Consider the following 58,094-nt stretch of genomic DNA (forward strand, 5'->3'; position numbering starts at 1 on the left):
CAGCAGAAGACCCCACCGGGTACCACTCATCTCCGCTACAAATAGGAAAAAGAGGCTACAATTTGCACGAAAATTGGACAGTTGAAGACTGGAAAAATGTTGCCTGGTCTGATGAGTCTCGATTTCTGTTGAGACATTCAGATGGTAGAGTCAGAATTTGGCGTAAACAGAATGAGAACATGGATCCATCATGCCTTGTTACCACTGTGCAGGCTGGTGGTGGTGGTGTAATGGTGTGGGGGATGTTTTCTTGGCACACTTTAGGCCCCTTAGTGCCAATTGGGCATCGTTTAAATGCCACGGCCTACCTGAGCATTGTTTCTGACCATGTCCATCCCTTTATGACCACCATGTACCCATCCTCTGATGGCTACTTCCAGCAGGATAATGCACCATGTCACAAAGCTCGAATCATTTCAAATTGGTTTCTTGAACATGACAATGAGTTCACTGTACTAAAATGGCCCCCACAGTCACCAGATCTCAACCCAATAGAGCATCTTTGGGATGTGGTGGAACGGGAGCTTCGTGCCCTGGATGTGCATCCCACAAATCTCCATCAACTGCAAGATGCTATCCTATCAATATGGGCCATTAAGGGAATTAAGGCAGTTCTGAAGGCGAAAGGGGGTCAAACACAGTATTAGTATGGTGTTCCTAATAATCCTTTAGGTGAGAGTGTATATATATATATCAGAGTCAGTCATATCACTGAAAAGCTTGAGTTAAAGGGTAATTTGTTTGGAGTACATGAACATTCTGGGACTCTTTTAAACTCCGTTTAACGCAATCACTTTAAATAAAATCACTTTTAAACTCCATTTAACGTAATCACTTAAAAATAAAATCACAGCATGCAGTTCTTGTTCTAGTTGTCGCCTCAGAAAGTCATGGTAAGCATTTTACTAAAAAGCACATTCACTTGTGCCTCAAATAGGTTATTAAAGTTTCCTAAATGGGTATTCTCAAAGGATTTGCCTTATGTACTAGCACAAATCACTTCATTTAACAAAGCATCTAAAGCCTGCCAACCAATTAAAGTTTGGAGCTCTTATTCAATCTTTAATCAACCCTTTGCATTAATATCCATCACGGCAACAGCAAATATGTGGAACAATAGCGCTCTCTCTCACCGGGCAGCTTGATACTTAAAGGGATAGTTCACACAAAAATTTCAGTTCTGTTATCATTTATTAACCCTCATGTTGCTCCAAACCTGTATGACATTCATTCATCTACAAAACACAAGAGAAGATGTTTTTTTTTTTTGTTTTTTTTTTTAAATAATGATAATGAATAATAATGAAACAGTTTTGGTGACATTTGACTTCCACTATATGGGCAAAAACAAACACTGAGATATTTCTCATAATATCTTCTTTTATGTTCTGCAGAAGAAACAAAACCATACAGGTTTGGAGCAGCTTGAGTGTGAGTAAATGATCACAGAATTTACATTTTTGGGTGAAGTGTTCCTTAAAGAATATGACACAAGTAAGAGTGTTGTGCCTACATGCTAACAGCAAGACTGCAAGTGCCATATTGCTTTAATAAAACTATTTGATTAACAAGCTCCTGGGAACGTAACCACTTACATTTTAGATTGACAGTTACTTTGACTATTTTGACTATATAATATGTAAGGGATAATGTAGAGCGAGGCGGTTGTTATAGCGAATACAACCCTGACAGGCTGATTCGCGTCGGGGTCTTGAATCAGACTGAAGGGGTTGTATTCGCTATAACAACCACCTCGCTCTACATTATCCCGCTTATTACATGGCTACCTACCAAATAAATCAATAATTTGACACAAAATATTGATTTAAAAAGGAGTTTATTGATTTAGAAACGATTGTATTGCTTCCGCTAAAGAAAATAGTCCGTTCCGTCTCTACGGTTAGAATCCTGCGTCCATAGCAACGCTCTGTTTTTCATGGCAACGGTGTGTTATACTTAGCAGCGGTCTGTTATCAAGATATTAAAGACCGCATTCTACATTAGAATTCAACCAAGCCATGTAATAAAACTATATTATAATAATTTGAGTGAATGTTTCAATGACTCACTTAATAAAGAAAGGTGTGTTCGACATGAAATGGCGCTGTGCAGACCAATCGGTGTACGACATCAAAGTACTGCTAGAGCCAAATCGTTCTTGTGGTACTTTGATGTCATACGCCGATGGGTCTGCACAGCGCCGCTTCAAGTCGAACACACCTAGTAACTTGTTTCACTCCTGAACAAATCAGCAGTCAGGCAAATGAATGATTCAACAGCTCACACAGTCACATCAAGTGTCGCCCCCTACTGATATAATAATGTAACCTGCAGAAAGAGTCACTAAAAATTCCCCTCATTAATGAACAGACAGACAAGCGGAGTGATACAAACAGATAAAGGTCAGAGTGCTGTCGGACTGTATCAGGGCTAACTGTATGATATAGGCTACTATATTGTCAATAATGAGCTAATGGTCCTATACGACTAAAGCAATGTTTCTAAATGAAAGAAGTGATGTTCAGAGAAAGGGAGGGGTATTTCGGGGTGTTTGAAGCATTTGGATCCTCTGGAGCTCAGTCAATTGGCCGTCGGCACCTCATTGCAATGGCGGGGCTTGTGTTGGACGATTCTGCTTGACTGGCACTCAAAGACCATCACTCTCACATCTGAATTGCCCACGATAAGGCTTCATTACCATACGTTTATTTTCTCCTATTGAGGTGGGCCGTCTAAAACAAAGGCCAGTTGATTATTTTGCTTGATCATTGTACCATTCAATGCGACCGATTGCAAACGGAAGGGAAACAATGGGCTTTCCCAGAGGATCCCGGAGGCTGACATGCATACAGTAACAGGACCGGTGACTCTGACGCGAGATCAGTGCGGCCAGGCCTGACAGCACACCCATGGGACGCACGAGAGCTCAGAGACGCTGAATCTGAGACTGTCAAGGCTGTCCGTGGGTTTGAATGGCTGCAGTCCACTGAGGATTTTGCATATCAGCGGTTCGTCACTGTCAGACAATAGCAATGTATTTGGTTGCTAGACAATAATATGCTTGCATTTGTGTTATATGTAATATGCTACTAATACACTTAGATGTATTGACAAGAAATTGGTGGGGTTTATTGTCATACTGTATACATCTAACAAAACAAAGTACAGAAATTGCCTAAAAATATCATAAACTCCCTTCTGAATATGTTGTGTTTTTGATGCTAATTCCAATGTATTAAATGCTGGTGCTTCCAATAGAGTCGGGCAGGTATGACGTCAGAACCCGGAAAATTCATTTCAATTCAATTTTCCTATGGGGTTTTATAATGGGTTTTTTCAATTTATGAGTTAAATAAAGTAAATAATTTACGTTGTAGAACAAAACATCAAAGCATAGTCAAGTTATGTTTACCACAGACTTCATTTTACACATAAAAATCGGGTTCTGACATCATCTACCAATAAAATGTGTGTGAGCTCCATATTCTACCTATATCATATTATATGGGCCATAAAAGCCTGAAACATAAAACGTTTCTTGTATATTGTCTAAAGTCAAATGGAATGACTGTTCCATAAAAATAAAAAAAAACTTTGTAGGGTTAAAGGTTGGGTAGGCAACGTTTTCAGAAACACTTTTTGTTATTCTGGTTGAAACTCTCTTCACATCCTGATAGCAATCAAATATAGAAGTGGTCTAAATATTAAAACTTGTACATATATCTTCTGTTGAAGTCTCAGGACCAAAAAATGTTTGTCCAATCCGTTTTTTCGTATCCGTAGCAAGCATTTAGAGAGGTGTTTTGACCATTCAGAGTCACCGAATGATGACCATATCTCCTTTGGGCAGAAAGACAGTCACTGAGCACCATTTGTATTCGTCATAATACAAATGACTAATACAAACACTTCTAAGCACTGATTTCATTGTAGTATGCTAGACCAGATGTGTTTGTATAGAGGATTATTGTACATGGAAATTGCATTGAATGGTACAATAGCAACACAACTAAGAAGGAGAGAAAACATGGGATTACATGTGGTTTTCTGCTCCTTAATGTGATTTTCTTAATGACAGTTTTACCTTTTTATGCACTTCAGTGAGGACAGTGGCGAGGTTGAGATTAGAGAGAATGTATTTTGCCTCAAAAGCCGATTAGCCTGATTTGAAACAGAGCCAAACTGAGTCTATTCTGTTCTCATTCACAAAGACTGGGCAACAAAACATGGAATAAATGGAGCAAGGCTTTGTGTTAACTAACGTTCTCTCTGTTTTCATATTACAGCTTTTCATAAACCCTCAGATATAGCCTACATTTAACACCTTTAAAGGAAAATCATTAAAATATGCATTTACATTTGCATTTACAAAGCTTTTCAAAAACGGTTTTCTCAGTTAGGTTATGTGACAGCAAATACTGCAAAAACACATTGGAGAAATATATAGATAGACTGACCTTTCAATTCTTCTGTTCTTTACTGCCATCTTGTGGTTTTACAGGGACACTTCACTCAAATTCTAGGTAGGCCTACTGCTAAGCTAGTGACATCTCGGTGTACTTTGATAGGATTTTTTTTTTTTTTTTTCACTAATTATCTTAACCCTATACTTATTGTTTATTGTTATTATAAATCACAAAACAACAAAAAAATAATATTATATTCGTTATAGTTTAGTAGTAGTAGTAGTAGCAGCAGCAGCAGCAGCAGTAGGCTAGTAGCCTAGTATTTAATTATTATATTATTATGTTCTCTAAAACGGGGTGAGATCACGTTTATCTTTGAATACCACCAGACGGAACTAGTGCAAGACCAAAAAAAAAAAAAAAAAAGTTTGTCCGGAAGTTATACTTTCTCCATTTTCCATATAAATGGCGGCACAACTGGAAAGCAAATTTGAGAAAGTGAAGAGATGGACAGAGATATGCAGCTGAACCTAAATGACACTATTACAAAGAGCTGTGTCCCAAAGTAGCCTACACTACCTAAATTCTTATCAGGAAAAGTGATTAAAAAGTCTTAATTTGAAACATAAATGAACGACAAACACCCAAACACCCACCTTTACAGATTTCCAACCATAAGATTGTGTGACCTGCCCCCTAGTGGCTGTTGCGGAACATTTCACAAATTAAAATTAGCCTACATGTTAGGCTAATATAAATTGCTATTTGGTTAGGCTCTTAGAAATGCAAATTTGAAAATATAATATTGACAGCGTTAGTAACTTGAGTTCGGATGCAGACGGAAATTTATGTCCATTAATAAAAACGCCAACATCTGTAAAAATTGTAACAACCTATTATTTTTAGGGTGAAATTTAAATATCCTGACTGTTTGAATAGGGATTAAAATGAACCATTGGTCTTCCATATTAGTTTTACTGAATAAAATTAAAAGTACATTTAACCTAGGTGGCCACAACAACAGTAGATGCATTTTCTAAAAAAAAAAACTTTATTGTAGCTATATTCAAGATAAAATGTATGTTTGCATTTTTGCCACTGAAGAATATAGTAGGCTATATGATTGTAGAATATGCCACATATAGACCTATATATTACAACAAAATCACAACACTTAATTGCAGTTTATTTGTTTATTTCTCATCTTATTTCACATTCAAGCCTTTGAAATACATTAGATATCCTGAAAAGGAAGCAAACAAGATCGAGCAACTTGAATACAAACTTCGCAAGTAACCAAACTCACTGCGAGCCACATAACGATGTGATCCATTCAGCATAACAAACACTTACAACGACGTCATCACCTCACGTGTGAGAGTTCGCAGGAAGAATGTTCAAGACCTCCACAACGTAATGTGGGCAGATGATGTTTTAGCACCGTTTCACCAAAGGGGGCGATGAAAACCATTACACAGCTGTCGGGGTCATAAAGCCACTCGTCTTCTCTTCCTCGAGACTGCAAGCGTGAGTGGAAACAAGCCCTCCATTTTCCATCAAGGAAAATCATTTATGCATAGGCCTACTGAGAAAACAGCAATAGTGGTTTTGACATTTACTGCTAGCACAAAAAGCATTTATTTTAAGTGTGCTATGAAATGTGCACTGTATATGTAGCAGTTGCATTTTGTATTAGACCTCTACAGATTACAGAATGATTGCTTCTCTACGGATTAATCATTTGCCTAAGTATTACTGTAGATCAAAATTTTAAAACAGGACCCATATTGCTTTACATAGAGCACTACCACTTCTTTATTTGACCTATGGCAGTTGCATAAAAGCCACTATGTTAAGAGACTGCCTTAAGTCTGACTGGCAATTTGTATGGAAGCTTGTTTCCGCCAAGAAATACAAATCACAATTCTGAAGGAGAGGATTAGAATTGCGGGTTATACAGTTGAAATTTCGAGAAACAAAGTTCCCAGCAAGCAATTTTGCGTTTAAAAGACGTCTAATAGCCATCCAAACACAGCCTAGACGTCTAGGCTAAAACAAGGCAAAATTTGGGCTGTCAGTGAAAATGTAATAGATGTCTAAACCATAGACCAAGAATAGACTATCATTAGATAAAGAAATGAAATGAGTGAAGAAATGAAACCAAACACCTTGTAATCACTGTTTACTTTGCTTACATGATGGAATATCATACATCTCGCAAGTTATTTTGGCAAAAACTACATGTAACCAAATTCAAGGTTATTTTGGCTAGAAGTGGGTTACACATAGCTGGGCTCTATAGTTAACGTAGGCGGTGAAATGACGGCTTTTGCTTGCTGGATCAAAATTGCGAGGAAAAAAGTCAGTTTTCTCAGAATTGTGAGATATAAACTCACATTTCTGAGGAAAAAAAGACAAAATTGTGAGATAAAAAGTCACAGTCACCTTTTTTTTTATACCTCACAATTCATATTGCAATTCTGAGTTTATACCTTACAATTCTGGGGGAAATCAGAATAGCAAGTTACTCGCATTTGTGAGTTATAAAACTCGCAATTCTTAGTAAATGTCAGTATTGTGAGATATAGGGTCTAAACTCGCAATTAAGCAATTGCAAAACAAGCTTCCACAGAAACAAGTTTGCCAGGGAATAATCATTTTTCGCATTCAAATTAGACCAATCTACGCTTTTATGTAACAGTTATGACCCGTCTTATAAAAAAAATATATATAGATAGATAACTCGCTTGTCAGACTAGTTTAAGCATTTTATGCAGCCGGCTACTGAGCCAAATCACATTTTTGTTGGTCTGAGTGGGTTTTGGAGATGAACTGTTTGGCCAAGATTCATGTTGGTAATGCAGACTGTATGAAGAGTTTTGAAAAAGTGGCTTCAGTATTGAACAATGCTTGTTAGCTACTGAAAAAAAAAAAAAAAAAAAAAATGTAACAAACAAACCGGACAGATACATTCAAGTGCAAGTTTAAAAGCAGATCCACCTGGTGAGATGAATCAAATCAGCAGCAACATTTTTCATCCCACTGATTTGACGTCAGTTTGAACATCCAATGATTGCCATTTTGGAATGTCTAGCATGCATGCGAGGCTGTCACATGTGGAATTAAATGTTGTCTAATCAAACTTTCTCAATGAACAAGTCATGCATACAAGCTTCTACTGTAAAGTGCTATTATAACAATAGTTTTAAATTAAAGATAAAACCTTGGACCTTACATAGAGGGTTATAAGTCTCAAATCACAAACATGGTATTTACAGGTTCACACGTGCCTAATTGTGAGAAAATAATGGTCCCATTTAATCAGAATAAAGCAAACGGACATACAAAACCTAAAAAATTCAATGCAGATTAAAATTAAATGTGTTTGCACAGTAAAAAAAGAAATCATTCAGCAACAAATTAAGTGATGAAAACACTACTGTACATCACTGATTGGCCAATAGAGAGCAGTGATGTGCAAAACCACAATGACATTGTCATTTCAGACCACATACTCACCAAGGTATTCAAAGCGCAAGTAATAATATTAGCAAACAATTCTTTACATTCAGGGCTACAACGAAAAACCAAATATTTTCAAATGCAGAGAAGTCTAACGCAATGAACTCCTTTAGAAATCTAATACTGAGAAAAAAAAAAATCCATTTCCTAGGCAGAACATTTTCAGTCTCTATGGCTATGAAAGATAAAAACATAATCTGAAAATAAACACAAAAGCACAGATGTGTTTAATACATGTACAACTGCTTAACCCTGAACAAAAAAATGAAATAAAACAAAACACCTTAAACCAGCTTAAGATGGTTCTCTGGTCTCGTTCAAGGTGTTCTAGCTTGTTTAAGATGGTCTTGTTGGTCTCCCAGCCTGACCACCTGCCAAGTGGCCAAAACCTGTATGAAACCAGCAAACCAGCTTAGGTTGTTTGTTCACCAAGGAAGTCGTTGTTTTAAAGGGGTCCTAGTTATCAAGAGTGAACCTCATCACATTGGTTACTTTAAAAGTAGATGTAAGGTTCAAACAAACAGTGAGCAGTCAATAAAACCCCAAGCTGACTGCTCTGAATGAACTTCACACAGTGGTCATGGCAAATTCTGCTCTTCGGGCAGCAGTCAGAGTGAAACATTCATTTGGTCTCGGTCCAAACTGCAGCCTGAGTGTCCCAAAATGTTGTTCTCTCAGACAGCGGTGACCCTGCACTCAGTAATGAGGGAAAAAAAGCAGTGTACAATACAATCAATGGCGCAATTAAACTCTTGAGGTCAAACCGCAATGCTCTGAAACGATGCACAGCAGCATGGATCCATCTAGAACTTGTCATTCCTAATATCTGTGCAGACTACTGAGCATGAATAAATCTTTGGCTGAATGTAAATGTCCTGCTATGAGATGGATGTGAGAACCCTTTCATCCTCCCAAGCCTTTTTTTTTCTCCTGAGTTGAGAGCGAGCGAGACAGAAAGCAAAGTCAAAGTGGCTTAACTGTACCCTGTGCGTTAGAAAGACGACAATACAAGAGTATCATTCGTAGGTTTGCAGAACCTGATAGCAGAGACATAAAACAGACATTTTCCTCAGTAGTAAAGTCTAAGACCCTTACAAACAAAAATGGCGACTAAACTTAAATTGAAACTAAACGAGAGGTCACATTAACTAAATTTTTGCCAATTTTCACGAGCAAAAATGGTCCAATGCAGGTTTCTGTTGGTAAACGTGGCATATTCACACGTCCAACTGGAATCTGTTGTGAAATCTGCATGGGGAAAACGTTTGCCCTCACAAAGTCCCAGATCAATTGAATTCCTATTGAACTGACTGGATTATGCCTGCAAAAATCTGCAGAACAATGGTAAATATGACTGCAACTTAACACTGATAACATATGGTGAACGTGATTTCACCAAGTACAACATGTTCCTGGATCAACATCTTTGTTAATCCTGGAGCAACATTCCAATCAACCAATCAGATTTGTGGGACAAGTTTATAGTTTATGTCAAGTTTAATCTTGCAACCAGGGTTAGGTGCTTCTACATCAATGTTATTCACCTATAATTTCCCTCTGATTTTAGGGATTAGTTATGGGTAGGGTTAAGATTAGTGGTAGGAATAGCCTAGGATTAGGATGTGTAAGTGTGTTCACACTTGGCATGTTTCACACACTGGTGTGATTGCTCTGTTAGTGCGGTTCATTTGAATAAGTGTGAAGGCTAGAATCCGAACCCTGGTGCGCACGAAAGAAGCGGACCGAGCCCAATGTTTTCAGCTTCCAAACATAAAATCTGGTGCAGTTCAACTGAAATATGAACGCGAACCAAAGACATGCAAACGAACCAAAAACAGGACATGATGTCACAAGACCCTAAAAAGGACAGAATGCTCAAGCATACCTGTATTTTCTCATTTTAGTTGCAATGTTGCCCATCACAGTTTGTTGTGTGTGTCAGGGAGGGATTCCTGCCACTGTTTTGACTCCTTTACACATTTTATAAGCTCTTCACGAGTTGTCAGCTTCATCATATACCATCATGTGTACATACGTATGCATTTAGCCCAGCACATAGCATTGTTTTGGAAGTTGGACAAATTCTTTTTGCATAATATACGCCGTAAAAGCCGTTTTTTTGTTGTTTTGTATCTTTAGGTTTCTGTGTTAAAAATGACCAGTGAACTAAGCGAACCAGGACTAAATGTATTGTTTTCTATTGTTTCAAAGGAACCAAGAGAACGTTCAGAGAACTACAAGTGTGAACACACCCTAAATTTTCAGACAGGAATGTTGTTCCAGGATCAAGAAAATATGTTGATCCAGGAACATGTCTTACTTGGCAAAATCACAGTGGCCAATAAAAGAGACAATAGAAAATCAAATCCTCAAGCGGATGTAGCAAAAACATAATTTAGGAACATCAAAGCTGTGAATCGTGTAACATTCTGAGAGGAGCGTACGCACCAAACCTTGTGAAGGAAACCTCTATTCTCTCTCTGAGTATGTGATTGTTTGAAGGCAAGCATGAAAATCTGGCTCTGAGAATGAGGGAGGTAGAGAATTTGCTTCGATTGCGATCATCGTATCGACTCCCCAACGTGTTTGCTCCTACAATCTGTTCCCCTTCTTCTGTCATTCAGTCGTGGCGCCAACCCAGCCCACCCAATTCAGACACACTGTCCCACTCTCTCTCTTTATGGTGTCATCACTTCCACACGTGTGACCCAAGCATTTGATTTGAACCGGGAGCAGCCGCCCCGCCCATGGACTGACCGTATCCCATCACGTTATTGGCACTGTAGAAATTCACTCCTGCCATGTGTTGAGTCATCTGTGAGAGAGACAGCAGAAACGGTTATTACAGGCAATTAAAAGAAAGTAACGATGACACTTACATTTGTTGATTTCATTTGTTCTCCCTCATGTCGTTCCAAACCTGTGGGCTTTTTTTTTTTCAGTGGAAGACAAAAGGAGAAACTTTATACTGGTTATTTTTGTCAATACAGTTGCAATTAATGGGGACTAAAGCTTTCATGCTTCAAAAACACTGCAAAAAAGTATCATAAATGTAGTGTATACAAGACATGTGCATCTTCAGAAGCCACACGGCAACTTTGTGTGAGGAATAGATGAAATTTAAGTCATTAATGAAAATCTTGACATCCACCCTAGATCTCTTTGGCACATTCATGATAGAAGAACACTGCTGTTTAAAGGTTCAGGGTTCCCACTCTTTTTCAGCAATCATTTTCCAGGACATTTTCAGTTTTACTATATCAATATATAATATAATAAACTTTAGTTAGTGTGTAATGTTGCTGTTTGTGCGTAAAAAAGATCGCTAAGACGCACTAAGTGCTGCCAATCACAGCATTTTATATTTTGGAAGGAGGGGCTTCATCAAAACCGGGACTAAACAACACGTCGGGGACAGGCTGGGGAGGGGGAGCTGTAATGATGTAAAATATGTGAAAAATAATGTGTTTTTGAAGATTCAAGCCCCAAAAACAAAATCAAGACTTTGTAAAAGGGCATAGTAGGACCCCTTTAAAAGATGTACAGTTTATGTCCATGACTTAACTATAATCAGTCCCTCCAGGATTTCATGATTTTTTTGTATGATTTTTGCGATCAGAATGACTGATTTTGTGGTGGTAATTTCCAGAAATTTGTGAAAAAATTTGCGATTTTTATATTTTATAATTAGGACATCACATTTACCATAATAGTATTATGTAAGATGCACAATAGTCATACATGACACAAATCACAAACAAAATGCATAAAGCTTGTTTATTTTTGACTAATCAAATTCTCATCAAATTAACTTTTAAAACAACCTATGGGCAATTTTTCTACCTGACCTATGTAAATATTAACGGCAGGTGTAGTAATTTGTAGAACTGTGTGTAAATCCTGAGTTGATGGGTCCTGAGCTGCAGTAGGCAACCAGTTACTTATACAGTAGTGCAGCGTTTTGCATGGCGTCCCCATTGCGTATAGCTACACAATACGAAGTGACAGTTCGAAAGGGAACTACTTGGTTACTATCGTAACCTCAGTTCCCTGAGACTAGGGAACGAGTATTGCGTAGCCGGCCGCACTATAGTAACCTGGCAAGTTGTCACTTCAGTCGTTAAACCTGCTAAAATGGCGTTTTTGGGGACTAATATCATAGAAAGTAAAATAATAATATAGGCTAAGGCCGCGCCCTAGTGTGATGCTAGCTCATTGGCGCACACGTCAGAGGCGCCCGCGCCATTGGATGTGCAGTTGCTCGCAGCACAGCCAATGAGTGAGCCAGACACCCACTGTGCTAGCTGTGCAGCTGCAAAATGCATTTTACATTATAGGCTTCAGTAAATTCCTGAATTTCAGAGTTCCTCCTTTTCCCGCAACATCTGTATCCACGTAAAAATGCATTGAAACTTTAATTAAACTAGAGATATTTCAATTGGGTAATTATAATTTAATGTTTTGTGAGGTCTTTTTCATTTTTGTGATTATTTTGCGGTTAAATTATGAATTATGCAGGATTGCAAAAAAATGCGACATTTTGTTGATTTTGCATGTATTCAGCGATCGCGGAATCGCGAAAAACTGGAGGGACTGTATAATATCACTTTTTAATATGAGCTCTTAATTATACATTATGATAAATGTTTCTTGTTACCACTGTTTATCATAATAAAAAATATTGGAACATTTAAAAATTCAAATATTAGTTAAAGTCAAAGTCAAATGTCAATGAACAACAAAGAAACCAATAAAATGTAATAGAACAAGTGGCAGGTCTGTTAGTTTGCAGTAGTCTGTCATAAATATTCCAGGTTTTCAAAGTTTTCCAGAATGTGTGGGAACCCTGAAAGTTTGGGGAATGGGGACAGCAAGATTTTATAAATGTTTTTACAAGAAATCTCTTATGCTCACCAAATCTGCATTTATTTGATTTGAGTACAGTAATATTGTGAAATATCATCACAATTTAAAATAACTGTTTTTCTATTTAAATATATATTTTAAAATGTAATTTATTCCTGTGATGTTAAAGATTAGAATTTTCAGCATCATTACTCCAGTCTTCAGTGTCACAAGTCATGATCCTTCAGAAATCATTCTAATATGCTAATTCGCTGCTCAAGAAACATTTATTATTATTATTACTGTTGATAATACATTATACATTTTATTCAGAATTCTTTGATGAATAGAAAGTAAAAAAAAAAAAACATTCATTTTAAATAGAAATCTTTTGTAACATTATAAATGTCTTTACTGTCACGTTTGATCTCTTTAAGGCATCCTTGCTGAATAAAAGTATTCATTTATTTTTAAAAAGGCAGTGTTGCTATATCCGATTTGTGAATAAATCGTTCTTTTGAGTCAGATCTTTTCAATCAATCTTTGATCTGCTTCACAAAATTGCTCTCAATGATTCATTCACAAATGTGATTGATCCGGTTTGCAAGTTCAACTCAGTGATCCGGTCCCTGCAGTTACCACTGCTTTGAATGAGGAACATTATCACTGGAAGAACATTATCAGTGAATATTATCAGTTGTGTGTGAGAAACAAACCAAAATGTATCATTTGAAATATGAAGGGTTAAAATATAGCACATGAGTCGTTTAGATTTTTTTTTTTTTTTTTTTTTTGTGCTTCAGCAGTTTTTTTTAAGCATGAAAGCTCCAGTCTAATCATGATATCTGAATGGAAAAAACAATCAGTACATTCTTAAAAATATATTCTTTTGTGTTCCACAGAAGAAAGCAAGCCATACAGGTTTGGAACATCATCAGGGTGAGTAAATTATGGCAGACTATTTTTTTGGTTCACTATCCCTTTATTGTGTGTTCTTGAAGTATCAAACCCAAAGCAAACTCAAAAATGGATTTGAATTGAATGTGCCTAAAATGATGTGGGCTATCGGTGTGAAAAAGCCTAAACTATTTGCTCAGTTTCAAGTCAGCATGGTAATGGTGATTCCAGCACTTGTTACCTGGCTGATGTTCCACTGCATCTGTTGGGCTCCATATGCCTGTTGAGGAACTGCTGCCATGCTTCCCATCATCCCATTCTGCATTCCTATTACGCCCCCCTGCACCCCTGCCATGTACGGAGGAGCAGCTGGCACTCCGGTCTGCGGCATGACACCTGCCTGTCCCACTATGTTCATCTGTGGAGCCATCATAGGCCCCATCATGCCCTGCTGGGCAGCGAGGGCCTGGTATTGGCCATAGCCTGCAGCAGGGACATAGCCCATCTGTGTTGCTCCCATGTACATGCCAGCTAAAACAGAAACAAATAAACATGCATAAACAGTACAAAGCAACAGAAAAGAGCCATATTTTGAGCAAGTCATTTCCAATTTGCCTTCATCCTGAAACTAATCTCACCGTGAGCGGCCATGTTTGTTTGTGGCGCTGTACTGCTGTACAGGGACAAGATTGAGTCCTTTGACATCTTCTTTCCGCTGTCCTCGCTTCTGGTGGGGGGGTCCAGGAACAGGCTGAGGTTTTCGGGCACTGACGCTGCTACCCGTCCAGTGGGCATGGACCCTGAGTTAGGCTACAGTGAAAAAAAAAAAAAACACTTCAACTATTTGGTTTGCCCTCTAAAGACGTATTAAAGATAGTAAAACAAAGTTAGGACTGAAGTGAAAACTCAGTGAACATCTTTACCGTGCTCCTGGCGGAGTTTGAGCTGCTGACGGCAGCAGGCAGAGAGGTGAAGAGGTCAAGGGCGGGACTAATTTCAGTGCTCTGTTTGCCATTGGACACGGGAGCTTGAGGAGCTAGGGCATCTAGAAAAGAGAGTTTCAACATCAAAAGTCTATATTGTGGTTGTACTGATATGTATAATGTGTATTTTAGCATGTTACCTAGCCCTAGTAAGTCATTAACAGACTGTGACTGCTTCTTTGGAGTGTTTTTGAATTGCTGAGGCTCATCTTTTTTCTGCAAGACAAACAAACATAGTCTTACTCGTGCATTAATGATAAAACCATTGTGTTATTTTAAAGGGATTTAAATTATGCTTTTATGCTTTTTTACATTTTCAACTTTATTTAGTATGTATTGTTGCTGGTTGAACACGAACAAGGTCTGCAAAGTTACAAAGCACAAACGCTGTTGAAACACCTCGATTGCAGTCTTGAGTTTTCTTTTGGGAATATACAAATAATATAGTTAAATAATTCACGCCCAAGGTATTGGACAAAAAAGGAGCGAGGTCTGGTTGAGTTGCGATGGTGGTGTGTTGAAACTTGCAGTTATGGTAAGGGGCATTTCAGAAACACGCTCAAAGTACCAATCACAACACACTGATCCAGCTGACCAATCAGAGCACACTGTGCTTTTTGGAAGAAGGGGCTTCATAGAGACTGTGTTACTGAAAGACTGGGAAGCAAGATGCTGCAATAAAATGTCAAAAATATTGTGTTTTTTGAATAATCAAGCATGAAAACCAATTCTAGTAAACCCAAAAAACAAAATTCAAACTATGGAAAAGACCATAATAGATCCCCTATAACAAAGTTGTTTAACTGTCCATCAATTTATGTCAACCCAGAAGGCACCATCAGGAATTTCTAATGTCCTCATTATAATGAAAATGTTTTGTCAATGTTTTCAGTTTTTGAGCACGGGTGTTCAATATAAGGTTAGAACAAGATGTAGAGTCTCTTCAAGTAATATTAACCACAGACCCAATTTTCCTCGTAAAATCACAACGATTGCTATTTTAAAAACCATTAGAAATTCCTGAGGGAATGCATGGTTTAAAAAAGCTATCTCTCTACTGGGTTTAGGTCTATAAACTAGTGGTTCTCAACCAGAGGGCCAGGACCCACTACTGAGCCTCAGGAAACTTCCAAGGAAACCTGAAGATGAGTATCATCAATAACTGAAAAACTATTGTTTTAATTGAGGAACATACAGTTCTTGAAACTTCTGAAATCACTCAATCACAGTTTTAACTTAATTTATCAATACTTCCTGTTTCCATTAATTATTTTTTTTGAAAACCAACTTTGTCATAACTATAGCAGTTATATATCATGTATGTAATTATATATATATAGATTAATATCAATGTTGAAAACAGTTATTTACATTTTTATTTCATGATGCTATGATGAATAGAAAGTTCAAAAGAACAGCATTTATCTGAAATCTAAAGCTTTTGTAACATTAAACACTACCGTTCAAAAGTTTGGGGTCAGTAAGAATTTTATTTTTATTTTTTGGGGAAAGAAATAAAATAAATCAATACTTTTATTCATCAAGGATGAGTTAAACTGATCAAAAGTTACAGTAAAGAAATTTATAATGTTAGAAAATATTCTATTTTAAATAAATGCTGTTGTTTTGAACTTTCTATTCATCAAAGAATTTTGAAAAAAAAATGTATACACAACTGTTTTCAACATTGATAATAATAATTAATGTTTCTTGAGCATCAAATCATCATATTAGAATGATTTCTGAAGGATCATGTGACACTGAAGACTGGAGTAATGATGCTGAAAATTCATCTTTGATCACAGGAATAAATTACAGTTTAAAATATATTAAAATAGAAAACAGTCATTTTAAATTGTCATAATATTTCACAATATTACTGTTTTTTTTAATTGTTTTTTTTATCAAATAAATGCAGCCTTGGTGAGCAGAAGATACTTCTTTTAAAAACATTAAAAATCTTACTGACCCCAAACTTTTGAACGGTAGTATATATATATCTCTACCAGACCCAATATCGGGGAGTATTCAAGTAAAAAAGGTTGAGAACCACCGTTTTAAACAGAATAGCTCAATTGCACAAATTCAGAAACCCACCAGCTTCATCTTTTCAAAAACAACAGGAGCCTCTTTCGTTACCGTCTCACTCTTTTCTTTCTGAAAATGGAAAGGAAATTAACTTTATTCTTTTACAAAAATCTAACTAACAATAAAACTAAAATTTGAATTTTATAATAACAAAATCTTTGGACTTACCCTAAAGGACTGGATGTCAATGCATTTATCCATATATTTCTTCTTATCATATTTGTCACGGATAAAAATCTCAGCAGCTCTGTATCGCGGTGCTTAAGGAAACTTTTAACATGAGGGGAGAATAATCTTAAACATACATGCACAGTTTTGCACACACATTCATACGTGCTAAAGGATACTGGTCTGTCTCTGGGCGCTGGAAGCACTCTGGTAAAAAGGCCTCGTATAGTCGCCGAGCTTTGGTGTTCCCCATCTCCTGAACAGACTGAGCACATACAAAACATATGCACAAACACATCTATATCATACAGATCATGATCAAATCAGAAACAATGCCCTTTCTACTGGAGACCTTGATCCAAAAAGCTTACCTGTATCTGCTCATGAGTCCACTGGTCCAGGTTTACAGATTTAACTCGTGATATGTGCACGCCAAGATTCCGATGGATTCCCGCACAGCGGATACAAATGAAGATTCCAAGATTCCAGGATGCCCATCTGGGACCTGATGGGCAAAAAATAAAAATGAAGACATTAGAGAAATTAGATATTTAATTAGGACCACAGTTTTATCTACCTTTTATATTTCTAAGAATATTTAATTATATTAATAATTAATTTGGAAATGGCAACATATATATTAAATTAAATATATGTTGCCATTTCAGTATTAATTATTCACTATTAATTACAGTATTAATAATTATTATTTCAGTATTTATTATATATATTTAATTTTATATATATAAAAAAATGAAGCTTCATTTTATCGACCATGGTGGAAGAGCAATTAATTTCCCAGAATGCTCTAATTTATTCAAAATATTATATATTATTTAACAGTAAGCTTTTTTTTTTTGGAAAGAAATTTATACTTTTATTCAGAAAGAGCGCATTAAATTGACCAAAAATGACAGTAAAGACATTTAAACGTAAAAAAAAAAAAACGTTATACAAGTCTTATTTAATTCTTTCAAATCTAATAGATGAACTTCTATTCATCAAATATAAAAAAAAATCCTGAAAAAATGTATTAGTTTCCACAAAAATATTAAGACGCACAACTGCTTTCAACATTGATATACTACTACTACTACTACTACTACTACTACTACTAATAATAATAATAATAATAAGAGAAAAGTTCCTTGAGCAGCAAATCAAGCATATCAGAATGATTTCTGAAGGAACATGTGACACTGAAGACTGGAGTAATGATGCTGAAAATTCATCACATTTGAAAATATGTTAAAATAGAATTTTATAATTGTGATAATATAGATTAGATACATTACATTTTTTTGATCAAATAAATGCAGCCTTAATGGGGAGAGCACAAACACTTTCAAAAATCTTATCAACCCCAAACTTTTGTGAATATATTTATTGAATAACTATAATCATATTTGTATGAACATAATCAATTATTATTGTAGAAATGGATTGGAATTGTGAAGCTAATATTCATTTTTATAAAGTTATACAATTACAGATTTCATTATGCTTTAAAATGCAGCAAATTCCTCTTCCTGTCATTCAAATTCAACTTCCTGTGGAGTGTGGACAGTTCAATTCAAATTCCATCTCATGAACTGAAATGGAGCCAATTCTTAAAATCAGAATTCAGCCCAACCCTCCCTGAAGCAATTTAATGAGTCAGTGAAGGAGAGAATGGCCAGAAAGACAGAAGGCAGCGAGAGATAGAGAGGGCGCCTGCTGAGGAGTGATATTTACATTCTCTTGCTTGGCATTAGTAAAGAAAATAACAAGCTTCACACACTACAATCACTAATCCAGCTTGGCCAGTCATGTGGACTCGCTGGCACAACGCTGATAACACACACCCACCAGCCCCTGCAGCATCTGTACTCTTAAATCACACACACAGGCGCTCAGTCATGATAAAGCCCACACTACCTGCAACAAAGAACCATGCCTGAAGGTGCATATGTGTAGTTATCACCATTTTTCCCTTTTCCTACTTCAAACACATTATGTAACCGTACTCTGCTGAGACACGAGCAAGCTTCAAAGACAATGCCGAAGCACTGAGCTTTTCTGCTCTTTTGAAGCAATGCCAGTTTTGGCCAGTAGGTGGCAGCACCACATTACGTTATTGCTCTGGTTGCTCTCCTGATGTGATGTCACAGAGGATTGTTGTGGCAACATTTCCTCTTAATTGCTTAGGATTCTCTGGAACAAGTGCACGGCATTCTGGGACGGTCATACCTGCTGTTTACAAAGCGCACCTGCTGTGGTTATATTCATCAGAGTGGATCTAATTTGACATCAATTTGACAGTCTAACCTTAAGCATCAGATGGCACGCCCACAGGCCGGTCGCTGATGCATACTGCACACAAAACTGAAAAGCACTTTTGAAAATAACAAGTTCCAATCAGATGATGGTGAGGCTTGTGAGGAATTAATAATAACTGGATCTGACAAAGTTGCCTTGCATTGGATCTGGAGTTTTGTTTGAAAAACTTAGCAAGTTGGAAAGAGAATCATAAAAGAATTTAACGAATTCATTTCATTCAAATCCATTATTTTTTTGTTTAATACTTTTAATAATAAATAGCCTATATGAAAAAAAATGCCATTTAATTTCCAATTTTCAACATTGATATAATAATATACACATAACATTATACACTTTGGTAACATACTTTATCCATGAATATTTGTAAAATACTACTAATAAAATACATTGTGTTTTTTTATCTACACATTGTCATAGTTATGTGCATGTTGTCATAACTATGTTACACTATGTAGTCATAAGCGATATGAGCTCGATTCACTCAAAAGAATCGACTCATTAGAGTCATTCATTCAGGAGTCAGACTACACTGGTCATGCTGTATGGTTATGATTCACTCAAAAGAACATTAGTACCAAGTAAACGTATTCACACAACATAACTGTATATTTTACTGTATTTTACATTTTAAGATGTAAAATTTGTGAAATAATTAGTACTTAATACATCTGGATTCTAGTTGAGCCATATATATATTTTATATATATATTTTTTAATTGTGCTATTATTATCTGAGCAATTTCTGATTCACTCACCCCTCAAAAGCACATAAAACAAATGAACTGTGGTCGGGTGCTTTAAATGCCGGTCAGACGGTCTTTTCCTGTGTAAGTGGGCGAAAGTAGACCATACTGTATTCTGGGAATCAATGGACAGGCTAGACAAGACCATCTAAATGCAGAAAGCCAAAATTCAATCATGAAATCTGAGATCTAATACTTATTCGGCTATAAATGTGTTGATTTGGCCCTTAATGGAGCACCGGGGCTTCGGTTCACGTCTGCACTGTGCACACGGTCACACTCACATCTGAGATCTGGCATGGACTCTAATGTGAGATGGCCCTGTGCCAGAGGAAAGGGATATTCCCAACGGGATGCACGTTGATTCGCTGCAGCTGTATAAAACACAATTTTCATGAGCTCTTCTGTGCCGCAGGCCTCTTTAGATTACCTATTCATCCCCCACCTACAAATATCCCTCCTCTCTCTCTCTCTGTTTCCGCATGGCTAAGGGGTAATCAGCTTGCGAGGTATTACTGGAGGACGTCAGCTCAGGAACAGGGAGAGAGAGGGTGTTTGCGTGTGGGATGGAGAACATGTGAGGCTGTAATAAACAGTCATGTGGACTCACAAAAGAGATGCAGAACAGGGCGGAGAGATTCACACATGCTGTTCACACTTATTAACCTATTCGAGAGAAGCAACAGTAAGAGCCGGAGAAAGGACACATGCCATTGCCAAGCCACCTGTTTATTAGTGGTAGCCTACTTGCTAAGCCAAAAATCACCATGCTCATACTTAGGCATTTGAACCCGGTGGGTGACTCCTGCACTGTTTATGCTACGGACATGATACCTTGAATAGGATGTGTTATTATTATGATTAGGCTTATGGTTTTTGACCAGGTAGATAATGAAACAAGGGAAAAACATCCCATTGACACCCTTATCAACTGCGTAAAAAAAAAAAAAAAAAAAATTATATATATATATATATATATATATATATATATATATATATATATATATATATATATATATATATATATATATATATATATATATATATATATATAAAAGAGAGTTTTGGGCCAGTTGACAGAAACATCACTTGCCGTATCAGGCCATTGCTGTGTTGTTGTTGATCACATACATGTTGTTTTATGCTTTGCAAATAAAACCTTTTTTTTTTTGGTAGATAACAGTCAAGAGGAATTGAGCAACACAGCTCAATATTTACTCGCACTGACCACCGTAACAACTAAGTATGCACCGATATGAAAATTTTGGTTGATAACGATTTGACACACTTGCGCTACACGTTGCACTCAACTGTATTTTCCTTTTCAGGATGATTCCAATCTTATTTCAAGCGATTCCAAACCATCATGGCGAACAGCGTGCATAAACCATTATTATTATAAATAAACCATTATTATTGGCCAAATTTTCTTATTGTGTCAATAACGATAACATTAAAAATTAGTATATACCGGTCAATACTGATATGGTGGCCGATATATCGTGCATCGTAACAACATTGTATTTTTCTCAACAAAGTTTTATTCAACAAATTATAACTGGCTAACATAAATTGTATCACCATATATTTTCTGAAAATACAATAATATAATTAATATTATAAATATATATAATAACATTATTTATACTTGTATACATTTATGAATATAATAATATACTGTTAATGAGTGAAAATATAAAAATATATTATAAATACATATACATTCATACTTTTATATATTTATAAATATAAAACCATTTTATACTATTTATTTATGGGATAAATACTATATCAATTATATACTATATAAATGCATTTAAATATAAATATTATATATTTATGTGTTTAATAACAATTTTATACATGTATTGCAAATAATAATATTATTTATACATTACTAATGAAAACTTTTTTTGCAACAATGTGAAAGTCACTTCTGATCAATTTAATGCATCCTTGCTGAATAAAAGTATTCATTTCTTTATGTACTGAACCCATGAAACTTTTTAAAGTTAGTGTGTACAAATGTGTAGTGAAAATGTATAATATTGTGCTGGGGCATTGTGGGTAGGCAGAAAAAATCTGAGCTACTGGTAGACAGGCATGAAAACAGGTCAGGGGTAAAAAAGGTGAGAAGGATGCGGCATATGAGTGAGTAGGAACGCGTGAGAGTTAACACGAACAGCTGAAATAAGTACAAAATTCTCATTTATTAATAGAATTTAACTATACCCCACAGTGATGAATCCCCACAGACAAACAAACAAAAACCATGTGCGCTGCATTGGCATAGTATTAGGCTACCAATGTTCCTCACAGGATTTTTGGATCACTGTGATGAGTGGACCTCTGCCACTCTAGGGGGGTTGGGGGGCATGCTCCCCCATAAGAAAATTTTGTGCTTTTTAATGTTAAATTCATCAATCTGGTGCAAATTAAACAAAGAAAAATTCAAAACTCTTTTAGTTACAGTGTCTGTCTACATTACTACTACAATAATAGTTATAATATTAATCTCATGATAGTAATAGCCATATATTGTAAAACAAATGCACTGAAAAATAAAGGAAACTTTCATAATTAGTTTTGTACTAATTTCTATACTTGAAAGAGTATATTTCTATACTTCACATTAAAGATTTGATTGGGCTAGCCCAGTGTCATTCAAGAAAAGAACCAATGGGCCGCTGATCTACGTGTTTCATCGGGTGTCAGAGAAAAAAAACTATTTACTACTACTATTTATCACGCATTAAAAATGCCCCAAACCAGTCGTCTGTATGATAATCTGAAACAAGGACTGGTGGGCCGTTGTCCTGCTTCACTTCACAGATGCTGAGTGAAAGGAGAATTATAGAATGAAAGGATACTCATTTATATGACACTTTATTCATCAGGAGAACAGCTCGTTCAGCGCGTCAAACGTCGTCCTTTCAGTTTCGGTTTTCAATCGATCAAGTTTTTTCACGTTTTCTCGATAAACCACCCCTTTCAATCCGATCGAAATTATTTGTAATAGAGCTGACACTTTGAGTTTTTAACGGGTTATGTTAAAGCCCTACTTGTTATTAATGTTTTTATTAAATATCTCTAGTGAATGCATCATATCACCGTATTATTTATCGCCATGCGAGCCACAAATTAAAGCTTGGCGAGCCACACGAGGCTCGCGAGCCGCGCAATGAATAACACTGCACTGTTCCTGCTCGCTCAGCGCTCACGGCGCCCGCGCCCGCTCGCGATATTATCTCGCCCACTTCTATGTCAAAATTAAAAATAATGACCATCACTGTCTGTATCTGACAGGACCGTTAACATTGTAAGCTAACTCGCCTCAGGCTTGCTTTCCGACGTGCGGTTCTTTGTTCGGTAGTGTGTCCAGTCGTCAGACTCGCGGTGTAAAAGACTTTGAAAACATTTCTGCCCTAACGTTACTCTGACTCGGATTGGCTGTCAGGTTTCGGCATTATGAATGATGATTGTTTTTTAAAGCTGCGAAGTTTATGGTAACTTTATAGGGGATAAATGCTGGCCTCGACCTCGACCCCCCCCCCCCCCCCCAATAAATATTTTCTCATCGGATCTGCACAAATCACGTAGGTGACCCTTTTAGGTTTTAAAACGGCGAATTTCGCCGAAAGGTGAGGAGTTGTCATGCCTGGGTAGAGAAAAGCCCTGCATTTGTTTAACACACTCCAGGCAACTGTTGATCTAGGCTATATAAAAGAGTGAACAGCTTTCCCTCCAGCTTGACGGGGAGCCTTGTTTACCGTCTCTGTGGAAATTTACAGGGCTGCAAAGCTGTCGTAATGTTGCTGTTAAAGTTACATTAACACGCTGTGATCTACAATGTGTTCCTCTGACAGACAGCATTCTAGTCTGCCAAAAGAGAGCTGAGAGTGTACCTGAATCAAACAACAAGAAAGACCAACTCAGAAGAGAAACATGGACTTTGGTTGGACCTGCTGTGATATGATGTGTGCTGAACAAACACGGCCACACACACACAAACACAGATGCGCACACACTCTTTAAGTACATAGAAACTGAAAAAGTGCAACATTTTTGTTCAGTAGAGACCTGATTTCAAATTCCTTTCTTAACAGTATCCAAACATACAGAAAAACCTGCTCATGATGCCACATGGATCAACATATAACATGTCTTAAGGCAATGTTGCCATCAACGGGCAACCAGCTGAGACACAGGGCCTACGACCGATCTAAAGTATCCAGATAGAAACTTGTTGCCCATTCTCAATGGGTTAGGGTTAGGGTTAGGGTTAGGGCAGACATCGCTTGGCTACACTGCTCAAAAAAGTTTTTCTCACTGCGGAGAAAAGCATTGTGGGGGAAATCACATACTATTAAAAGACCATTAAAAAAGTATGTTCTATATAGTATGAATGAATGAAATTCTGATGTACTACATCAGCCATGGCCCATGATATTACTGTCACATGACCTATCAGTTGCGTTTCTTCACTGCCATGCATTAATCCTCTCCTGTGGCCTCATGGGATAGTAAAGTGTCCATTGAACGCACACTTCAGAATCTGGCCGGAAGCAGTAGGTCATCTTTTTGCCTGGTGTTTTTCGAATATGTATTCGGATACTCTGTTGGAGTACTGTTCTCTGCATACAATATTGTGGGAAGTGTTCGATTTCGGACGAAGCGTCGGCTTCTCCAAATAGGATGAAGGATTGTTGGCCTGCCAGGTTACCAGGTTTTTTCTGGAAGCTACAGGGCTTCTCTCACCCCAAAATATCCAGAGGACATGAAATGACTCTGGCACCCCTCAAAGCAGATGGACTTTTTGGTTTATTCAGGATTGAAATTCATAAAGACAGGCCTTGTATTTAATTATGCAGACATGAACTCTCAGTGTCACGCCATTATCACGTGTCTGTGAGCGGTATTAGGACCACAGTTTGACTTTCATGCTAATCTCCAAAGCCGACAGGACACCAGGAGGACCGGGATGGTTGTAGCTCTGTTTTGATGTCTGCAAACAGCAATGATCTTTAGTAGCCTTTAAAATCGAGTTTTAATTCACATGCTGTAAGACAGCCGTTTTGCTGCGGTGCCAAAGTAGTACCCACATAGGTCAGGGCCTTGAAAAAAAATGTGAACCAAAATGGCCTAGTTTTGTTTCTAATTCACTCTAAAGTAGTCTATATCTTAATTTCAGTTTGCCTTTGTACCAAATAACCAAATGCTCACAAATAAAATTCTGAATCAAATATCCGATTTGAATGGCAATTAAAAATGAGATGTTGTTGGTCAGGAAATTAGAAAGAATTGCAGAAATACTGTAGATAACTTAGTATGGAATAGCCTTCCCCTTAGTTTTCTTTAAATGTTTAAGCCGTGTGGGTCTTGCAGACAGCTGCTTTTTACAGAAAGAAGAGTCAGTTTTGTTCCACTCAATGGACAGTTGATAAAATTAAAATTTGAGCTTAATGTGAGACCAAATATTCACTATAGGGGTCAAATTGTCTTTCATTTGTGGGAAGCAAGCCATTCTGCAGTATTCTCCTCCACTCCAAAGCATTACATGTCCTTTTACAGTGAAGTATCTCACCAATACCAGCAGCTAAAAAGGCTCCCCACACAATGATCCTCTTCATCCTCATGCTTCACTGTGGTAGAGATGCATGTATTATTATATTTCAAAGACACCCCTCTGGAGCATTACCATGCAACTCATGTTTCATTGTGATTCATCACTCCACACACGACTCCCATATTCAGCCAAAACAATAATTCTGTCTTTGATCTTTTTCTGAGACAGCAATGGCTTAGGCTAAGTAGTGCACTTGCTTAACTTTTGCTAATTTCCTGACCAATATTTTGTGGTTAAGACAATTAAAAGCTAAGTGTTAAGCCATTTTTTGGCTTGGTCCATTTTTTTTGCCCAAGAGTGAACATCATTATGAAAAAGCATCTAAATTGAGTGAAGCGCATCATGTGGCAGCCATGTGAATAAAATCCTTTCATTCATTCCTTAACTAGGCTAAATGTTCTAGAAATAACTACTGGGTAAAACAAACAACGATTATAAAGAGAGAGAGATGCTTCCAGCACAAGACCATGTACAGCTCAGACAGTATTTGATACAACCTATTAAAAATCATCAGAACCTACACAGAAGGGTCTTTGTAAATATATTCAACTTGTGTCTTTGTTTTTATTTCTATGATTTTGTTAATTACACTCTTTAGACATCATTACAACCAATATTCACCCTTTTTCATTCACACAGACTATACCTATATCCTCAATTTATCCATAATCGCGCAGCTCTAGTGGTACGTTATTGTCAAATGCGATAGAGCATTAACCTTCTAGCACCGCTCACCGGACACTTATTTTCCGAACTGCCACAATATGTACAACAAGCAACGCGTGTTATAATGAACGCATTTTTAGCGACATTACACTTTGAAAGTGTCACAAAACCTGCAAGAAGCAACGTAATATTTTGTAGAAATGCCGCCACTCACACGATTTTCCAAGAGCCTGGGTTGGAACAGAAGTACATTGGCTCCTCGGTGGGAGGCCGAGAAGGTCTATAAGGGACAGTCATCGTGTCCTCCCGCATCACATCCTCAATCCACTCCAACCTCAGCCTCCACGGTGATATCTCCATGACAACCGCAGAACAAGGGAATGCAAATGAGCCTCATATACCAAGGTGTTCTGGGAGAAAAGGTCACATGTAAAACCAATTCCGTTCTCTGATATCCATTTCCAACACAACCTGTCCCTCACATACAATCAACCTGCAACTAATAGACAAAAAATAAAAAGTGTGAGCATTATGAGCAACGACAGACATAAAGATAATAAATAACCCTTTAATGCGGCATGCACAGTTCCAGCAGCTTAATGAATGGATTGTTAAAAGACAAGCACCAGTTGAACTCCAGAGATTATTATAGCTCCTTGTATTACTCGCATGATTGCAGCTCAATACTAAATCACAGACTACTGAAAGTGAGCTTCAGCCAAAACAGGAAGAAACAGGTAGTTACCATCTTGCAAAGTTGCTAAGGTGACATGCTTAAAGGAAACCATCAAAGGAAATCTATTCTTTGCTACAATTGTTTCTAGATGAGTATTTGTGGCTTCCTATCACAACAGCACAATATCTGGGCCTATTTCTGTATGTGCTTACAGTTGTCTATGTCTAAAGTCTGATCAATGCATTTAGCAAACACATTCAACCTGGAGCCAAAATGATCACTCAACAAAAGCCAAATAAGAGCTGTAACTTGCTAGAAATTACAAAATTACATTTCCAACAACTTTTACCTCACTGAAAGTGCACTGAAAAGCCTTATAAGTTGACTGCACTCAATTGATTTAGTAAACTTTTTCCTGTCTGACTGTCAATGGAGGAACAGAAATAGTGGTCGACCGATATTGGTTTTTTGATGGCCGATGCCGATATCTTGGAGAGCAGGGTGGCCGATGGCCGATATAAAGCCGATATTTTTATATATATTTATTTTAATCAATATTTAATGAATTACAAATAAATTATAAAACAAATGTTTAAAATAAACATGCTTTTATACTTTAGATGGCAACTTCTTAAATTTGCAATCCTATTACAGTATTTTTCACAAAGTAATTGTTTAGAAATATATGAATATGTGAATAAAAAGTATGTAAACGGGGCACTCAGTAATCTGGTAATTTCGTGCTGGTAATCATATTTTTTCAAATAAAGACAAGGTAACGGTAATTTTACATACAGCACAGTGAAAACGATATGAATATGACACAGTTGGCAACTGGTTATATATCAGCATATTTTAAAATGAAGGATTTAAAGTTTTTCGATCGCGTCTCCTGTGAAGCTGATCTTCTGTTCGCATTCACTCACTTCGCACAGACCGACCGTCACTCGCAGACAGTAATGCACACTTCACAAGATATCACAGTTGGATTCAATTAAATCTGCAAGGTTTGTGAAATTAAATGTTTATTAGATATTCGGAGATTTGTTTAAATGACGTAGATGCGCATTTGCTGAATGTTGAGGGCAAATGAGAAAGTATTTTAGCCTGATTGTTTGCCTTTTCTGTTACAAATAATATAAAAGCAAACGCTTTACTTTACTTACTTCGCATAAGTTACCATTTACTTACTTTGTTTACCAGTTCTGTCTAACAAAGTATTAGATATGACTGACAGAGATCGTAAATTAATGAAGACGGAGAATGTGAGTGAGCGCTGTTTGATCTGACATCATCTGAGGAGCTGCCGTTGCCGTTCTCTTCAGCGCCGCCCGTCAAAATAAAAGTCCGGAGCGCCGTCAAAATAAAAGTCCCGCTTTCAACACATCGGCCAATCAGAAAAACCGATGCCGATATTTCAAAAATGCCAAATATCGGCCGATATATCGGCCTTGGCGATATATCGGTCGACCACTAAACAGAAAGCTCTCAGATTTCATCAAAAATATCTTTATTTGTGTTACGAAGATGAATGAAAGTCTTATGGGTTTGGAACGACATGATGAGTAATTAATGAGTAATTAATGACAGAATTTTCAATTTTCATTTTTGGGTGAACTGTCGCTTTAAGTACACTTACTGAACACTTACTGAACTGAAATAAACAACTGAACTGAACAACAATATATTAAATGTCTTTAATAAAACTGAACAACAGTATATTAAATGTCTTTATTGACATATTAATTTCACCATATAATGAAATGTTAATGGTCACAATGTTGACTCAAAGTTTGCAACAAGACCTATTCATTTTCCAAACTTTTGACTGGTGGTGCGTGTGGAACAGTTCTCGCACAAATCATTAGGAACTATAGGCTAGATTACAAGGTGCAGTTTCACTGAGAGATGCTCATCTCGCTCTTGTATAATACTCCAAGTGATACAATGACTTGCAATGTTTGTCACACATAGCTAAATAACCCAATTGTCATGGACCAAAAATGCATTTAAATAAAAGAAAGGAATGCAAACAACACTGTCATGCCCAATAAGAACTATTTAGAGTCAGTAAAGTTTCTCAATTCATCTGTCACTGGCAGATTAGATCCTGTTGGATCCTGGGTTCAAAACACATGTCAGGGCATTACCGATACACAATAACCTGTCTATCACATGACGCTCTTTAACAATAAGAACACTCTTCTCTATAATGCACAAACAGCCAGAAAGCAAACAATCTCGCATGCTATAGTGGAAGCTGTGTTCTAGCCTGTAAAGAGAAATAGGCTAGTGTTATTTCCACACATACTGTAAAACGCTTTAGCACAAGTTGTGAATTAGATCTTTGAGCCACCAGCCCTTTGTTTTCACACACTAGTATCACTAAGGTGATAAAGTGCTACAGAAATGCAGTAATAAGTTCATAAATACTGTAACCCTTTGTAATGACTAACAAAGGTAGATTTATAGTAGATTTAGTAGAAAAATAGTAGAAAAAGTAGATTTATCTTACTTGCACACAATGTGTCAAATCAGATACCGGTTGCCCATTAAAACACAACTTCTCCCACAGTTTCAACACAAAACACAGTTTGTTGTTGTTGTTGTTGTTTTCAGTGAGAGCAAAGCACACATTTATGTGGAAACGGCTCATCATATGAATAATCTAACCTGTTAGCCTTGCTTTACCAGCAGTGAGAGCTAGTTTACCTTATTGTTCTGCAAATAAGTTTAGGTCTTGTCTTGATTGTCTGTAAGGATTTCCCCGCTCTGATTTTCACTGCTTGTGGGTTCATTCCCTTTTCCAAAACACAAGCTTCTTCTCTTGCATCATGTATTTGTGCAATAGATATTATGAAAAAGGGAACAAACGTATGTTACACAACCAACTGACACATTCAAAACAAGAAGAGAAGCATTCAGATAGGGCAACTAGAATATGTTTGAGAGAGAACACAAGAAGTTTTGAGTGTCCTCAAGCTCAGTACAAGAGACAGAGAGGGCCGGGAACAGATTACGTCCGACTCCGACCAATAGCAGTCGGCCTCTAAGAATAAGGAGAAGGGCAGTGTCCCTTATGGGCTGGAGGTCAAACAGGGAAGTCAGCCAACATAAAGGGTTTGACAAGCAGAATCACAGACGCAGCACAATTTGCCCAGTGTTTGTGTGCGTACTGTCATTTGCGCAATGTGTGTAACACAAGTTCATGTGAAATTTAACCACAATAGCAAAGGTATCTTCAGTACCATCTCAAATTGAAAAACAAAATGTCATTATCATTGTTATTTGAACTCTTTATCCCATGACCAAATCAATAAAAATAATAATAACAAAAAAAAAAATAAACATACAAAGTTCCATACAATTAGTATGGAATATTGCAGTATTTATAATCTGTGCACATGATTATTTTTTTTTAACTCATGTGCCCTCCTAATCTTTAATCAAAATAACTTCCCCTCTCATTTGCAACATCATCTGAAGACAGAACAACCTGTCACTCACATTAGATCACAGCAAGAGCAAACCACAACCATCCAATCAATTCCCGATGGATAAAATCAAGCCCCGCCCTAATTTATTTATTTTTTGTTCGAGAAGCTGTTTCACTCGGATACAGTATGTCACAATAGGGAAGAGAAGACTATCACAACTTCCTTTTCATGAACACTTTGGCTTGTAAGTCCACTTTTTTTTCCCTTGCTAACTTCCCTCTGTCTCGTTCACGCAGATACGTTGTCGCTTAGGCTATGTTGCACGTCACGAGTGCCCACTACTGGCGGAACCCTTGCAATATGTTTAAATGGAACACCCTAAGCCCTTGACCACTTGGAATCTGCTATGGGAGTTGCTGTTGTGACGTCACAATCATGTTGCATTGTGGTCTATCTATGGATCTGCCTGAAGTGTACATATAGACTAGTTTACTCCCTCAGACAAAATCAAGGGATTGAGGGTCTGTCCAAATGAACTTCCCTTCCCAACTTCCCAAATAAAAGCCCAGTAGTTGACAAAATGAGAGGACAGCAACAGTGTCGGCCCAGATCAGGGCCACATCTGGTATATGTGGATTCAACGCATACCAGATGTGGGCCGCATCTGGGCCGACACTATGTTGCTGTCTGGGGCAAATGATAGATCTGCTTTGTTGTTAAAGGATGGCTAAGGAAGTTCGATTCATTGGCGCAAATCAGTTCTTTTAAACAATTAATTTCAAATAACTAGTTTTAAAATGATTCATCAGTTATTTTATGTCTGGACATCACGTGGTCCTTATTACACTTTAAAACATAAGGCCACAAAGACATTCTTGGTTATGATTTTCACTTAAGTTTTGTTAAAAGGTGTAATTTGCATCCCAATTCAGTCTGTTGCAGCCAATCAAGTCTACAAGAACCTACATTTACTTTGCATTTGCCTTACTGTACACCTAGGGTGACAAGAAAAGTTATTTTAGAATAGTTAATTATAGAAAAGAATGTTTCAATTAAAAGCTCAAAGAAATCGTTGCTTGTTGTTGTTGATAAATACAATTGAGTCACGCGCAACTCAGACCGGTTCAACCGATTCATCAAACAGATCCGATTCAAAAGAATGATTCAGAACGAATCGGACAACAACACACACCAACCAAACTGATGTAAAACACACAGGGCCTAATCCAAAACACTCATACACAAACACTGAACATCCAATATACTCAATTTCTAACTGCAGAAATAGGAAACCGTGGTAAGAACTGTTCAATATGAAATATGACCCTTACCTTTCGCGTGACAATCAGCGCAAAACTTGTTTTCCTCTGACGCGAGAAGAGATGTGAGAACAGCCTGATAGCGGTCAATGTCTTTGACTGATTTACCCGTCATCTTCAGAAATCAGTATCTCGCTGATCGACCTTCTCTGTGATAGTCCAAAGCCGCTGAGAAGATGTTCAGATGTTTGTCCGTTAATGAAACACCGGGAAGCGGATCGTTGACAGGCTGCTGCAGATGAAGAGAGAGAAAACACTACAGTACTGCTGGCTTCCGCTAATCTTACCAGGAAGAGGAAAAAGCTGTGAACCACGGATCATATAAAAACACCATATTCCCCTCTGTACATTCGCTGGTCCTTGACACCCAACTTTCCACCCGCAATATCAGAGACACATCGAGCACGTTCACGCGCTAACAGTCAACGTTACACTTCAGTATTACTCATCTCATGAGTCACCGCTCTGCCTCTGTTGTGTCTGCTGGTGGTCGACAGACGTGCTGTTTAAAACATTCACTATCTAAACGATATAGACTAAATCCAGCATCTGAGGGACAATATTGCGGTCGTGATGTTCGCCGTTCAGAGATGTGAATTACAACCCCTTTGTGTAATTTCATGAAAGTGTGAAATGGCGCCCCCCTGCGGGGAGAGGCAACACCGCGATTGAGCAACATCCATTCATGTTCGTTGTCACACAGGCAGCAAGATGTTTTAAGGACTGTATCTTTGTAACTATAAAGTTTTGAATCAAAACTACATTCCCTTGTGATTTCCCTAGCAGTGGTTTTGTATTGGTTTTAAACACCTAGTTGGAAATATCAAATTAGTTTAGTAAGTTACAGCCTAGCTGTGAGCACTAAAACCACCCGATGGGCTACACGCAGGCAATAATCGACTATGATAAAGGTAGGCCTATATTTTAGCCAAAAGATTGAAATGTGTTCTCAGTTAGTATTTTTCATACCAAGGGAAGTTTCCACATGGCAATTACAATTGTCGGCCAAAACGTAGGCCTATGTCTATCACATAACCAGGGGCGTAGAATTTAGTAGGGACGCTAGGGACGTGTCCCTACCAATATCCAGTGACACTGATATATCCTTAGCAATAATTTCGATCAAAATTTAAAATATATTTATATTGATGTCCCCGTCCCCACCAATTTCAAAATCAAACCTACGCCACTGCACATAACGCTACGGTGGAGAGGTGTTAAGGCTACTGTATGTTTTCTTTTTTTCTTTTCTTTTTTTTTTTTACATCATTAAGGGTTTGTTGTTTAAATATTGTTTTACTGTTAATATTCTGTTGAAACTGATTATTTAATGGCTGATTCCACTTTCACAACTCATGCCATATCATTTTTGTTAATTGAACTGATTCTGAATATAGCCTTTTATACAATTAATATTATTATAAATTAATACTATTAGAAATTTTGTTTTTATCCATTTATATATATATATATATATATATATATATATATATATATATATACAGTACATAGAGAGAGAGAGAGAGAGAGAGAGAGAGAGAGAGAGAGCTATATAACAAAAACTAATAAAATGACAAAAACACAACAAAATTATTAAAACTTAAACTAAAATGAAAACTAAAAAAGATGAATAGCCTTAATATAATAGTATATTAATTATAATACTAATGTCACAAGCATGTTTTTGGACTGTAATAACTTTGACTTTAAGGTATATGCCCATTCAGAAATGTAGTATTTATTAAACAAACAAACAAAAAAAAAAAACCCATGAGACCCTGTTTTTGGACACTTTCTGGTCACTTTAGACTTTGTGGAACATGTCCCTAGTTGATGAACTATACGGTTAATGGTGGCCTCTGCACCAGTGTGAACTTTAGGAGACCTGCTTCACACATCCTTTAAAAATCATCTTGAGGCCATTTAGCTAAATGTCATTTCAAAAATGCCCAAGAAAAGTCACTGGTGTTGTACATTTTGGGGTTACAAGCATTCCAAGCCTCCTATAATCCAGACATGAGTGTCTGTTTATAATGCCTCAAAAACAAACATTCCTGCGTCCAGAAGCTCCACAGACCGTCCACTAAATCAACATCAATGATGTTCACGTACATATTCAAGAATCTACAGTATTGAGGTATTCAGTAATGGGGCGTGAGAAAGTTAGCTCTCTAGAACTCTGTTGTCTGCATGTTCAATCATCAGAAGTCTCCGCCTCCTGCGCGGGCCATGGCTTCTCAGGTCTGTCCGGTCCTCAGTGTGTTCTCTGGGTTCTCTGAGCTCCCTGAGTTCTCAGGGGCTGGCTGTAGGGCTGGGTTACACCTCTCTCAATCCTCCCCTCAGGTCCCTGCCACTGTGTTTTTCTTCCCTGTCCTGGGCAGCGCACACACTCACATACACACACCTTTCTTTTCCTGGATCCACCATCCTGGGCTGAGAAGCCAGGAGAGAGGGTGGCAAGGTTTAGAGGAACCGTTGGGACGATAGTGAATCTTCACCATGGCTAGATTCTTCATGATCTTCAGAAGCTTGGTCCTGTTGCAGGCGCTCTGCTTGGCCTTATCGCAAGTGGTGAGTTTGGCTGCGCTTATCTACTTTTTCTTGATGCTGGATGATCTTGGTTTTGCTGTCAAGTATGAGATCATGTATCTTGGAGAACATCTTTGATGTTTGAGATATGATTTACTGTGGATGGGACTGGATATTTATTCATTTAGATCAAATTCACACAATAGTTGACTAGTTTGGTAGGTGACCTGTTTACAGGAAACTTTTGATCCTCAAAGTTGCAAGATTTTAGATGTTTGAGGATTTTTTTTGGTGTAATCTTCTAAAAGTTTACCTAAGTGTCTTTATACAGCATGCAGGCCTGGTATTGAGCAATTATGCTATCCTCAGCAGTGTTATCTTTTGATTCTGAAAGCTTAAACAATTCAGTTTTAGTAACTGAAATGAGTAAATGGAGACCTGCTGAATAAAATATGAAGCAGAAAGTAAACATCAGATGAATAAACAGAGAGAGGAGAAGGTAGAAACGGAGAGATTACAAAGAGCCCATTGAAAATACACTGAAGCTGCTATTCAAACAGACAGAACCTGAAACTGCTTCCAGCAGAATAACACATACTTGTTACATTTAGATGAACCACCTCAGAGAAAAACGCATGCATGAAGCTCATATGCATAAAATGCAATGGACCCAATGAATGTGTACTGTTTTTTGAGTCCACCATCTTATAAACTCATGCATTGAAAAACAGATCTATCTTTGATGCTGAATGGGGGAGGGTCTGAGTAAACATTCCCAGCCTCTCTTTTCCCACCCCGGATGCCCTGATCTTTTGCCCTTTAATTTGGTTTTCATCACAAACCTTGTTCTGTCTATCAAATTTAAGCAAGTAGACGTGTCTGAGGCAGTGTTTGCAGTGTTAACTAAAACTAAAAGTCATTTTCAGTAAACTGGACTAAAGCTGGAATAAAATAAGCTGTAAACATACGCTTGAAAAATGTAATAAATTTAAATGACAAAAGCACATAACTAAATTGCTAAAACATTTGAAGACTGAAAATATAAAAATTATCTAATTAAAAATATTATAGCATATATAAGCTTGTAAAAGCATATAAATAATGCTTGTCTGAGGTCACAATTACAGAACAATATAGGCTTTATTTGTTTATTATCCAAAATTAGGCTTGCATACAAGAGAGATTCGACTAATTTCGTGAATTAAGGGTTTCATTTTTTAATTGTTAACACAACATTTTATAATAAATTTCTAGGTTTGTGGAAGTTAAATATAGAACCCTGTTTATATTTAAAGCGACTATCAGTGTACATCAATGTAAAGGCTTTAGTGTTGATGAAATTGAAACTCTGTGTTTAATTTTAGACCGGCCCACCTGGACCCCAGGGCCCTCCTGGTCTCCCTGGTCCCGCTGGAACGCCCGGTGCCGACGGCATTGATGTGAGTATTGGAGCCGCTTGGCTGCACCACAGGTCGAGCTGGTACAAAGACAGTCATTGTGCACCTTGTATCATGGGCCCCGAGTTCTGCACTACCAAAATCTTGCCGATAGAGGGCGCACAAAATAAAAATAATCACACAAAAGGGTTCTGTTGGAGGGTTGCCTCTTTCCCATATTGAGATAGAGAGAGAGAGCTAGTAGATGTTGGTTATTTGATACGGTTGTGGCCTAGACGGGGTTCAGTATAAAGACACTCAGCAGGATATACAACGAGCCCGACTGATACATAGCATAGAAAAAACAGAAACAGGATCCCAGCGTTCTCCCATGAGCTTCTACAAATACTGTAGGATATTTAGATTTTATAGTCATAAATAGTGACATATGCATATAGGGAAATATACAGAACTCTGACACCCAAAATACTGTAAATCTGATCTTAGTCAGGACGGAGGAGCTTTTTTGTGGGTGGAGTTTCACATACATTCATTGGTTTACTTTTTTTTAAAAACATTTCATTGACATTTTATATAGGCCTATGCTAACATGCAATTTTTGTTAGCTGTGAGAATTGAGGTTGAATATTTCAGATTAAGTTATGTTTAGTAAGTTGAAATGTTGTAGTGTCCCTTACTTTATATTGTCAGTTTCCCAGTCCATCTTTGCTAATATTGCATTTCCCTTTTACAGGGTGAGAAGGGTCCTCCTGGACCTCCCGGACAAATAGTAAGTGACTACCATAGTTGATCATAAATGTCCATTTGATATATTTACATAATCATTTAAAGGTAAAATAAAAGCCTGTTTTATATTTATATATATATATATATATATATATATATATATATATATATATATATATATATATATATATATATATATAAAACAGGCTTTTATTTTATTTTATATATATATATGAAAATGTAGTTTATTCCTGTGATGCAAAGCAAAATTTTCAGCATCATTACTCCAGTCTTCAGTGTCACATGATTCTTCAGAAATCATTCTAATATGCTGATTTGCTGCTCAAGAAACATTTATTATTATTATCAATGTTGAAAATAGTTGTGCTGCTTAATATCTTTTGCAGAAACCATGATGCTTTTTTTCATGATTCTTTGATGAACAGAAAGTTCAAAAGAACAGCATTTGACAGTCATTTTTGATTAATTTGGTGCATATTTGCTCAATAAAATAATTAATTTCTTTTTTTTTTAAATGAAAAATCTTACTGATCCCAAACTTTTGAATGGTAGTGTATATGAACATTTTATATATAATTAATTGGTAAAACTTTTTTTTACAGTGTTATTGTTACATATGTTACATGTATTTACTATAACTATGAATTTTGCATAATTACATGCAACTAACCCTCAACCAAACCAAACCCTAATCCTATAGTAAGGACATGTAGTTATTTAATATTACTCTGTACTTAAATGTATAATTACAGTGTAACAGAGACACATTAAAATAAAGTGTAACCAATTTATCTAATAAAAATAAATGCATTTATTTTGCACCAAAGTCAAAGAACTGAGTGTTTGATAGTATTTTAACATTTTCATGTGTGAATCACTTTACAGGGTCAAAAGGGAGAGGCAGGTGAACCTGGTCCTGATGGATCTCCAGGGGAGGATGGCATTGATGTGAGTGACACCTACAATTCAGGAATTACACATTTATACTGTAGCTCAGCCATAAAAAAAGGCAGTTAAGTTTGTAGTTTGGAGCTAAATCTCGTTTTCAATCAACACATTTGTTCCATAATGAATAATGCAATCATGTTCTGGTGAAGGTTATTCACACCTACACTCTGAAATGTTGGCATGAGACTGAGAAAAGAGATGTTGGTCCTAATGAGCAAGACTTTCTCAGTCACATGCTAAGAAGCAAACATTCCTTATTGGATTTACCACTTAATCTGTTCTGGAATGCCAGTCCCTGATTTTCCCCTCACTGGATTGTTTATAGTAAGATGTCTATGTACAAAAGTATCATTAAATAATTTTTACTCAATGAGAATATATACATGGATCTTCACAAATTAAATGTTCTGCTTATGAATCAAGTCGTCACCATTATTTATAGCGCTTTATACAATACAGATTGTTTCAAAGCATCTTTACAGCGATGGAAAATAATAATCAGTGATGCAAACAGAATTCTGCTGTAAAGCAGCTCTAAAAAAAGAGCTGTGTAAAGTTCATCAATTAATGAGTTTAATTTAGCTATAAAGCAGTGATGTCATCATCCAGGGGTGCGTTTCCCGAAAGCATCGTTAGCCAACTATGGTCGCAAGTTCTGTCGTTATCAGCATAGTTCAACGATTTGGTGTTTCCCGAAACCATCGTTCCAACGAACATTCGCAAACAGCATCGCAAACTTCTCTCAAGCTGTCGTTAGAAGCATAGTTTCTAGTTTACATGAGATGTAGACTGAATAAATCCTTATCTTCAGCAAAATAAGCAAGCTGACATTCAGTACAACCCGTGTTATTTATTTAGAATACATACAAATGTAATTTACGTCTTTTAGTTTGTCAAGAGATTTAAAGCACCGTTTTTAAAGACTGCGCATGTGCGAACGTACTCTACTATGTAAGAACGAGCCAAATATTGAGTCTGGTAATAAAGCAAAATAAAGCAAATAACTTATATGACAAAATCTAGCGTTAATTCGATCTCAAACAGATTAATTAAAATAAGTTATTAGTCCACCACGTGCGAGACGTCATAAACCAACGTGGTTGAACGATACTTTGCGACATACGGTTTCGGGAAACAGTCGTGACTAGCTAACGTTAGTTGATTTCTCCAACGATGCATCGTACTATGGTAGTTAAGCAGCGAGCTATATAGTTGTACGGAAACGCACCCCAGTTCAGTTCATCTGCTATTGTCAGTTCATATTGCTGAATATTAAGTGTCCCCAACTAAATCACTCTTTGAATCATCTTAGAGGTGTTTACATGACTCAGTGAATGATTCTAAATAATTACTGGCTGATTATTATTCTGAAGGCTTGTTTTCCTCTGTTATCTCTCCAGGGTTTGATTGGTGCTAAGGGTGAGAGGGGTCCTCGTGGTAATCCTGGACCAAAGGTGAGGAATTTATATTTTATTTTTCTTCATAGCATACACACAATCTACTCTATTCTAGTGGGCAATCCGTTGGCCAACCAACACACAATACAAACACACACAACATATATTTAAATGTAGAAAAAGTGATAATAGAGGACAACGACTGATAAGAATATCATGAATAATGAATGTCATGCATGCATACTGAGGGTATTATAAATAACATATACTCTTTTCAGTCGTTGTTAGTCTAAAAGTGTATAAAGAATGGAACACGTCTAATTCCACATGATGCTTTATTGATTTTCACAGGGTCAGCCAGGGCCGGTCGGACCACCAGGGCGACCTGTAAGTATAAAAAATATGTGAGGAATTTGTTGAACAAGAATAATGCTGCGAGTCCACCACTTGCAGTTTCTCAAACTATTCAACAGGTGACACAGTACACAAAACAGTAACATTTCCGACCTGATTGTTGATGTTTGAGTGTTTCTACAGACGCAATGTGCTGTATTCCAGTGCTAATGGACTACAGTCAAGCTCTGTTGCTAATCAATTTTTTTTCTTTTTACCCTCAGGGACCCGGACTGCCTGGACTTGCTGTAAGTAAGCCAATTAATAAGCCATTTTACTTCCCTATCCTTATTATTCCAAGTGAAACTGGGTCAATCCCGCGGTTTCACAAACAAGGTTTAAAAGACTAGTCCCAGACTAAATTACATGTTTGAGCTGTTTTGACATATCTTAAAATATCAAGATGCACACCAGTAATGTTTTTTTTTCTTTCTATGGAACGTTTATTAAAGCTATATAAATGTCCTAATTAAATTAAGGCCTAATCCTGGCTTAATCTAAGTCCTATCTGTGGAACCAGGCCATAGTGAATAAAATGTAGCGTGGGAAGTTGGAAGTTGGAGGGGTTGAGGATTTGTGATGTCAGCCAAAAGAATCGCCATGAATGAGAAGATTACAAAAACATTTTTTAGGCTACTAGAATAACATGCACCAATGAATAATGCCCTATGAATATGCATATGCCAATTATATAGGAGCTATGACTTTTAACCAGATGTACAACCAGATTTGTTTTTTCAGCATTTTCTCACATGCAATTTCAGTGAAAATTTCAGTTTGATTGAAAACTATTTTGCATGCTCCAAAGGCTTTTGCAGTGCAAACCCTACAAAACCTTAAGGGATCTTAGCCCACAGGGGTTTCTTCTGTTCTTAGATTCGCACATGCTTATTATGTATTAGATTAATAAACAAGTGTCTAATTTCACTGTTCATAATCTCATTACAGGGAGCACCAGGCCCCATTGGACTTCCTGGACAAATTGGACCTACTGGACCAAAGGTGGGTCTCATTCGAATACATCTTCCTAATAACATGATAGTACACAAATCTTTCCTGGTTAAGAATGCTGTGCATACTTAATCTTTGTTACTAGCTAAGACAACTGTTTTCGTTGTAGCATAAATAGTTTCAGTGGTAAAACATCACTCGGTAAACCCATTTAATTAAATGGATCACTGAACTGATGCCTGCTTGCACTCACATCTCTCATCACAGGGTGTCTTGGGAAGTCCTGGACCTCCAGGATTACCCGGACCTTCAGGCAAGCCTGTAAGTCACAGTAATTTTTCATTTACTTCACTTTGAAATGTAGTCTTCTCAAGTGAAACCACAAAATCTAATTCTGTGTATAAAGCTGTAGGGCTGATAATAAATCAGTGTCAGAACAGTGTAAAATGACATCTCATCTCACATTGCATTTCTGGGCGTACGTTATATTTCATTTTCTACTCTATTTCATTTCATTTCTTGAAGGCATCCATTTGGGATCTGCTTCAGAACCTTTTCACTCCATGATAAATAAACTCTCCAAACATATTTATTTCTTCCAAGCCACCTGCATTTATATCCACTTTCTCAATTTATTTATGTCATTGTCATTTTCAGGGTCCGCCAGGAAAGTTTTTGGGTTTAGAGGAAGGCAGCGCTGACTTTCAGGTAAGGTTGTGTCTGCAAACCATGATGTGCCACAACTTTTCCAGCAGTCTGAATTCCAAAGTATAATCTCATTCATTATTTCCATAGACATAAAAAAACACAGTAATTAAAGAGCTTTAAGCCTCAAACAAAACCAGTCAGCTCCAAACTGAATAATAGCATCACAACATTTTTGACTCAGTGCAAAAAAGTTTATAAGGGAATAAATGAACAGCCAATCATATAATCACAAAAAGAAAAAATGATACATAAAACATTGGCTATACCATGATAGAAAAATAACTTCTTAATGCATTTTTATTAGTCTTTTTGACTTGTTTTTCCAGTAGAAATTTCTAAAAAGCCTCAAAATCTTCTTGACTTGTTTTCCAGTAAAAATATCTAAAAAGCCTTTAAATAATAAAATTAATTAAAGATACATTGACAGTATTTATGAAGATGATAGGATGATAATATTTTTATATATTCTTTTTAATATTTATAGATTTTTTTTTTTCTGGAAAATTAGACAAAAAACTTAAAGCTTTTTATGCATAAACTAAAAAATGCAATAATAAGTAAAAAAAACAAATATAAAAGCTATTGTTGAGAATGTGGTTGCAGAGTTGATTGATTTCATTTGTTGTCATTCGCAGTGATTTATTTGGAGGTCCTTGGTTAAAAAAGCTTGAGAAACCCTTCCCTAGATTTATGGTACAGTGTAAAAGTAAAGCTAAATATTTGTTTGAAATCTATAAACAACAAGTTGATACTCTTTTCACAATTCTGTCATCATGTCTTACATTGAAAGATCAATATGTGCTGTATATAATCCTTCACTATTCAGTCCTAAGTCTATTTGAAATTTCTTTTTGGCTTTCTTATTTTTGAATCTACCCATCTCTGTATTTAGTTTCTCTCAGAGTTTGCCCTGTTATACGTTTCACACCCCTCATTGATCTCAGTGTTCATAGATTTTCCTAATGAGCTTCATTAAATGGGTGTCATCAAAGGCTTCTGCCCATTAGCACCTATCTGGATCCAGAATCCCAGCGAGTCCCAGGGCTGTGATCTGCAGCCAGCCTGCCAGGAGTCTGCTCTGCACTGGGGCTTGTGGGATCACGTGGCAGACTGGTTGACTGCTTCTCCTCCGGCCTAGAGCCCAGCTGGTGCCCTGTACTGTCTGGATCAATCCTTATCATCCATTTACTGCAATTAGAGGGCTGGTGATCTGAGATCTAGAAAAAATCTCCGAGCCCTTGCTGCCCTTTTTCACTCAGCTGTGATGGTTTGAGTTAAACAGATCTGACAGTGATTGTTTAGCCTGTGTGATTTAGAGTTGTTCTTTTTTAATCCAATGTTGCCACTGTGTGTTCTAGTGTCCAACCAACTGTCCACCTGGGCCGAAGGGTCCTCAGGGCCTACAGGGAGTGAAGGTTAGTAAGTTTGAATTTTAGATTTTTCTAAGATTTCTATTTTTCTATACCCAAAAATGAAATTTACTCACCCTGAAGTTGTTCTAAACATACACGAGTTTCTTTCTTCTGCTGAACACAAAAGAAGATATTTTGAAGAATATGGGTAATCAAACAGTTGAAGGGCCCCAGTGACTTCCATAGTACTGGAAAAAAAATCCTGTTGAAATCAATGGGGCCCATCAACTGTTTGGTTACCGACATTCTTCAAATTATCTTTTGTGTTCAGCAGAAGAAAGAAATTCAGGTAAATGCATCAGAAATTTCAATTTTGGGTGAAATATCCCTTTAAGGGCATTGCAAGGGTCAAGATGCAACCCCCATGACTATATTCACAAAATAGCACAGCCTTGAGTGCTTTATTGCTTTTATATTTAGCAAAACTAAAACTAATTCAGATTAAAATGTTATGTACTACATAAGGAAATGAACTAAGTGCCATCCTTCTGCTAGGACTGCAAAGGTGTTTTGCATCATAGCTTTACTATACTTGTGCATGGAATGATGTATTGACCCATCAGCATCTGGGACTGGAACTTTTAGTTTACTAAGATATTTTACAAAGTGGTATGATTAATGGCTGATCCTGAAATTACTTTCTTCACAGGGACATAAAGGTCGAGTTGGCGTACTGGGAGATCCAGGAAGCATTGGAAAATTGGTATGTTTTTCCTTCTGATGATCAGCTGAATCCTTGTTATAATATTAATAATAATATATTTAATATATAGTTCTATAATCATATACTTGTTTTAATATCTATATATTTAATAATTCAACTAACTTTCATTATATATAGTATTATTCATTGTGTGTGTGTGTGTGTGTGTGTATATATATATATATATATATACACAATAATTTAATAATTTTAATATTTTAATCATTTTTTTATAATTTTAAATCATCTTATGAACAACAACAAAAAAAAAAAAAAATTTAAATATTTAATATTTATATTGAATAATTACAATATTTTATTTATTTTAAATATAAAAATGTATTATTATTAATTGTACAGATACAATTTATAATTTATTCTACATTTACAATGATATTTTTATATTATTATACAATTTATATTTTAAGAATTTTAAATATATTATTATTAACAACAACATATATATATATGAAGAGTTCAGATGCAAAAGCCTCTAAGTGCCATCTGAAATTTTCTTCTAGAATGATCATTTTTATCAAGCTTTCACTTAAATGGCAATGCAAATTACCTATTAAATGTCATTTAAGTGAAATGACTTAACTTAAATATACGAGCTTGATAAAAATTATCATTCTAGAAGAAACTTTCAGATGGCACTTAGAGGCTTTTGCATCTGAACTCTTCATATATATGTTGTTGTTAATAATAATAATATATTATAATAATATATATATATATCTATATCTATATCTATATCTATATATATATATATATATATATATATATCACCAAAAAATATATATAATTATGATTATTATTTTTAACAACAACAACAACAATAATAATAATGGTAATAATAAAATATTTTAACATATTTATATAATAAAAAATGTCAATTCTTTTGAAAAAGTTATTTAAAGATTGGTTATGTTGGTGACCTGACCTGTCTTCATACTTAAACATTATGGTTGTTCTATTTTAGTAATAGGCTCACAGGGAGGCCAAATGGTGTGTACACTTTGCCACAAAGGGGCGCATGTGAGCACCCTCCTGATTCATAAAAAAGACAAATGGGACACAGCCCCTTCCAGCTTTAAACTTAATAAACCTCATATCACACAATGTGGAACAACAAAAATACTGATAAGTTGGTAGAGTCAAATAAACAATGTTTCTTATTATGCATCCAGATCATGCTTTGAAGGGCCCCAGTCTCTCCAGCATGCAGAGCAGGATTATGAGCTAATGAAGCCCCTCAAGGCGTATAACTGCCTCTAATCTGGGTGTGACTCGCAGACAGAACACATTGACCCAGATGAAAGGAAATAGGGGGCCGGCAGGTACTGAGAAGATACTTGCCTGTGAATTAATCAGACTTAATGAGCCCCACAAGGACATTAGAATGGACTACAGGGACAGAGTGGATTTGCCCGTAATTCAGAGCACGACTGTCTTTGGAAAGTTTTGAATTTAAAGTCGGCATGAAATGAAAGTTGTGACAGTCTTTTCTTCCCTATTGTGACGTATATTAAAGTGAAATGGCTTCTGAAATGAGAATTTCCTATCAGGACACACATATCCCGAAAATTAGTCATATATTGAAACAAATAACTTCAAAGCGACAAGCCACACAATATCCCAAAATAAAAGGTCATTTTTTTCTTTCAAATGTAAATATGTGTTTCATCCTTGTATTCTCCATCCTTAGGGTACAAAGGGTGATTTCGGCATCTCTGGTGAACAGGGAATTCCAGGCCCTCCAGTAATGTATTTATTTCTGTTCGGGTTATTTTATTATTTAACCCTATGTTGCTGTTACATCATTGCAAGTAATTTTAGCAGTACATTCTATGAAGGTCCTAAGATCACCTGTGAAATAAAATGTCTGCTTCTCTCTACCACAATCACTTTAGGGCCCTCAGGGTCTGAGAGGATATCCGGGAATGGTGGGACCGAAAGGCGAGACGGTGAGTCACAGTTCCCAAAATATTACTCGTAATCTGTTTATGTCAACACCAAATATGATTTTTGACTGGTTTGAGGAGATACAGGCCTACAAAAGGATACATAGCAGATGGTGTCCATCAGTGTTAACTAAAACTAAAACTATTTTTTTTGTTAATCAAACTAAAGCTTATGGAAGCTTGTTGGGGGGGGGGGGGGGGGGGCTTTTTCTCTCTCAAAATTGTAAGATATAAACTGTGAGAAAATATCATAATTATGATGTAAAAAGTTGCAATTACCTTTTTTTTATTATTATTCAGTGGCAGAACCAAGTTTCCATACAAGCTGGAATAAAATAAAATTGAATACAAATATTAGATGAAAGCTACAGTATATATCTATAACCATCTAAGGATGGGTGTTTTTGGTCCATCAAATATGTGGTTTATTTTATTACACAGTCTTTGTGTGTGAGATGAGATGATAATTTTGCCAGGCGGTTTTAAATTTAGACATTATCAGTTAAATAAGAAAGAACATATAACTTATTGTGAATTTTAGCTCCCCCACTGACTTGTACATCGGCTTGACTTGCATACATGGGTTTTATTATATTCTGAAAAAACCCAGTGGAACATAAAACAAACATTGCACAACTTCAGTTATATTTGTAGGACAGCAAATCTCCACAGACTTTGTTTTACAATCTGTAAAAACTTTAAAGTGATTCACAACTTCTGTGACAGGGACCACGTGGTTACAAAGGCATTTCAGGACCAATCGGCATCCCTGGACGCCCTGTAAGTCTGAAAGTCTTGTGTGAATACATTTCATTCTCATAACTGACAAAAATACATTTAAATTATAAGCTTACTGTGCAATGCAGGGTGAAGAAGGACCCCAAGGACCACCTGGAGAGCCTGGTGACAAAGGTGACGTTGTAAGTATTAGTAATATTATTCACATCTGTTCATCCAGGCATTCATTTATCATTTTACATGTTAAGTTATCAAACTTTTCATCCATATATCTATTCATTCTTGTAGGGAGAACGTGGTATACGAGGGCCTCAGGGAGTGGTGGGAAAAAAGGGAGAGAATGTAAGTTAAAAGATGGCCAATTTAAATGCAATTTAAAACAGGTCCGCTAAACTTATGCTCTTAATCTTTTGATTAATGTTCCTTGTCAGGGTCTTCCAGGAATTGATGGAAAAGATGGTACTCCTGGCATCCCAGGAATAAAGGTATGGATGACTCTTTTTCAGCTCTTAAATCAATTCTCACAGCAGCCATCATTATTCAAGGAGACACATGACATATGTAAAAGATAATGCATAATGCACAGTCAGAGTGAGCAAGTCTTGTTTCTTCCAGAAGGGGTTCTTTTTGCAAGATATAATATCCAATATAAATGCAATATACATATATATAAAATATAAAATATTATACATTGCTAAAATAAACATTAATGAATGCTGCACTTTCCTATCCCTTTTTTAAAGGGTGCTTCAGGACAAAATGGAAGACCTGGAGCTCCTGGTCCACAGGGAGAGGCTGTAAGTGGAATTTCATACTTCATTATCCTTACCATATCATATACGCAGTAATTATCATCATTAAAGGTTCAAGGAAACTTTCCCCATCTTCCTCACATCTGTCCATTGTATTCCCTCTGTTAAATGAGGATCATTACATATAAAAAGTAAAAGTTTAGTGTGTTTTCTGCCTACAGTCTCAGAGTGACATTCTTGCCCTCACTATTTTGGAGCTTAAACCACCTTGAAATTGCTCTTCCTATTAACTATTCATCATCATCAAACATGACTCTCCTGGTGACTTGGGGTAATGGAGCATGCTGGTTATGATACAAAACATCACAACGTACCTGCGCAAGCCATAATGCAGGCGCCCTCGCTAACAGGATGAGTTATTGCAGCCTTGTTCTGATATCAGCACAAAGTAAAGGACAGACATGAAGCTCTCCACGGAGGCCTGCAGGGGTCACTACATTCATCCTGCATGCTATTTCTCATATTTTGTAGGGTTTGCCTGGTATGCCTGGAGCCAAGGGTGAATTGGGAGTTAAGGTGAGATCATGCAGTTATTTTATGAATTTCTACACGTTTTTTGTTGTTGAACTATAAACTAGTTTTTGGTGTTCAGGATGTCAGTTGATACAATACTATCCACAGTGCTGGGAAGTAACAGATTATATGGTAACACTTTACAATAAGGTTCATTAGTTAACTCCATTAGTTAACATTAACTAATAATGAACTGCACTTATACAGCATTTGTTCAACTTTGTTAATGTTAATTTCAACATTTACTAATACTTCATTAAAATCTTGTTAACATTAGTTAATGCACTGTGAACTAACATGAACAAACAATGAACAGCTTTATTTTCATTAACTAACATTAACAAAGATTAACAAAAACAGTAATAAATGTATTGCTCATTGTTAGTTCATGTTAGTTAATACATTTACTAATGTTTAATAAAGGAACCTTATTGTAAAGTGTTACCGATTATATGTAATCTGGATTAAATTCCAAAAATTTAAATCAGAAAAAAATGAATCAGATTAAAGTTACTTTTTTATTGATTACATGATTACATATTCAGTCAATTATTCATAAGTTATTGATTTTCTTTTTTTTCATTGACATGCAGGTAAACAAATAAAATCAAAACATTCTAAGTGTTTTTTATTGTTCATTTTAAAATTATTATTATTATTATTACTTATGACTTAATTATTAGCTTTTCATCAACTCACAAACCCCTAATTCACTTCATTTTTGTAGAATGTAATATATTTTCTTTCTCTTTGTATTTTTTTATATCAATGTAATACAAAATAATCAAATTCAAATCTATGTGATACACGAGTTAGGTCAAAAGTAATCAAATATAGTCAGATATGTTACCTAAACTGTAATCTTATGGATTACGTTACTAGCTACAATTTGAAATTAGCATGAAATTTGTAATCCGTAACAGACTACAATTTGTAAGTAATCTACCCTGCACCGACTATCCACTAGTGCTTCATTCTACCCGTTCAACAATTTATTTGTTCTCTTTTTTGTTTAGGGTGAGACGGGCCCTCGCGGTTTGATGGGAACGCAAGGCTCTCCAGGACCTCAAGTATGTCATATCATTCAAGGACACTGGTTTACAAATAATCTAAAAGTTTTTTTTGGCTCCTCATTATGTTTCTCTTTCTCTCAGGGAGAGCCCGGTCCTCCAGGTGAAGCTGGCATGGAGGGAGTCCCAGGGCCAAAGGTCAGTTTCCATCCTCATTTACAAATCATCCATTTAACATTGAACGAAATGCTCTTTTCTTACCTTTTTGATTCTTGTCCGATAGGGTGACAGGGGTGAAAGAGGACCAGTTGGGCCTTCTGGTATTGTTGGCCTGCCTGTAAGTTTCGTGGTCATTCATCAGATATTTATTTTCATTATTTTTCTGCTATAATCAGGGTTCCCAGGGTCATTGAAAACCTGGAAATATTTTGAAGGATTTGTTCAAATAAATACTAACACTTCACTTGAGGCCTTTATATATAATACATTATAAAAGTATTCATAATATACATTGTAATGCATTATATATTTTCATAAATAATTGTAGCCAAAGTTAAAATATAATATTTTTTTTGTGTAACAATGAATAAGTATTATGTAATGTTAAGTATTATAATGTTTTAGAAATATAATGTTAAGTATAATAACTGTGAGATTATAAGGTGCATTGCAAGGCATAATTAATGCATTACAAATACTTTTATAATGCATTATATATAAAAGTATCAAGTAAATTGTACCTAAAAAAACTGCAACAATAAAAAAAAAAAAAAATATATATATATATATATATATATTTTTTTTTATTTTTTTTTATTGTGATATAAATATATGTGTGTGTATATATATGTGTGTGTATATATATATATATCACAAAAAAAAAAAATATATATATATATATATATTTTTTTTTTTATTGTTGCAGTTTTTTTAGGTACAATTTAATATATATATATATATATATATATATATATATATATATTATTTTATTTATTTTTTATTATTGTTGCAGTTTTTTTAGGTACAATTTTATATATATATATATATATATATATATGTGTGTGTGTATATATATATATATATTCTATCAGAAATATCAGGATTGTTTTGTCATTTTCACTTATCTTGTATGTTTTACTTGCAGGGAAGTAAGGGAGAGAGAGGGCCCATGGGCGTCCCAGGTGGTCAGGGTTTAACTGGAACTAAGGGTGACAAGGTTTGTGACCATATGAACACAATAATTAAGAGTAAATGAACTGAGGTTATTTAAACTGGTACAGTGATGAGGTCTGACCACATGGGGGCAATCTTCACTCATGATTTGACTTTCCTAGTAGAGGACATCTATGCTCTTAGATAATTCATGTCCATGTTTCCAAATAATACCCCTCAATTCAATATGAAATATCCTCTTATGGACACTTTAATGTTTGTTGTCCTTTAATCTACAATATCCTTGCCATTTAATACACTGAATGATGGCGGTAAAAGCCGGTTGATTTAGTGTGCTCAGAGAGTTTACGGTAAAATAAGATATTACCAACAATAAATTTGTATCCATTAGAGCTTACACTGAGAGATATCTGATGTACAATTGCATCTACTTACAGGGATTCCAAGGCAAAGTGGGATCAAAGGGAGACGTTGTGAGTACACCCTCAGAAAAATGCATACACATATTTATGGAGTGAAATAGAAACCATACATCACAGTCCACATCACAAAAGATAACAACTTAAGGTGACATTGATGGATCTCACCCGCTTCTTTCACAGGGTAATCCTGGTGTAGAGGGATTGGCTGGCGAGAAAGGAGAGAAGGTAAATAAGTCTTGTAGTCTGATACATTTATTTAATAGATTGGTTCCAGAAGACTTCTGTTCATCTTAAAAATGCGTTTCTCCATTTAACAGGGACAATCTGGGGAGCCTGGCCCTAAGGGACAGGTAAGGACAGCATGAAGAACACAGATAATGCAAAGTGAAATGCGGAATTTAGGTAGATTCAGCTTCATTTGTTTGTTTTCCAATAGGGCAGGACATGACAAACTATCTTGAAGGTGAATTGTGTCAGTTCTTTATTTTGAAATGCGTCATGCCGCCCCAGTTTTGTCAGTACTTTTACACAAGCCATTCTGACGTGTGTACTTTTGGCCCAAGCCACCCAACCAATGGCGGGAGTTAGGGGCGGGACTACTCTTTTGTCCTATAACAAAACATGTTTATGCTTTTGACATGTTTATGGCAGTGCTATTATTAACTAACTAAAAAAAAAAAAAAGGTAATTTACATAAAGCTGAAATAAAATAAATATGAATATTAGATAGAAAACTTAAACTTAAAAAATAAAACAAATTAAATTTGAAATGTTGTCTTGGAAATTAGACGAAATAAAATTAAGTTGCAAATTAAGTTGACAAAAAAAAAACCCACAAATGATTGAAAATGTCAATTTCATAAACAAACTAGAATTAAAATACAAACTGAAAATATAAAATAAAAGCTAATTCTAAATATTAACCAATATTATAGTAGTATATAAATTAACATGGTTTATGGGACATGTTCAGGAAACCTGTTTGGAAATGATCATTAATATGATATTGCTCAGACTTATTATTATTCTTTTGCCCAAAACTACCAGACTAATGATTTTATCTTGGCAGACTGTAAAGCATAAAATTATTTATAATTGTAATTATCTATTTTGTAATTGATATTTGCTTTGTAATTTATTATGTTTTGCCAAATTAACCAATTCTTAATTTATACTATTATATATTATAATCTGCCAGTTTTCCACAAAAAAGGCAAGTACCACTTGAAAATGTCAAAATTATTTTTGCTTTCTCATTTTTTACCACTAGTGGTGTGGAAATGACACACTTTACCTTTAAGATAACACTTTATTTTACTTAAGCATTATCCTAGTACAATCAATAGTGAACATCCCAGTTTCTTTATTTTCTCAATGACTGCCTCCTCTATCAACAGCAAGGTGTGACTGGGGATCAAGGGCACAACGGCCCCACCGGAGATCCCGGGAAACCAGGAGACCAGGGTCCCGCAGGCTTACCTGGTCCACGTGGCCTGCCTGGAGAAAGAGGAGTTCCAGGGATGCCAGGAATACAAGGAACAACTGTGAGTGTTCAACAAAACCTCAAGAACAATTTCCATCACAGCTTTCCCAACCTACATTAACCAACAAACAATTCTGTTTACGCCTCAAAACTAAAGTATTGCTCTAGCCAGACAGGTTACAGTCGAAACACTTGCAGAGAATAATGAAAACTCTTCGTATGTACGATTTTTGGATTAAAAAATCCACTAGAACAGTGTTATATGTTTTGTTGACTTGTGTACTTACATTATCCCAAATGTTTCCAACGTTTAAATCCAGAGAAATCCACAATTTTAAGCAGTGAAACGGCTGTCAATGACGTCATATCCACGTTACCCTCGATTTCCGTAGAAACCATGGAAACACCAAAGATGCTTTAATATAGGATGTGTTTTATTAGACAGGTGAGCCACTGTTTGGAGACCTTTATTGACAGAAAACTAATAGCTCAACACGTTTAGTCTTATTGTTTGAATCTCGTTTTCTTGATTTACCGCGTTTGTACCATGCCTCAGAGACAACACTATTTTGTCAAGTGGCTAACATAGCAAAATCAGAAAGAGCTTTATTTGTAGTAACAGTAATACAGCATTTTCTCCACCATACAATATATTTTAAAATGACCTGCATCCAGCTTTTATTAAAATGATATTCTAATATCGATCTAGCTTATACCACAGTTTCCTGCTTCATACCACAGTAATCTTAATAAAAGTTTAATACATTAGTTCATCCATGAACATGAACAGAAATGAAATCATTTACTCATCATCCATCATGTTGTTCTGAATCCAAAAGGAGAGGTTTAGCCTCCTAAGCTGCTCTTTTCCAAAAAAACATAGAGAGCTGTGATCACTATTTACTTGAATTATATGGAAAAGAGCAGCTTGGACATTTCTAAATATCTCCTTTTGTGTTCCACAAAGTCAAACAGGTTTGGAATAATAATAAAGGATGACAAAATGTTCATTTGTGGGTGTGCTATCCCTTCAAGTGTTTTTATCATTTTTATGACTTCTCTTTTCAGGGTCGTGATGCTACGGATCAACACATCATTGAAGTGGTCTACAAGATGCTTCAAGGTGAGAAACAATCATTGTTCTTTCCGTAAATGGCCGCAATCCAAATTGGCTGAAATCAGTGTGTCAGAAAGAGGGCAGCTGTAATCTATCGCTCTAAATCTACAGTACTCTTCATCCTTCAGAATGTATCAATCTGCAACTCATCACTCCTCAGGGACAGCTTTCCTGCCAAACGCTATTTATCCGCTGCTCCAAATTGACTTCCACACAGTTCTGTTTTCTCTGGGATTGTCAGGCTATGCTCTCTGGCCTTCTATTCTGCAAGAGAGAGATGACCTGAAGTTGCCCGCGATAACCCCCAGTTTCACAATGTAATCCCTCAGCCTTGCGATTGCAAACATACCTTCACACTCACGTGAAGCGAGCGGAAAGATTTCTCTTTCGTTCCCCATTGGGAATCAGATTAGATGTGGAGATTTGGTCAGTGTGACACCTTGAGAACTGGTACAACAGATGAACGTCCAGCTCTGGGTGGTTATCTTAATGATATTTACCCAATGTTGCACCCGGTGAGATGTGATTGTGTCCTAAGCGAAGGTTTGACACCATTTGCAGGGATTCTTTTCAGGGTTGAGCGCCTGAGTCTCCACACAGAACACATTTTTGCATTCCACTGTGCTACTTGGCTAGATGGATTTGACTGCTGCACATGAGACTGCGTTCTAAAAATGCAGCGCTCATGTTAAAAGCAGTTCACTTTAAAGAAATGCATCTTTAGATCTTAAGTTTTTCCCTTTCACTGCCCTACATTTCACGTTTTTGCATTCCACTGATTTGCTTTTCCATTTGTTCTTTATTTAAACATGCATTAGATCAAGGGTTCTCAACTCTGGCCCTCAAGATCCACTTTCCTGCAGAGTTTAGTTCTAGCCCTATCAAACACACCTGAACAAGCTAATCAAGGTCTTCAGGATTTCTAGAAAGCTACAGGCAGGTGAGTTTGATCAGGAATGGAGCTACACTCTACAGGAAAGTTGGACTGCGTCTGAAAACAGTGCAGCGTTTGTTCGCTAAAGCACCTCATGAAAATTTTTTCAGTTTTTTAAAAATACGTCTCTAGGTGGATGTGTTTAAACACTGCACTTGCATCACGCTCTTTGGCTGTCTTGCGTCTTTCGCATTGTCTCATGCATGATGCAGGGCTGCCAACTCTCACGCATTGAGCGTGAGACTCACGCAATTGACACTTTTCACACGCTCTCACGCCACACATCCATTTTCTCACGCACAGAAAAATTGCAGAGCAAAGAGGTACTTTTAATATTAAACTAATTCTCTGCTCTTAGATTCCGTCAATTTCATTACGAAATTCAGACAAAAATACGTTTGGCGCTTGTAAATGTGACGTGACAGATCGCTGAGCGCCTCAGTTCAAGTGCACGTGAACCGATCATCTGTTACTTTTTTATTTAAAGATGCAGTACAACTTACCAAAAGTATACATAATATCGACCAATTAGTGTTTTTCAACCACGGAAAGAGTTCAATATAACAGCAGGAGAACAATTATGTCACATAACGTTACATTTACCTCAGGAAAGCCATTTAATGACCATAGCATGTTAATTGAATAGAAAAAATAGCTAGAGAGGAGATTTTGCTGAGCACTATATCCATTATGCCATATATTATGCCATTAAATAATTGTTATTATAACAAAAACTGCATTATATTTAATTTAATTTGTTATTTTTAACCTTTAATAATACCAGCAGATTGGGCCCTCTATGTTTACAGCATTAGATGAGATTAGAATAAAATTTAAAATAAACGTATCCAAATTAGTCAATATTGAATCAAAATCGGAATCAAATCACAAGAATGGAATTGAAATCTTGAAATTTTTGTCAAGCAATAATAAAAACTGTATCCTACCAGTCATTGTACAATGTAAACATTGTAACATGTTGTCACTAAACTTCATAAAATTCTATTTAGTTACCAAATGTTTTGACAATCACAATTACACTTATTGTGATGCAATATTTGTGGTTCCCAATCCTGGTTCTGGAGTACCTTCAACACTGCAGATTTAGTATTTTCTTATGCCTGCTAGATCATTACAAATCACACTTTACAACATGGATCTAATAAACTTGGGTACGCCGTGTGTAGACTGTGCGATGATGACACCTATTGAATCGTAGGCTACAACACAAGTTAGTGTAAAAGAATAAAACGTCATTAGCATGCGCTAGTGGTAAACAAATAGAGCACGATGAATCACACTTTGGCAATTGTGGTGTTTATGTATGCTGAAAAAAAGAGGAGGAAGCGAAAGAGGAGAATTTGGACGCAGTCATGGCTAGGGAAAAGAGGCCAACTTGGCATGCCAGTTTTGCAAATGAAGCTTTATTTAGGTAAGTGGTTTTAAGTTTTAGTGCCATGGAAAGTTGATCAATACACCATTTCATGTTGCATGTTTATTGGCTAGTCAGTAGACGTAGGTCGTAGCAGCAAACACACTGTGAGGTGATTATGCAAAATTTCTGACACTGTCAGAAAATTATCGCAGTCTATCTTTGGTCGCAAGACTGGGACAACGGCCATCTTTGAACATCTCACTGTATGATGTAGGACCACCTTTTAGGAGCCACGACCACAGAAATCGCCATGATGATTAAAGAGCTGATGAGTTGAACCAGGTGTGTTTGATTAGAGAGACATCTGAAATGTGCAAATCTGTGGGAACTCCAGGACCAGGATTGGGGACCACTCTAGATCTAGATGTGCATGCTCTAGATCAGTGGTTCTCAATTCCAGTCCTCGGGACCCGCTGCTCTGCACATTTTGTATGTCTCCCTTATTTAACACACCTGAACCAGATCATCAGCTCATTAGGAGAGACTCCATGAACTGAACTGAGTGTGTCAGATAAGAGAGACATACAAAATGTGCAGAGCAAGGGGTCCCGAGGACTGGAATTGAGAACCACTGCTCTAGATGTCACGTTGTGCTCGTGTCTCACGACTTTTACAGCATCTCACGCATGACACAGTGTTCTAAAAATGCAGTGCTGAAGTTAAAAGAAAACCTTGCTTTAGATCAAGTGTCAAACTCCACTCCTGCGGAGTATAGCTCCAACCAGCTCAAAAACACCAGCCTGGAGGTTTCTAGCAACCCTGAAGACCTTGGCTGAATCCACCCCATTACATGCCCCTGAATATGCCCTGGGCACTATTTGAGGGGACAGCCATTTGTAGTGGTGTCCGAAACCATAGTGCACTTTATTGAGTGCATTCATTGTATCCCAGATTGCACAGCTTGTACACTCGGCTGTCAGAATTCGCTCACTCGTTTATATTCACTCCTTCAAGTGAACAGTATTAGTGGACTAACTTAGGGAATAGTGATTGAGGGTTTAGGGGGTGATTTCGGATTCATCCCTTGATAAGCTGGTTCAGGTGTGTTTAATTAGGGCTGCAGCAAAACAGAACAGTGGCCCTCCAGGAATTGAGTTTGACACCCCTGCTCTACACTTTTTTTCATTCCACTACCGTGTCTCTTGTTCATGAATGCAAAAATACATGCTGCCTGAACTCATTTTACTTCTATTCCTCTGACAGAAAAGTTAGCGGCGGTAGCAGTGAGCGCTAAGAGAGCGGTACTTGGCGGAGCAGGCGTGATGGGACCTCCAGGTCCTCCGGGACCACCAGGTTCTCCAGGACCTCAGGGTCCTCATGGACTGACAGGCGGACGTGGCATTCCTGGCATCATCGGGGGCCCAGGACAAATAGGAAACACTGGCCTTAAAGGTTAAAAAAACTTCTAAATGTAGATCTAGCTTAGTTCAGTTAACCTAGTAACTATATATCATCCCCATGTTTCTGTTTTTGCAGGGAAGAGGGGTGCAAAGGGAGAAAGAGGAGATCTTGGACGCCCACACCCTGGCCAAACGGGACCACCTGGACTGCCAGGTAAGTTCAAACTACGCCCACCTTTAAAGTCCCTTGAAGGTGTGTTGGTTAATTAAGCGGCCCACCCTGCTCTCTCACAGGTCCTCCAGGTATTGACGGTGTGGCACGTGATGGTAGGCCAGGCGAGCGAGGACCACAGGGTGCAGCGGGTGAGGCGGGCCGTCCTGGAAAAGCTGGTCCTTCTGGTCTTCCTGGATTTTGTGAAGCAGCTGCATGTTTGGCAGCATCAGCCTACACTTCTCCCAGACTACAAGAGGCGGGAACAGTGAAGGGCCCATCCACTTAAATCAAGCCCTCTACTGGGGCATAAGAACATCTGGGAGAGAGAGAGTTAGAAAGAAAGGGGAGAGAAGCATGGAAAGAGGAGCACACAGGCCTTCTCTTCATTGGACACATTGTGAGGGGGAGGGAGCAGCCGTTGCCTGACATTGTGAATTATTTTTGTATGTGTTAGGATAGCATATGTATGAGTTGACATCTACGGAAAGGAAGTTTTAAGGTGGCAATGTTAGCCAATGCTGCTCTGTCCCACCTCACAGTACAGAGCGAGGTGAGAACATTGCCAGTGACATCACCGATGACATCATCATCATCATGCACCATGGACTAGAAGAGCTGTGAGAATGACATTCAAACAAAGGTGCTGTTTTTGTTACTAATATTTTTGTTTTATGCATCTGATCCAAATGATGGCAAGATTTTTACAAGCCAGGAAATTCCCCATTGATTGAACCAATAAAAGAGTATTTAAAGCTACTTTATTAATAGATTCATTTACCTTATGCTTCAGTAAACCGCTTCCCCGGCTCGAGTTGATACACCATGGCTGAATCCGAAATCGCCCCCTATACCCTCAAATAGGGCGCTATTTGACGGGACATCCATTTGTAGTAGTGTCCAAAACGTAGTGGACGTTATTGAGTGCACTCATTCAATCCCACAATGCACCGACATAACGAGTGTACAGCCGATGTACGTTCAACAGCTGTCCGAATTCGCTCAAGTGAACCGTATTAGTGGACTAATGTAGGGAATAGTGAATGAGGGTTCAGGGGGCGATTTCGGATTCAGCCCATGTCCCTGTTTGAGCCATGAAGCATCGCCTTTGATCTGTTCTTCTACGTGAGATGGTGGCGTGCTCCCATTAACTTTATCCTTGATTCCATGCTGTAAATCTTTGTAAATGTGTTTTAATTTTGTATGGAAAGGGTGGGTTTAGAATATAAAACAGATCCAAAGTTAATGACTTTAATCAGCATTCAGGATCAAACGCCAAACATTGCTCAAACTGAATTACAAACCTGTATGCCACTTCCAAGTTACTGTGTTATGTACTTCGAGAAGAACTGATTATCTTCATTAACAACTATTTATTGTTTTTTTTTTTCTTTTCTTTTTGTTTTTTTGTCTGGTTGTTCAGATTTACCCCAATCAATAAAGAGGATCTTTTTGTAAAACTCAATGTTCTTCTGTATCGTGAACATCTGAGAGGAACAATGATTTTAACTTTCTTTAAACAATTTAAACGATTTGAACGTTCTTTCTTCTGGATCTGACATCTTTTTTGTTGTAATAAAAGATATTCATTTTGATATTAGCCTTGTTCGTGATGAAAAGCAGCATGCATTAAATTCACATGAATGCTACGGTATCTATTCATCCAAAGCACTTGATTGTTGTTAATTTAAGCAAAGGAAATAATGATTTGATGTAATTTTTGAAAAGAAAAAAAAACATTAAACTGTCTCCATCCTTCTTGCTCAAGGATACGACAGCAGAAAATCTGTATTACTCCTTTATATTTTTTTATTACACAACTCTGTGGAATACTTGATTCTGATTGGTCTGATATGTCTTAATATTCTCCGTTATCATGGCAATACTGTCTACCACTCATTTGGATAACTAAAAACATACTTAACACCAATTTATAGAATAAATAGTGTAATAGTGTTCACACTAAAAATCACAATAGGAAAAATCCACTTCAAATACTTGGATAATACACTTATTTAACTGATAAAATGAAGTGTGGAATGAGAGGTGCTATCAGACT

The 58,094-nt window shown here is 36.7% G+C and overlaps 2 protein-coding genes across 5 annotated transcripts; one reads left to right on the forward strand and one right to left on the reverse strand.

The window, feature by feature from the left end:
- Positions 1-7,329: 7,329 nt before the first annotated feature.
- On the reverse strand, positions 7,330-32,333 carry smap2 (small ArfGAP2). Of its 2 annotated transcripts, none has more exons than XM_084130685.1 (10): positions 31,711-32,333; positions 17,281-17,414; positions 17,089-17,174; positions 16,910-16,988; positions 16,751-16,810; positions 14,794-14,869; positions 14,594-14,715; positions 14,309-14,480; positions 13,912-14,201; positions 7,330-10,743 (listed from the first exon to the last, which is right to left on the reverse strand). In XM_084130685.1, the coding sequence occupies exons 1-10, from the start codon at positions 31,811-31,813 to the stop codon at positions 10,618-10,620; spliced, it is 1,248 nt and encodes a 415-aa protein (XP_083986811.1). In that variant the 5' UTR covers positions 31,814-32,333; the 3' UTR covers positions 7,330-10,617. The 2 variants fall into 2 exon arrangements, with proteins under 2 accessions (XP_083986811.1, XP_083986812.1); XM_084130686.1 differs by lacking the exon at positions 31,711-32,333 and adding an exon at positions 29,655-29,932.
- A 1,568-nt stretch (positions 32,334-33,901) lies between these two features.
- Positions 33,902-57,630, forward strand: col9a2 (procollagen, type IX, alpha 2). Of its 3 annotated transcripts, none has more exons than XR_014608403.1 (33): positions 33,902-34,269; positions 35,592-35,666; positions 36,358-36,393; positions 37,257-37,319; positions 38,720-38,773; positions 39,068-39,103; positions 39,334-39,357; positions 40,058-40,111; positions 40,328-40,381; positions 40,718-40,768; positions 42,127-42,183; positions 42,830-42,883; positions 44,592-44,645; positions 44,797-44,850; positions 45,574-45,627; positions 45,714-45,767; positions 45,874-45,927; positions 46,017-46,070; positions 46,329-46,382; positions 46,869-46,913; positions 47,927-47,980; positions 48,065-48,118; positions 48,204-48,257; positions 49,065-49,136; positions 49,531-49,566; positions 49,696-49,740; positions 49,833-49,865; positions 50,913-51,059; positions 52,067-52,121; positions 55,688-55,876; positions 55,961-56,038; positions 56,119-56,863; positions 57,110-57,630. XR_014608403.1 is itself a non-coding variant. In XM_084130684.1 (32 exons), exons 1-32 carry the CDS (start codon positions 34,198-34,200, stop codon positions 56,322-56,324), a joined length of 2,076 nt encoding a protein of 691 aa, XP_083986810.1. In that variant the 5' UTR covers positions 33,902-34,197; the 3' UTR covers positions 56,325-57,630. The 3 variants fall into 3 exon arrangements, 1 of the variants encoding a protein (XP_083986810.1); XR_014608404.1 differs by having other exon boundaries at positions 56,119-56,849; positions 57,091-57,630; XM_084130684.1 differs by having other exon boundaries at positions 56,119-57,630.
- Positions 57,631-58,094: the final 464 nt, after the last annotated feature.

This window comes from Abramis brama, assembly GCF_963993115.1.
Source record: "Abramis brama genome assembly, chromosome: 12".
In the NCBI taxonomy this organism is placed as follows: domain Eukaryota; kingdom Metazoa; phylum Chordata; class Actinopteri; order Cypriniformes; family Leuciscidae; genus Abramis; species Abramis brama.

Bases quoted from the DNA above. Each gene is read 5' to 3' on its own strand.
- smap2 (XM_084130685.1), bottom strand. From the start codon at position 31,813: ATGACGGGTAAATCAGTCAAAGACATTGACCGCTATCAGGCTGTTCTC. The intron at 14,870-16,750 runs GTGGGTTTCTGA...TTTGTCTTGCAG, and splicing joins TTTTTGAAAAGATGAAGCTG to AAAAAAGATGAGCCTCAGCA. The intron at 10,744-13,911 runs GTAACAAGTGCT...TCTCTCTCACAG, and splicing joins TGCAGTGGAACATCAGCCAG to ATGACTCAACACATGGCAGG.
- col9a2 (XM_084130684.1), top strand. From the start codon at position 34,198: ATGGCTAGATTCTTCATGATCTTCAGAAGCTTGGTCCTGTTGCAGGCG. The intron at 45,628-45,713 runs GTAAGTCTGAAA...TGTGCAATGCAG, and splicing joins TCGGCATCCCTGGACGCCCT to GGTGAAGAAGGACCCCAAGG. The intron at 48,258-49,064 runs GTAAGTTTCGTG...TTTTACTTGCAG, and splicing joins CTGGTATTGTTGGCCTGCCT to GGAAGTAAGGGAGAGAGAGG.